This window comes from Oncorhynchus keta, chromosome 37 (genome assembly GCF_023373465.1).
Source record: "Oncorhynchus keta strain PuntledgeMale-10-30-2019 chromosome 37, Oket_V2, whole genome shotgun sequence".
Taxonomy (NCBI): domain Eukaryota; kingdom Metazoa; phylum Chordata; class Actinopteri; order Salmoniformes; family Salmonidae; genus Oncorhynchus; species Oncorhynchus keta.
In genome coordinates this window covers 5,269,154-5,341,242 of record NC_068457.1, presented here as the reverse complement: position 1 = coordinate 5,341,242, position 72,089 = coordinate 5,269,154, and the positions used below count along the sequence as shown (strand labels likewise).

Here is a 72,089-nt window from a genome sequence, read left to right as displayed (position 1 = left end):
TTTTAGAACACTTACTCATTCAAGGGTTTTTCTTTATTTCTACTATTTTCTGCGTTGTAAAATAATAGTGAAGACATAAGCTATGAAATAACACATATGGAAACATGTAGTAACCAAAAAAGTGTTAAACAAATCAAAATATGTTTTTTATTTGAGATTCTTCAAATAGCTACCCTTTGCCTTGATGACATTTTTGCACACTCTTGGCATTCATTACGTTGCAGCTTTGCACACTCTTGGTTACTACATAATTCCATATATGTTATTTCATAGTTTTGATGTCTCCAGTATTATTTTACAATGTAGAAAATAGTACAAAGAAAGAAAAACCTTTGAATGAGTAGGTGTTCTAAAAGTTTTGACTGGTAGTGTGTGTGTATATATATATATAGCTATATATTTATATATATATTTTTTTTATACTTAACCCCTTTTTGGGGAGGCACAAAACTACCTCCACACTTCCATTCATTTGTATGTGTTTCCTTCAGACTCGTCCAGTGACACTTGTTGGGGTCGTAGAGCAAAATTGAGAATTTCCCCTTTTCACAGCCGGTCACATTAGCTTGTAGTCCAAATGGTTCGGATGCTACAAACAGAAATGGTCACATCAGCGGTACCGACTTCAGACGAGCCCTGTGACATTGCAAAACAGAACTAACCATGCAGGATTCTTAATGCACGGTCAGGCCTTCAGTCTGATTGTCCATGAAGGTCCACACAACACAGAGTAGGGTGAAGTTGCCCGTAAATGCTGACCTTGGGTCAGTTATGCATTTCCCCCACTAATGGTTAAAACTAGGATTGGACAGCATCTTCTCCCTCTAAAAACAAGTCTCAGGCCTCGATGTCCATGTGACTGGGGGCTGTGAACTCACCGACTCCTCTCTCATTCAAGAGGCAGCCAGGAGCATAAGCTAGCCCAACTGACATGGGCTCAGGACCACACCCACTGCCCTGGGTCTGTGTACACAGAGAGGCTATGGCAAGGGAGAAACCCACATGACAGGGTATATAGATAAGGACAAAGATCATGGCTGGAGGGACAGTCTCACACCCGGGAGTATGTTTGTAGAGAGAGAGGAGGAGGGCTTAAGTGATGGCCTGTTCACTGGAGGTAGAGGAGATGATTTAGAGCCCCGGCTAGAGGTACATGGTTCAGAGGTGGATGTCGGGTCCAAGGTTGATCTGAATGAGGACTGGAACTGTTACAACCAGGTTGATCCAGAGAGAGGAACAGAAAGGGGAATCCCTTTGACATCTTCCCAGGTTCGGAGCCCCTGAGGTGGCCACCAGAGCTCCTCATCATCTATCACCTATCATCTCCCAAACCTGAAACCATACAGGCTGCTTTGATATGGATGAGGTATTGTATTAGAGAATCTCTTGTGGAGTAACTTAATGCTTTGATGACTGTGACAGTTGGAAGGATGTTGACAGTGGAAAATATTTAATGATGTTCATGTTCCTTTAATTAATTCACATCGCAGAATGCAAGTTATTTGTGTGATGAATAAAACAATGTATCTGCATATTATTAACCAAGTGTATTTTATAAGTATCTGTACACCACAGTATATTTTATTTGTTTTGGGGTTTCTACCTCTGAGATTACCATAACAGTTGATGGTAGTTTTACACTTTTGATTAAAGCAAAGTATTCTATACATTATTAATTGCATCTGGGAAAGCCACATATTATACATATAATACATATAATATTGCAGTGTGATGAAGGGAGTAATGAAGGTGAAAATCTTGAGGACATCTAGAGGGACATCTAGATACTTATTTTCTTTTAAAGGCTCGTTCACTACAACTGTCGTCAGTTCTATAGGTAAAGGTAGTGTATCTGTTGTTGTTTTTTTATCCACATAATGGGAAAGTGAAGAAAGCCTACCCTCTAATGGTGAAAAAAATATACAACGACTCCACATTGAAATTGCTACTGGAAGACTCTGCCTAAGGCCGGAATCCTCACTTGAAATTATGCGTAAATGCATAAATCATCCATTGATGTCAGATTTCAAGTTAGGATTCAGGCCTCCCTCTCAATCAATCAATCAATTAATCCCGATCACCGCACTAGGAAGAGGAACCAGCCAGAAGTCAGACAGGAAATGAAATCAAATCAATCAAGTTATTTGTCACATACACATGGTTAGCAGATGTTAATGCGAGTGTAGTGAAATGCTTGTGCTTCTAGTTCAGACAATGCAGTAATAACCAACGAGTAATATAACCTAACAATTTCACAACAGCTGCCTTATACACACAAGTGTAAAGGGATGAAGAATATGTACATAAAGATATATGAATGAGTGATGGTACAGAACGGCATAGGCAAGATGCAGTAGATGGTATCGAGTATAGTACAGTGGGGCAAAAAAGTATTTAGTCAGCCACCAATTGTGCAAGTTCTCCCACTTAAAAAGATGAAAGGCCTGTAATTTTCATCATAGAATTTTCATCATCACTTAAACTATGGCAGACAAAATTAGAAAAAAAAATCCAGAAAATCACATTGTAGGAATTTATTTGCAAATTATGGTGGAAAATAAGTATTTTTCTCATTTTGTCTGTCATAGTTGAAGAGTAACTATGATGAATATTACAGGCCTCTCTCATCTTTTTAAGTGGGAGAACTTGCAGAATTGGTGGCTGACCAAACACTTTTTTGTCCCACTGTATATACATATGAGATGAGTAATATAGGGTATGCAAACTATATTTTATTGTGAAGCAAACAAGGAAAATGGCAAAAAACAGAACTTGAGCGTAAATAACTATTCACCCCCCCAATGTCAATACTTTGTAGAACCACCTTTTGCAGCAATTACAGCCGCAAGTCTCTTGGGGTATGTCTCTATAAGCTTGGCACATCTAGCCACTGGGATTTTTGCCCATTCTACAAGGCAAAACTGCTCCAGATCCTTCAAGTTGGATCAGTTCCGCTGGTGTACAGCAATCTTTAAGTCATACCACAGATTCTCAATTGGATTGAGGTCTGGGCTTTGACTAGGCCATTCCAAGACATTTCAATGTTTCCCCTTAAACCACTCAAATGTTGCTTTAGCAGTATGCTTAGGGTCATTGTCCTGCTGGAAGGTGAACCCTCCGTCCCAGTCTCAAATCTCTGGAAGACTAAAACAGGTTTCCCTCAAGAATTTCCCTGTATTTAGCGCCATCCATCATTCCTTCAATTCTGACCAGTCTCCCAGTCCCAGCCGATGAAAAACATCCCACAGCATGATGCTGCCACCACCATGCTTCACTGTGGGGATGGTGTTCCCTGGGGGGAAAAAGCTCACTTTTAGTCTGACCAGAGTACCTTCTTCCATATGTTTGGGGAGTCTCCCACATGTCTTTTGGTGAACACCAAACGTGTTTGCTTATTTTCTTCTTTTAGAAATGTTTTATTTTCTGAACACTTCTGTAAAGCCCCGCTCTGTTTAGTGTATGGCTTAAGGTGGACCTATTGTCAGATACTTCAATCACCGCTGTGGAGCTTTGCAGCTTCTTCAGGGTTATCTTTGGTCTCTTTGTTGGCTCTTTGATTAATGCCCTCATTGCCTGGTCTGTGAGTTTTGGTGGGCGGCACTCTCTTGGCAGGTTTGTTGTGGTGCCATATCCCTCTCTTTCAGTTTTTCTTTGTAGAGTCTCTCCGGAACCAGGGATACAGACGCTCCGGTGTCCAGCTGCATTTTTACTCCATGTTGAGATAGATTCCATCTTTTAGTTGTTGAGCCGTGTACACTGTCAACAGTTCCAATACTGTTTCAGTTGTACCTTCCTCGTCTTGTGCTGCGTCTGACACTTTGTGCGCTCTTGCCGTGTGTTTCGAGGCTTTACACACTCTCTGTAAATGTCCAACCTTTCCACAATTGTGGCACTTTTCCTTTTGGAATCGACATTCACTGTGCTGATGATTATCTCCCCCACATCTGTAGCAACTTGGCTTAGACCTTTGAGATGTGGGCTGCTTTGTTCTTGTGTAACCTTGAGGACGGGACTGAAAAAAATGTGACTTTTGTGAGCTTTTTTCACCACGTGCATCACTGACCTTGTGAACACCTTTCTGACATTCTGCATGTCCCAATAGCTCAATAATATCCCTGTGGGCAAGCTCGAGTCCAAGTGCTATATCACAGGCTTTCTTAAAGGTCAGGTCCTTCTCTGACAGGAGCCTTCTGTGATATGCTTCACCTGTGAGACCACATACAAACTTGTCTCGGAGAGCATCATCAAGAAATTGTGCAAACTCACATGTACTTGCCAGCCTTTTCAAAGCAAGGATGTAGTCAGCCACGGTTTCCCTTTGACTCTGGTGACGTTGGTAAAATCTGAAACGTTCTGCAATGAGAATTGGCTTAGGCTTGAAATACCTTGAAAGAGTTTCAGTCAGTTCTGCATAGTTCAACTCCACTGCTTTCATTGGTTCAATGAGACCTTTCAGCAATCCATACTCAGTTGGACCCAAAAACACTGAGAAATACGTCTGCTTTCTTTCCATCTTTGATTTCATTTGCAGCCAGCCAACGCTCAAAACGCTCCAAATAGGAATGAAAATCCTCTTTTGTAGCCTCAAACTCTGGTACTCGACCCATGGTTGCCATTTTCACAGTTAATTGTTCAGTTTCCTTATATTCCTTAATTTTCTGAATATTCATCTACTTCTTCACTTCAGAAGTTTCTGCAATTACTTCATTCACTGCACTCATTTGTATTAATGTACACACCGTGTTACGTCCCTTCCTTTTTTTTCCCTTTACAATATTTCTCCACTGAGATCGCCTAATTTCAATGGGTTCAATGACATTTTATTTTATTTAACCACCAGAGGGCAGTGTCGCTATTATGGACTCCAATAGTCTTGCTACTTGGCAGCTCCTGAATACTGTACTAGCAGTTCTAGCAGTGCTTAGCCTTCTCTACTGGCGAAAGAAAATAAAAAATAAATGACGAATTACATAATTATTTTGAGTTTCATTACTCACGCAACATTCTACCCTTCAAGCAATGTCCGTTTATGTAGTTTAATCACCTCGTCGCCACTTGCCATTTCGTCAAAAACCCCTCGTGCTCTACAGTTCGCGGCATTCCAGTGCGCATGTGCATTTCCTATTAGGTGTAGTAACGTAACACTGCCGTAATGCATTACTGCTTAGTAACAGCACAGTAACTAATATAAACAGATGTAGATCCCAGATACTACATATGCCTGGTGGCTTTTCATTATTGAGAGATAACAACAGTTTTCCCGCCTCTCCCACACTAACCTTTAATATTGCAGAACGATTGTTGCTTCCATCAATGTAATTGTCTGCATCATTTCGAATCCCCTATATATATTTTGGGTAAATATATATATCCATATACATACCCATACATATAGACATGCGTACATAAACATTCATACACATACAGACATACCTATATAGATATATACATACCTTTATTATTCCCCACAAACGCTACAACCCTTCCCCCAATTGGAGTAAACTAATAAACAATAACACTTATGCCTTCAGTTTATACATATTATAAACATTTTACAGACACAATCTATTTTACAATAGTTATATTTAATTTGTTTTCAGTCCTTCCTCTATTTCTGATGTCCATCCAGTTTGATTTCTATTTGTAACTTTGCTATTTCTCAACATTTCTGAACCTACACACATTTTACAGTATGTTATTAGTCCCACCCTTCAACTCCATTCAACCTCTCCCATCTATCTCTTAACACCATCCATTTTGGATTTCTATTTGCCATATATTTTTCAACTGTGCTGTGATGCTTCACAAAAGTACTGAACCTTTCTATTCACATAGCTTCTACAGATTGTAAATTAAATTTTAAAAATTGCTAAAATAATAATTATATTATTAATTGATTGTCTTTGGCTTTTCAAATCACCCAGTATTGCTTTCTGCGTTATTAGTTCTAGGCAAATGTTGCAATTTTTCAGCCATTCCTGTTCCTGTGACCAAAAACGAGCTATATATGGACAGTACCAAAATAAATGATCTAATGACTCTGCCTCCTCACAGCTAAATCTGCAGAGCTGGGAAGATTGTATCCCACATATATATAAAAAAAAGCTCTGACAAAGGCCGTGAGGCCGATAAGTAAGCTTATTAAACATCGGTGATACTATCAGAGCAGTGTGCGGTTTCCTTTATCCTTCATCTTGTACATCTGTTACCATGCACCTGCAAAAAAAGATTGTTCAAATGTGTGGATTTAAGTATAACTTTTGTATGACTGATGCCTTTAGTGAGAGGTCTAATGTTTAATATATAATCATTTCTGCCCTCCGAATTCAAATTCGTTATATAAATAGACCCTTTTACTTTTTTCTGGCTTGCCATTCCAAATCAAATTGAATATTGTTTTGTTCATATCATTTTTAAAAAGAGGCGTAGGCAAAACCATAAGCAAATAGTCACGCCCTGACCATAGACAGCCCTTGGTTCTCTTTGGTGTAGTAAGTCAGGGAGTGACTAGGGGGTGTTCTAGTTCAATATTTCTATGTTGGTGTTTTGTATGGTTCCCAATTAGAGGTAATCGTTGCGTCTAATTGGGGATCATATTTAGGTAGCCATTTTTCCCACCTGGGTTGTGGGATATTGTTTTGTGTATGTGCATGTTTTGGGGGGTTCACTTAAATAAAAGACGTGGAACGCAACACATGCTGCGCCTTCGTCCGTCTGTCCTCACGATCGTGACACAAATAGGTAAACTGTGATATGACTTAATCAGGGTGATTTTTCCACAAATAGACCGGTATTTGCCTTTCCATGGTAGCAAAATCTTATCTATTTTTGCTAATTTTCTATAAAAATATATTGGAGTGAGATGTCTTTCTATTGGGATTTGTATACCGAGTATGTCCAAGTCCCTGTCAGACCATTTTATTGGTAAACTACACGGTAATGTAAAATGTGCATTTTTTTGTGATCCAATTTGGTTTAATCCAGAGTGGTTAGCGAAAGTATCTAGATCCTCTAAAAGGCCGTGGAGAGACTAATTGTGGTTTTAAAAGAAAACATGAATCATCAGCGTACAACGACACCTTTGTTTTTAAACCATGGATTTCTAATCCCTTAATATTGTTGAATCTAATTTTAACAGTTAACATTTTGATAGCAATAATAAATAGATATGCCGCACCTTGTTTTACTCCTCTAGACAGTTTAAAACTTTCTGAGATGTAGCCGTTATTTACTATTTTACACCTAGGTTTAGTATACGTAACTTTAACCCATTTAATATCTGACAATACTTTTTTAATTCTATGCGCCAAGCATTTAGCTAGGATGTTTGCATCACAACACTGAAGTGTAAGAGGCCTCCAATTTAAATGGACTGGAGCTTTATATATACCACTTGGGTCCTGTTTCAGTAATAATGAGATCAGACCACCTTGTTGCATGTCCGATAATCTACCATTTATATAGGAGTGGTTAAAACATTTTAATAATGGTCCCCTGAGTATATACAAATATGTTTGGTATACTTCCACTGATATTGCATCAAGAAGTTCCTCCTCTGTAATTTGGCCTTCACATGAGTCTTTCTGTACAGATGTTAATTTTACATTGTTATTTGGGAAAAAAATACATACATTAGCTACAGGTAGTGGAGATGGAGGAGACTGAAATGAAAACATATTCTAGAAGTACTTTACATCCCCTTTCAAAATATAATTTGGTGAATCATGCGTGACTCCATTTGTAACAAGTTTCAATACATATTCTTTTGGTAGCATTTTGTTTTGAAAATTGAAAAAGAATTTGGGGCATTTTTCCCATATTCCATCCAGTTCGCTTTATTTTTATAATATATTACACTGGATCTTTCTTGAGTAAGTTCCTCCATGTTTTTGTTGTGTTCCTCTAACTTATTATGTGCCTCTATGGTACAGTTTTTATAGCTATCTATTCTGTACTGTTAGTCCTTAAATTTCCTTTGTTAATATGGGCAATTTTGATCTAAATTGCTTTTGTTTTATAGATGAGTACTGAATTGCAAGGCCTCTAAAGGCACATTTAAAAGTGTCCCATACATTAAGGGGATCTGCTGTACCTATGTTAAGTCTGAAAAAGTCAGTTATAAATTATTCTGTCCTAGTAAAACATTATATCATCTAGTAGGCTTTGATTAAATTTCCAATATCCTCGCCCACGTGGAAATTCTTTACGAGTAATATACATGCCAATTATGTGATTATCGACAACATTCTGTCCCCTATCAACACTTTTTAAACCTTTGGTGCCAGAGAGAATGACATAAGAAAGTAATCCAGACAACTAGCTTGATTAAGCCTCCTCCATATATATCTGTAGGTCCGGGTATTTAAGCCTCCATATATCCACTAATTCCAATATATCCATGACATTCATGATTTCCTTAAGTGCCTGAGGGTGATAGTTTATAGTGGGATTTCCCTTACATTCCATAAAGGTATTTAAGACCGTATTAAAATCTCCCACCATAAGAGTCTAGTGTTGCTTGTAGAGTTGATCCATTTTTATATATATATATATTCAAAGAAGCTTCGATCATCATTATTTGGACCGTATAGGTTAATGAGCCATATCTGTTTATTGTCCAAAAACATATTTAAAATAATCCATCTACCTTGATGATCTGATCTGTTTGGACAATTTACACATTTGGATCAAAATTACTGTTAATTAATACCATCAACCCCTTTGAATTTCTTTGCCCATGGGAGAAATATATTTTGCCACCCAGTCCTTTTTCCACAGAACTTCATCTAAAATTGTTTAATGCAACTCAAAGAACAGAAGTAGATCAACCGCCAAATGCATTTCCATCGCCCTCACCTCGATTTGTATTATATATATAGCAATCAAAAATATATATACATGTTTAAAATCCTGTTGATCTTTTTTTCCATAATTAGCTATTCATATGTGTAGTAATGTAGGCAATTTATGCAAAGGATTTTACCTCTCACCAGTCTCGTCATTTCCCAAAAGGAAATTATTGCAAGCAATTATTATATTAACAAACAATTTTTGTGAATCATCCTGTATTGTCCCTAACATCTTTTACTCCCTTGCAACACTTGTGGGATACACTCATGCACACTCAACCCCTTTCCCCCACACAACCAGAGGCTCACATTCTCAGCAGTTGCATCATCCCAGAGCCCAACTCAAGAAAGATCTTGATTTACAAATGCATATACAGTTGCAGCTGTATGAGAAGGCCTGCAAAACTGTGCAAAGAAAATGGGCAGAAATGGGGAGATATTATTAACCATTGTCACGTCCTAGATGATGGAGGTCAGATGTACCCCTTTCCCCTGAAACACCCACAACATGGTCCCCCGTATTGACCATATTCCCAAGCATCTCCATGTAGTCAGACTTTTGATTTTGTGCCACCAGTGCCACAAATAATATACCCCCTCTCTGAATGTCCGAGTGTGACCGCCCTCCTCATGGGTTACTGCTAGTGTTGCCAGCACTGCCACTGCCTGGGTGGGGGCACCCCACCGGAATCCCCACTGTCTAGGCACAAGGTCGTCAAGGTTCTCATTAACAGCTTTGAGAATGATCTTGTATTATTATGCTCTCCCTTTAGAGGGCTTTGGGTTTGCAGGACCAACCTTGCCAAGCAGGCTCAGAATCTTGAGGGGGCAGTACTGCTCTAGATCTCTGATCACATTTTGGCTGACTACAGACCTCTTACAGCAGGCCCGTAAAACAGTTAGGGACTGTTCTCCTTAGTATCTGGGTCATTCAGGTGGGTGTCTAGGGTATAGGGTTGTAGACCGTTCCATCAATATAGGATCATAAATAATTAATTAATTTAAAACATGTTTTACCACACCATCCACATATGCTGTGCCTTCTGTTTACTGAGTTTATCTTCACCATGGTGCATTAGTGCTTTTGTGTTCAAATTAGTTATGTTTGAAGATATATAGAAAAGCTACATTTGTTGTTGTATTATTACAATCCATAGCCGGGCTAGAATTGTGTGTTTCATTATTTTCCTTGTCTATAAGAACTTTTCAATTATTTAAATAGCCATGGAGTAGTCTTTGTCTCTGAACAAATGGTTATATAGTTTATTGACAACGAGAGCTACTAGTTTCCCTTTAAATCTCTTTTAATTGAAAATTGGATACCGAACTTTATGCGTTCTGCAATTTCCTTCGGGAATTGGTCATTCATTGCAATTTTTGTGCCAGCAAGTCTTTTACCCAGATTGTTAACCATTATTTTATCTTTGAAGAAAGCAAATATGGCAAATATTGGGCGTTCATACCTCTGCCCTCTGTCCGAAGCAGTGTACACGTTCAGTTTGGATTTCGTCGAGAGCTTTGCGTGGAATCTGAAGAGCTGTAAGGAGCTTCTCCTTCTTTCTCTTGGATACCTGTAAGTACCAGATTCTCTGTCATGGATCTAGTCTGCAAGTCAAGAACACCGTTGTCAAGAACACCGGTGTTCTCCTTTTTAGGTTCATTAACTTCGGTTTCAATCTTCTTGATGGTCCCTTTTAGCTTGCTTGTGTCTTTCTCCAATGTCACAGGTTTTTCATCACTCTTGCCTTCAACTCTTTCATATCCTTACTGACTAGTTCAAGTATACCCAGTTTGTCATTTATTGATGTTAACAGATCGGTTTTGACCTTTATGATGGTGGTGAAAATATTAAATTGTCTGTCTGTAGAAGTGTCACACTTTCATTTTGAAATAGGTTCCCCTGTCTTACTCTCTGTCATGTTTGGGTGTTGCTTGTTTTTGTAATATTTGTTGATACATTTCTCTGGTATTAAGATTTGTTTTGTGGTGTCATCCAGATTGACGATTACCACCCGCCAGATTGTGTAGTGCTAATATTTAAAGAAGTATTTGAAAAGCTGGCTCATTTTGGACTTCTAATCCCTTTTAAACAGTAAGTGTTTGAGCCACAACCTTCTGGGTAGTACCATTGTAATGGTCTATTTCATCCGCATTTGGTAGATACCAACTAGTCTGTGATTAACGGGGGTTGAGCTAGAGTGGTGTTTGTGCTTACAAGAACGGATTCTGAAGGGGCCCGGGGCCAGGTATTTTTACAAGAACGTCAAATGTGGTTTGAACTACAAAGTATTAAAAGCTATCTATGTAAAGACAGCCGAGACTCTCACAAACGTGAACATGGGTTGGTCTATTTCTTCTGCATCGGTAGATACCAACTATCAATCCATGTTTTGCTCTGTGATGCACACAAGAGTTGTAGAAGGTAAGGGGTTCTTCTACATAGAAGATCATAGCATATCCAAGGACAAGTGTATTAGTGTAGTGTAGTACTGTAATAAGCTCCACACAGTTGTCACTGACTAGTTGGATATTATTTTCCCACTGAGCAAGCAATTTATGTACTTGCAGCATTCATATAAAGTTACTTTTTATCAGATGATTTGCTTTGACAGACCTTTTTTTTTAATTGACATTTGTCTGTTTATGTCAAATTGTTGTGTGCTTGTTCTTGTAGCCTGGTTGTCCTGAAAATAAAATGGTGAAACCTTTCATTGTAAGGCTAAATTTAAGGGCTGGACATCTGGGGTCTCGGGAATGATAGGGTTAACCCTGTGCTGCTGGTAAAAGTTTGAGTAGCCAATAGCTTACTAAATAAAAGTAGGCTATTTTTGCAGCCTATAGCCTATTACAATTGTGAAAATTGTTTATATAAGTTTCAATGTAACTATTTCAATATCTAAACAATATTGCACGTAAAGGTATTGTTTTGCTATATCGGCTATAGTCTTTCATTAATAAAGATTTGTTAGCAATTGCAGTTTAAATCTGTTATTTTCCTTGCAGTCTGACAAGCCCAAAAAGCACATGGAATTGGATATTTCAAGACACATTTCAAACCACATTCATAAGTGATTTGAAATCAGAAACAGATCCTTGCCATGTAACTTGTATTTGAATGGTCAAATCTGATACATTTGCCCTCAAGTGTTTTTAAGAATGTTATCTGGCATATCTTGTTGTTTGCTACTGTTTTGACAGTTTGACAAGAACATGTGGTAGCTAACTAATTTGTTAATTGTTTACAAACAAATTAGTGAATGTGCTAGAAAGCTAAACGGCTAACTAGCTAGATAGTTGACTGCCTTGGCTAGCCAAAAATGACTAGTTTTGAAAGTTGGATCATTATCCTTTGAGTCTTTAAAAGTGTTCTTACACTATGATTTTGAACATTGAAAGCAACTGGGAAACATCCATGGCAGGCATTGTTTTCACCTTAGCTTGCTACATAACATCTGAGTGCACTAGCACCACCACCAATCAGCCTACACAACTGCGCACACACCTGCCATTACTATGACAACTAGCGTAGACATGTCAGCAAATGACTGCTGTCTGAACACACATACGAGTGATTTGGTCACTTGTAACTTGCTGTTTGGACAGTCAATATTCCAAAACTGATTTGAGCATTCAGGCCTACATTGTGAGCAAGGCTTAGATGGACAATTTGAATCCTTTAAAAAAAGAGCTATGTGCAGCATCGCCAATTGTTCTTAATTCATGGTATGGTTACGTTTCATCCAAATGTTGAATAAACATGCACACAAATTAATTCTGAAAGACTAATAGCCTTATAGCTTACTACTCTGGAGTCATAAAAACTATGAAATACATTGATGTTAGTTGGTGTGTCATGGACGGGCTCTTGGAATGATTATATGTCTGTGGGTCGGGTTGCGGAGAAAAATCTGTCCTGATGTCAGATATTGGGGTGACTCGCGGGGTGGATGCAGCTCAAAAAAACTCACCCAGGCAGGACCTCACAAACCGGTACTTCCTCCTCGCTACTCACTAACTGATCTGATATGAGACCAATGTGAGGAGTGAAGAGGAATGGTTCCAGACCTCCCCATCACAATGAAACATTTTGTAACAACTTGAACGCCCCCTTGATTGCAGTGGCAGTCAGTGCCGTGTAAAATGAGGGAGGACTATTCTTTTTTTTATGAGCATGGCCTCATTTCTATTACAGCATATTGGATGACTGTCATTCATATTCCATTCACCCAGCTCATTGTTACATCACTAGATTTAGGCTACAACATTATACTTTAATTTTCGCTATACCCATCAAGAGTTGGCTACAACCTACCCTACGAATAAAAGTTTACAAAGTTGGTGCACAGGTTGAGAGAATAATTTGAGTAATCAAGGTGACAGATCTGTGCACCAACTTTGTAAACTTTTATTCGTAGGGTAGGTTGTAGCAACCTAGTGATGGGTATAGTGTCTGTCAGACAGTGACACATTCAATGCTGACTTGCACACTTTAGCCTGCATCTAGCCGATTTCCAAACAGTAGCAAAAGAGTTTGTACATATTCTATGCTGTACATATTAATATAATTTTTCTAACAGTGTGACAATTGAATGTTTTCTTTTCTTTATTGACTATAGGTTTTTCTGTGCAACAAGCTCTGTCTGACGGCAGAATTAGATGTTCATCCACATTCTACAAACATTGAAGTTGAGGGTTGAATTTATGAGGCACTCATTCTGAATGGTTAAGGTAAGGGTTAAGGTTTGGGATAGGCTTAAAACAAATACATAAAACCAGTGTCTTCGAATGGGATCGAACACAAAACCTTCTTATCCAGAGCCATGGGTTTACATCCATCCACAATGCTTTAGCAAAACCCCAAGCCTACTTGATGGTAATAGTGCTCACTTCTGCCCCTAGTGGTCAGTTCTGAAAGCATTTCCCAATGTCCTCCGGGCATGGATAGACGTCCAATTTCGACCTCAATCTTGAACGATCTCCCTGTCCGCTCTAGGACTTTTAAGAGTGGAGCCAAGAGCAGCTCCCCTCAACAATCCTGATGTAATTCTCCCCAGATGGACTCGTTCTGTCTGCATGGGGACGCCACATTTCCAGAGCTACCGCCAACTGGAGCTCAACTCGCATTGTCCACTCTCGTCACATCCATCGCTCTAGCACTGATCATTTCCCTCTCAGAATTGATGTGTGTGTTTTGTGCTGCTTTTAATGATGTCACACTCACAGCCAGCAAAAGAGTATCGTTGCCAATAAAATGGAGTTGGATACGGTGGAGTGGGCCAGTGCGTGATTCAGCAATTTGAGGATGGTAATGGTCAAAACATATTCATTTTATTTGTAGCTAAGATGGGGTGAGGTCTGTCCTTAATAAAGTGCTAACTTTGCTTTCTTAACATTATCAACAAGGCAGGTCCTACAGGCCCTAGTTTTGTCGCACCTGGACTACTGTCCAGTTGTGTTGGTCTGGTGCCACAAAGAGGGACTTTACAATTGGAAAGTTACAATTGGCCCAGAACCGGGCAGCACATCTGGCCCTTGAATGTACCCGAAGCACTAACATTAATCATATGCATGTCAATCTCTACTTGTTTTTGTGAGAAGTATTGACATGTTGAATGCACTAAGCTGTCTGTTTAAACTACTAGAGCATAACTCAGGCACCCATGAATACCACAAAAGACATGCCACCAGAGGTCTCTTCACAGTCTCCAAGTCCAGAACAGACTATGGGAGGTGCACAGTATTACATAGAGCCATGACTACATGGAACTCTATTCCACATCAAGTAACTCATGCAAGCAGTAGAATCAGGAAAAAAAACATCTAAAAATACACCTTATGGAACAGCGGGGACTGTGAAAAGACACACCCACAGGAACGGACATGCATACACACACACATGATAACATATGTACTATACACACACGTACACATATATTTTGTGTTGTAGATATGTGGTAGTAGACTAGTGGCCTGAGGACACACTTAATGTGTTGTGAAATCTGTTACATTTATTGTAAGTTCTATATAACCGTCTTAATAATTTGTAGTTTTTTTTACATTTATATTTTCTTTAAAACAACAATACAATACAATACACAGAAAATACAAATAGCCTCTCCCATCAGTGGGTGCTCTGGTCAGTGGGTGCGGTCGCCCCTCCTGCCCGAGGTGCCGGCAAGGTCCCGCCCCTGGCCCAAGGGGATTTTCCAAGGGCGGGAAGAACCAAGCCCTGCCTGACACCCGGGTGGGCATGGAGGCGAGCGCACCCATAACTACTAGGACCAGCACACACAATGCTCACAGCATGAAGCCAAACCACAGAACATAAATAGCTAAATGCAAAATACACAATTATTTAATCCCCGCCCTCAGCCCTGATTGGAGGACCTCAAACATTTATACTGTACATTTGTGTATATAATTATTCCAAAACTCATCAATTCCACCCTTCAGACAGTCACAAATCAACCCATCTTTCCCCAAAAAATCATCATTATACAATTTCCTCTCGCAATTCATCCCTCCATTCTCCGATGGTGTCTCACTAGGGACTTCTGCCAAAATTGCCCTAGAATAACTATTTTACCCAAGTGCACAATGATATTTCCTATTGACTGACTGTGGTCCTTCAAATCCCAGAGGAATACAGTTTGCAGGTCCAACCGCACCCTGATATTATAGCATAACAACCATTCCTAGACCTGACTCCAAAAACAGGCCACTGATGGACAGCACCCAAATAAATACTCTATTGATTCTATTTCCACATGGCAGAGTCTGCACTATTCTGACTGTTGAATATCCCATATACTGAACATTCTTTTTGCAGAAAGAATTTTATATAAATTGCAAAGAACGAATTGATACATCAACTGCCTTAATTTGGCTGGACCTCAGGAAGAGTAGTTGGTGCCTTGGCAGCAACTAATGTGAATCCTTAATAAATACAAATACAAATCTGACAAGATCAACATTAAGACCCCCTAGAGTCAATTGTTGTACTGATGCGTCAATCTAAGTAACATAATACATCCCCATCAAAATCCATCAGTTTATAGATAGTTTCAGATATCTAACTATGGCGTTTATGGCGGAATTCCGCATCTGCAGTGGAAGATGGCTGAGCTACAGACGTGTCAGACCATGAGACATCCCGAAAATCTGTAATCTCAAGAAAACATCTGAACGGTTTGGACTACAAACTAATGTGACCCCACTGTATAAAGGGGAGATTCTCACAAACACAATTGTAATGGCTGTCATGGGTTGAAGAAGGTGAAGAGGACCAAAGTGCAGCGTGGGACGTGTTCATGATGTATATTTATTTTAACTCAGAACACTATGACCAGAATAACAAAAATAGACCAACACGAAACAGTTCTGTCTGCTACAGAGACAGAAAACAACTACCCACAACTCAAGGGCGAAACCAGGCTGCCTAAGTATAGTTCTCAATCAGAGACAACGATCGACAGCTGCCTCTGATTGAGAACCATACCAGGCCAAACACAGAAATACAACATAGAAAAAGGAACATAGACTACCCACCCGAACTCACGCCCTGACCAAACTAACACAAAGACATAATAAAGGAACTAAGGTCAGAACATGACATCGCCTTATAATAAAAGTGATAGCCATTGAAAATAGTGGTTGGCTGAAATATTTTTTGGGGGGGGATTGTTCGTCCTCAGGGTTTCGCCTGCCATATCAGTTTTCTTATACTCACAGACATTATTTTAATAACAGTTTTAGAAACTTTAGTGTTAGAGTGTTTTCTATCCAAATCTTCCAATTATATGCATATCCTAGCTTCTGGGCCTGAGTAACAGGCAGTTTACTTTGGGCACGCTTTTCATCCGGCGTGAAAATAATGCCCCCTACCCACGAGAGGTTAAAATAATCAGCCACTTCCAGATGCAATAGTGATTTACAACATTAACAATGTCTACACTGTATTTCTGAGCAAATTTATATTATTTAACTGGACAAGAAATGTGCTTTTCTTTCAAAAACAAGGACATTTCTTAGTATCCCCAAACTTTTGAACGGTAGTTTATGTTTCCCTTACGGATACTCTATAACACATCCAATAGTCAGGAGCTGTGCTGATGTTCTTCACCAGTGTTAACCCTTTGGAGCTGTGAATGACCCAGGGTAGCATTGTATGAGTGTTCAGAGAGTGCCGACCTACTCCCCATCACTGAATGCACACACAATGCACTCCACTCTAGATAGCACTAGTGGAAATAACTGCATGTAATGATTCAATAGAGCACTTCCAGCTCCCTCTCCTGCCAGGTACTAATTACATTAGCAGCTTTCACAGAGATGAGTGCAAATGGCTATATTCACACACACACACGGAAGCACACACACACACACACATACACGACAAGCCTGTTAGTTCTCTTTACTGCACCTTACGTTTAAAATGCCAAATTCTTCGACCGACCATTAGTGGAATTAAAAATGGAAGGTTTCTGAATGTTGTTTGGCTTTTTCATATTTGTCTGAGGGTCATCTGGTAGATGTTTCAGGATAATGGAATGAGGCACACAAATATCTCCCATCTCTATACCGTAGGCTTTTGTGTGTCTTTACGTAGGTCATAAATTTAGTTAATATTCTTTTTTTTTGCACATTAAATACAGCTCAGACTATCAAACTACTTGTAAAAATAGAACAGTACCACTTTTTTTAACCCTGCGTAGCACATTGTTTATAGGCTGTTATAATGCATTGTAAGACTTATCATACGTGTGTATGACCCCCTTGCAATGTGCTATTACCAATGCTTAATAACCCTTACTAAATAAAAGCCATTTTGAGTCTGTTGAAAATATTTATATAGAGACATAGCATAGCCTTATAGAGATTATGAAGGTTCACAGTTAGTAAAGTGTTACCGAAATAGCACATTGGATTTGGAGGGAGAAACATTTGGATTCCTCAAGGGTTCCTTGGGAATTGTGCTGGTTCTATGTGGAACTATACTTCCCCAAATAACCCTTTGAGCCCTTCAATGGTTCTTTGCAGTTCAAAAAAGGGTTCTTTCCTCTTTTAGTTATAATTAAAATGTAGGGGCACTGGATCATTAGAATATGTTGGGGCGTAGTTTATGCACAGCTCTTTTTGTTTAACCGTGAGTGAGTGTCATTCCAGTTTATTCAACTTTTGTGTATTCATTTACATATATAATACAGTATTACAATAGTTGTTAATGGTGTCTTGTGAAAGACTTACTAAGTTAGTAGTTCTCAATTCTCTCCTCTGTGACCCTGATTTAACTTGTTAATAACACATTAATAAACTTCTTAGGGATGGGCCCTTTTTTTCTCCATTTCCGCCTGAATGACGTGCCCAAAGTACACTGCCTGTAGCTCAGGCCCTGAAGCCAGGATATGCATATAATTGGTACCATTGGAAATAAAACACTTTGAAGTTTGTACAAATGTTAGGAGAAAATACAAAGAAAACCAACCTGAATTATTTTTTGAGAGACCATTCTCTTATAAATGCAAGAGAAAGGTCAAATTGTAAAATAGCTCCCTGAATGCAATTACTATGGCGTCACAGCATGACAGCATGTTCAAAGTTTTAGCCTTGTAACTTAAAAAAATAATAATAAATAACCATTTGTATAAGGACACACTATTGGAAATCCGTGTCTTGGAAATCGGTTTCCTGTTGAACATACTAATTTCTGAAATAAATATTATAGTTTGATTGCATTTTAGGGTACCTGAGGAATAAATATAAATGTATTTTGACTTGTTGAAACAAGGTTTAGGGGTAGATTTTCAGATTCCTTTCTCTGCAAGTTGAATCGCCAGCTAAACAGACTTTTGGGGATATAAAGAAGGATTTTATCTAACAAAATGACACTACATGTTATAGCTGGGACCCTTTGGATGACAAATCAGAGGAATATTTTCAAAAAGTAAGTGAAGATTTTCAAAAAGTAAGTGAATATTTAATCGCTATTTGGGAATGTATGAAACCTGTGTCGCTTGAAAAATATTTTGATGTGGGGCGTCGTCCTCAAACATCGCATGGCATGTTTTCACTGTAATAGCTACTGTAAATCAGACAATGCATTTCGATTAAGAAGAATGTAAGCTTTCAGCCAATTTAAGACACTTATACAGTGGGAGAACAAGTATTTGACGCACTGCCGATTTGACAGGTTTTCCTACTTACAAAGCATGTAGAGGTCTATAATTTTTATCATAGGTACACTTCAACTGTGAGAGATGGAATCTATAACAAAATTCCAGAAAATCTCATTGTATGATTTTTAAGTAATTAATTAGCATTTTATTGCATTACATAAGTATTTGATCACCTACCAACCAGTAAGAATTCCGGCTCTCACAGACCTGTTAGTTTTTCTTTAAGAAGCCCTCCTGTTGTCCACTCATTACCTGTACTAACTGCCCTTGTTTGAACTCGTTACCTGTATAAGAGACACCTGTCCACCCACTCAATCAAACAGACTCCAACCTCTCCACAATGGCCAAAAGCAGAGAGCTGTATAAGGACATCAGGGTTAAATTGTAAACCTGCACAAGGCTGGGATGGGCTACAGGACAATAGGCAAGCAGCTTGGTGAGAAGGCAACAACTGTTGGCGCAATTATTAGAAGATGGAACAAGTTCAAGATGACGGTCAATCACCTCGGTCTGAGGCTCCATGCAAGATCTCACCTCGTGGGGCATCAATGATCATGAGGAAGGTGAGGGATCAGCCCAGAACTACACGGCAGGACCTGGTCAATGACCTGAAGAGAGCTGGGACCACAGTCTCAAAGAAAGCCATTAGTAACACACTACGCCGTCATGGATTAAAGCGCATGCAAGGTCCCCCTGCTCAAGCCAGCGCATGTACAGGCCTGTCTGAAGTTTGGCAATGACCATCTGGATGATCCAGAGGAGGAATGGGAGATGGTCATGTGGCCTGATGAGACAAAAATAGAGCTTTTTGGTCTAAACTCCACTCGCCATGTTTGGAGGAAGAAGAAGGATGAGTACAACCCCAAGAACACCATCCTAACCGTGAAGCATGGAGGTGGAAACATTCTTTGGGGATGCTTTTCTGCAAAGGGGACAGGACGCCCAGAAAACCTTAAGTTTTATTACATACAGCCGGGAAGAACTATTGGATATCAGAGCGACATCATCTTACCAGCACTACGACCAGAAATACGACTTTCCCGAAGTGGATCCTTTGTCCACACCACCCAGGGGATTTGAACTGATTCCAGAGGCTGACCCAAAATAACGCTGCCAGAGAAGAGAGAGATGGAGCTGTCTTCGGAGGCACGCACACCACCCAACACTTCTGAGTATATTACTCGCTAATGTCCAGTCCATAGATAACAAGGTCAATGAAATCAGGGCACGGGTTGTTTCCAGAGACACATCAGGGATTGTCACATACTATGTTTCGTAGAAACATGGCTCTCTTGGGATATGCTATCGGAGTCGGTATAGCCACCTGGAATCTCAGTGCATCGCACCGACAGGAATAAACATCTCTCTGGGAAGAAGAAGGGCGGGGGTATATGTTTCATGATTAACGACTCATGGTGTAATTGTAACATATAGTAACTCAAGTCCTTTTGTTCATCTTACCTAGGATTCCTCACAATCAAATGCTGACCATATTATCTCCCAAGAAAATTCTCTACAAGAGCTGCATAAGGCCATAAGCAAAAAATAAAACGGTCATCCAGAAGTGGTGCCCCTAGTGGCCGGGACATTTATGCAGATCATTTTCCTTTCTCATGATGCCATCTATTTTGTGAAGTGCACCAGTCCCTCCTGCAGCAAAGCACCCCCACAACATGATGCTGCCATCCCCATGGAATGATGTTCTTTGGCTTGCAAGCATCCCCATCCCTCCGAACATAACGATAGTCATTATTGCCAAACAGTTCTATTTTTGTTTCATCAGAATATAGGACATTGTCTCCAAAAAGTATGATCTTTGTCACCATGTGGAGTTGCAAACCATAGTCTGGCTTTTTTATGGCAGTTTTGGAGCAGTGGCCTCTTCCTTGCTGAGTGGCCTTTCAGGTTATGTCAATATAGGACTTGTTTTTCTGTGGATATAGATACTTTTGAACCTGGTTTCCTCCAGCATCTTCACAAGGTCCTTTGCTGTTGTTCTGGGATTGATTTGCACTTTCGCACCAAAGTACGTTCATCTCTAGGAGACATAATGCGTCTCATTCCTGAGCGGTATGACGGCTGCGTGGTCCCATGGTGTTTATACTTGCGTACTATTGTTTGTACAGATGAACGTGGTACCTTCTGGCGTTTGGAAATTGCTCCCAATGATGAACCAGACTTGTGGCGGTCTACAATTTATTTTCTGAGGTCTTGGCTGATTTCTTTAGATTTTCCGATGATGACAAGCAAAGAGACACTGAGTTTGAAGGTAGGCCTTGAAATACATCCACAGGTTCACCTCCAATTGACTCAAATTATGTCAATTAGCTTATCAGAAGCGTTTTAAGCCATGACACCATTTTCTGGAATTTTCCAAGCTGTTTAAAGCACAGTCAATTTAGTGTATGTAAACTTTTGACCCACTGGAATTGTGATACAGTGAATGATAAGTGAAATAATCTGTCTGTAAACAATTGCTGGAAAAATGACTTGTGTCATGCACAAAGCAGATGTCCTAACCGACTTGCCAAAACTATAGTTTGTTAACAAGAATTGTGTGGAGTGGTTGAAAAACAAGTTTTAGAGACTACAACCAACCTTATGTAAACTTCCGACTTAATCTGTACATGTACAAATTACCTTGACTAATCTGTTCCCCGGCACATTGACTTGGTACCGGTACCCACTATAGACAGCCTCGTTATTGTTATTTTATTGTTACCTTTTTTAAAAAACTTTAGCTTATTTGTCAATATTTTCTTAACTCTTATTTTCTTAAAACTGCTTTGTTGGTTAAGGGCTTGTAAAGTAAGCATTTCACGGTACTGTTGTATTCAGCACAAGTGACAAATTAAATGAGATTTTATTTTATTGGCTCATTCATCCTCTCTCCTCTCCCCTGTAATTATTCCCCAGGTCATTGTTGTAAATGAGAATGTGTTCTCAGTCAAGTTACCTGGTAAAAACAGGGTTAAATATAATTAAATATAAGGCTGCCAGTCATACTCAGAGCCCTGTGAACTGGGTCACCCACACATATTCTGTAGGGTGGCTCAGATGCAGCCCTAAAGAGATTTAGAGGCCGTATTTTTTAAAGGAGGGTGGAGATTCACTCTGCTTGCATGTTGTTGTTTTTTACAGAAATATCAGAAACAGAGGTGGCAGGTTAAGAGGAATCAAATCAAATCAAATCAAATGTATTTATATAGCCCTTCGTACATCAGCTGATATCTCAAAGTGCTGTACAGAAACCCAGCCTAAAACCCCAAACAGCAAACAATGCAGGTGTAAAAGCACGAATCAAAGTGTGAGAGGTGGCATCAGGTATTGAATCCCAGCCTCATGCGGGGAATTGTACATGTGCGTAAAGCCGGGAGTGTTATTAACCGCTACCATGGCTTATAGGCAGTCCTAAAGGCATACTGCATCATGTACATAGGACGCACATATACAAAGGAGCTCAGCTACATTAGACAGCTACATTACCCACAGATATCAAATACTGATCACAGCACAGAAGTTCTCTTTCAATCTCTCCCCTTCTCCCATGTGATGCAACCTTAACTATTTGACTGGAGAAGAGGAGGGAGGGCTATCCACTCCGGGGTAGTTAGAGGGATTGGGAGGAGGAGGAGGAGAGTGACTGCTGCTGTGTGCCTGTCTACACAGCCCCCCTCCCTCTCTCTCACTCTGTCAGCAATCCCCTCCTCTCTTTCTCCCTCTCCATCTCCCTTGCGCTCTCTCTGTCTGTCTGGTGTGTTAGCAGTATGGAGCCCAACAGTCCTAAGAAGATCCAGTTTGCTGTGCCTCCCTTTCAGAGCCAGTTGGACCCTCAGGCAGCTGAACATGTGAGTTCATCCCACTGCACCATTGGCTTGTGGGGGGTGGGTGTGTGGCGGGTAATGTACATGGGTGACAGGGATATTTGATCATTTGGACTTCACTAGAGAGTAGATGGCTAGTTGGGTTTGTTGCTAATTGACAAGCTGGGGACGTATCAAGTGTCTCAGCGCAACAGTGCTGATTTAGGATCAGTTTAACCATTTACATCACAAAAAAATAACATTACATGGACAGGGGGAGCTGATCCTAGATCAGCACTCCTGCTCTGAAACACTTGATACATAATTGCCCTGGTCTTTATGAAATAGCTTTTGGTTTTATTCGTGGTCATCTTTATAGCTGATTTCAATATTTGTGTGTAAAACTATCTAACAAATATTCTAAAGATGATTCACGAACATCATGCTTGAAGTTGATTGCATTTACACAGTCAGCATTGGATGAACAATATCATGTTACTTTAATGGTTGAAGCAAGACCTTCTTCATGCCCTTAAATCCATTACTACAACCAATATCAGCCTGATGCAACTCTTTTGGCTAGTAATGGCTGGAACACACAGAATTAGAGGATTAGATGCAGTTGAGGATTAGATGTTTCTGTGCATTATACTGTAGGGTGGTTACCCCTAGACTATGATCGTGGGTCAGTTTTTGATTTTCCCCACTAATGGTTATGGTTGGGATTGGGAAAGGGGAAGCTGATCGTAAATCTTTACCTAGGGGAAACTTCACCACAGAGCTGTATCATAGGCTATCCCTCACCCCTTCCTCCCCCATCACAGATTCGTAGGAGAAGACCCACCCCTGCGACGCTGGTCATCTACCAAGAGCCATCTGGGGCAGGTAAGACAGGGGAAACTCTATCCCATCAGTGTGTGTGTGTGTGTGTGTGTGTGTGTGTGTGTGTGTGTGTGTGTGTGTGTGTGTGTGTGTGTGTGTGTGTGTGTGTGTGTGTGTGTGTGTGTGTGTGTGTGTGTGTGTGTGTGTGTGTGTGTGTGTGTGTGTGCGCGCTCGCATCTCTCCTTGTGTGTACTGCAAAACTAAGGTTACAATGGAGTGGCATACACCACACATCTTGTTCTTAATTGCCTAGTTAAATAAGGTTAAATACATGTATTCACTCTCACACTAGAGACTATATACTTTATCTGCCTTAACATTATCAGCATAACATTTACTGTGACTTTATAGAAGTCAGGAAATTCACTTATGCTCGCTCATATACTATTGAGAGCCAATTCACTCTTCTGCTATCTTGATCAGGACTCTCTTGAAAAATGTATTTTAATCTTAATGAGACAAAGATGGATAAATAAACGTCAAATAAAAGGAGTCAGCTGATAGTTTGTACAGGAATTGCAGCTGAATGTTAGTCATAATAATGTAAGAACCTTTCAGCACTGGCCCAAATACAAAGGCGTCTGTATATTTAGCGTAGCACAGAGCAGTACACAGTTTACATATACTGTACATATACAGTGTGCGTATACATACTATACATATTATACAGTATAACAATAAGATTGTTTAGGCAGTGATTGGGTTGACTCCTACTGGAAGGGCCACATCTGCAGAAACATACATTGTCAAACATACTGTGTCATCCAGTAAAATGACAAACATCCCACTGGGCATACACTAGTTGAATCAATATCGTTTCCATGTCATTGAACCAATGTGGAATAGACTTTGAATTGTCGTCTGTGTCTAGTGGGATTTATCTCATGTAAAGATATATAAAATTAACAGGGATAGTAAAAAAAAATATCTCCAAAAAGTAAACTATCCCTTTAAAGGCCACTAAAAAGAGGCAAGAAGCAGGAGCCAAGTTATATTTCTCTATTTTGACATTGGACTATGTTGTGCTGATTATCATGTGGTTGTGCACTTCTTAGCGGGGCAACTTACGGTGAAACTGGAGGGCGCACAATTCAAATAAATAATCATAAAAATAATGGATATTAAACATTTAGGTATATACAAGTGCCTTATATCGGTTCAATGCTTAAATTATTGTTAATCTAACTGCATTGTCCGATGTACAATAGGCTTTACAGCGAAAGCATGCCATACAATTGTTTGAGGACGGCGCCCCACATCAAACTATTTTTCCACGGGCACAGGTTTCATATATTAACAAATAGCGATTAAATATTCACATACTTTTTGAAAATCTTCCTTTGATTTGTCATCCAAAGGGTCCCAGCCTAAATGTGTAGTGTCAAAGGAATCCAAGAAGCTACCGCTAGACTTTGTTAAAACAAGTCAAAATATGTTTCTATATAATCCTCAGATAACCTAAAATGTAATTAAACTATAATATTTAATACGGAAATAAGTATGTTCAATAGAAAAACAACATCGGCAGGTGCGTGTTCTCCTCGTTGCGCATTCACAGATTTCCAAGTCTGTGTCACTGTGTCAAAACTCATTATTCTTCCTAATTTTGGAAGAAACGAGCATGAAACATTGAACGAAGACTACTGACACCCAGTGGAAGCTATAGGAATTGCATACTGGGAGCTAGATAAAAAAAATCCCCATATGTATCATTGGATTATGGGCTCTCAAAAAATATATTGATTTCTTTGGATTTTCTCCCACCATGTCTCCTACATTATGTTAACATTTCTACAAACTTCAGAGTATTTTATTTCCAATGGTATCACATATATTCATATCCTGGCTTCAGGGCCTGAGCAACAGGCAGTTTGCTTTGGGAACCTCAGTCAGGCGGAAATTGAGAAAAATAGACCCTAGCCTGAATAAGTTAATAATCCCAAAGGGACAGGCAAATAGAAAGGTCAAGGCAGGCAGGGGTCAATAGTCCAGAGAAGTGGGGGAGAGGTACAGGACGGCAGACAGGCTCAAGGTCAGGTCAGGCAGAGGTCGGTAATACAGAGGTAGGGCAAAGGAACAGGACGGCAGGCAGGCTCAGGCAGTGTGGTCAGGCAAGCGGGCTCAGAGACAGGACAGGGAAGGGTCAAAACCAGGAGGGTGAGTAAAAGAGGGACTGGGGAAAAGCAGGAGCTGAGACAAACCGCTGGTAGGCTTGAACAAACAAGACGAACTGGCAACAGACAGACAGAAAACACAGGTATAAATACACAGGGGATAATGGGGAAGATGGGCGACACCTGGAGGGGGGTGGAGACAATCACAAAGACAGGTGAAACAGATCAGGATGTGACAGTTGTAGTCTAGAATCTGTATCAGTGTACAGTATATTCTATGTCCAGAGGTTACAGAAGTCTATGGTTGCCTAGAGTGGTTCTCAATCAGAGGCAGGTGTTTATCGTTGTCTCTGATTGGGAACCATATTTAGGCAGCCATATTCTTTGGGTATTTTGTGGGTGATTGTTTCCTGTCTTTGTGTTTACTGCACCAGATAGGGCTGTTTCGGTTTTCACGTTTCTTGTTTTGTAGTTGTGTTCATGTTTGAGTTTTCTATTAAAACCATGGACACTTACCACGCCGTATATTGGTCCTCCGATCCTTCTCGCCTCTCTTCTTCAGACGAAGAGGAGGAAAACCGTGACAGGCGGATGTGTTGTTACCGACCCTTACCACCTGGGTGCGGCCCGTCAGGAAGTCCAGGATCCAGTTGCAGAGGGAGGTTTTTATTCCCAGGGTCCTTAGCTTAGTGAAGAGCTTTTAGGGCACTATGGTGTTGAACGCTGAGCTGTAGTCAATTAATAGCATTCTCACATAGGTGTTCCCTTGTCCAAGTGTGAAAGGGCCGTGTGGAGTCATCTTTGGATCTGTTGGGGCGGTAAGCAAATTGTAGTGGGTATAGGGTTTCTGGGATAATGGTGTTGATGTGAGCCATAACCAGCCTTCCAAAGCACTTCATGGCTACAGACGTGAGTACTACGGGTCGGTAGTCATTTAGACAGGTTACCTTAGTGTTCTGGGGCACAGGGACTATGGTGGTCTGCTTGGAACATGTTGGTATTACAGACTTATACAGGGAGAGGTTGAAAATGTCAGTGAAGAGACATGCCAGTTGGGCAGCGCATGCTCGGAGTACACGTCCTGGTAATCCGTCTGGCCCTGCGGCCTTGTGAATGTTGACCTGTTTAAAGGTCTTAAACACATCGGCTGCAGAGAGCGTGATCACAGTCATCCAGAACAGCCGATGCTCTCATGCATGTTTCAGTGTTACTTGCCTTGAAACGAGCAGGGAAGTAATTTAGCTCGTCTGGTAGGCTCGTGTCACTGGGCAGCTCCTGGCTGTGCTTTCCTTTGTAGTCTATAATATTTTGCAAGCCATGCCACATCCGACAAATGTCGGGGTCAGTGTAGTACGATTCGATCTTAGTCCTGTATTGATGCTTTGTTTGATTGTTCGTCGGAGGGCATAACAGGATTTCTTATAAGCTTCTTGGTTAGAGTCCCGATCTTGAAAGCGGCAGGTCTACCGTTCAGCTCAATATGAATGTTGTCTGTAATCCATGACTTCTGGTTGTCTGTAATCCATGACTTCCATGACTTCTGGTACGTACGGTCAATTTGGGGACAACGTCATCGATGCACTTAATGATGAAGCCAGTGATTGATGTGGTGTACTCCTCAATGTCGTCAGAAGAATCCGGGAACATATTCCAGTCTGTGCGAACAAAACTGTCCTGTAGCTTAGCATCTGCTTCATCTGACCACTTTTTTATTGACCGAGTCACTGGTGCTTCCCTGCTTTAATTTTATTATGGAAGCAGAAATCAGGAGGATAGAATTGTGGTCAGATTTGCCAAATGGAGGGTGAGGGAGAGCTTTGTGCGCATCTCTGTGTGTGGAGTAAAGGTGGTCTTGAGGGTTTTTCCCCCTCTGGTGGTCTGTATGTAGGTGGTCTGTAGGTTTCCTTCCAGTGTTGGCCATTGTTTAGTTTTGTCCCACTCTTCTCTATAATCTCTGTATAGGTTGCCATTGGCATTACTCCTCTCACCATTTAGGGAGGCCATTATTCCTAGTAGCCATCTGAATGGTCACTTTTATCAACTTTCTCCTGGAGCAACATTAGGACTTGCCAATGCACAGGCTGTGCAATTGTAAAGGTGCTTTGGAATGGTTTAACTGTTGAACCTTGAATCTGAACGTTGAATCAGCGCGTGCTCGGAGTACACGTCCTGGTAATCCGTCTTGCCCTGTGGCCTTGTGAATGTTGACCTGTTTAAAGGTCTTAATCACATCGGCTGCGGAGAGCGTGATCACACAGTCATCCAGAACAGCTGATACTCTTATCCCTCCCCCTCCAACAGAGATCAAATGGACAAAATTCATAGAAAGTTGGTGGTAGGGGGACACTCCGAAACATAGTGAGTGTTTTGGTTTTGTAAGTCTGGTGGCTAAGCCTTACTTTTTAAAACATATTTTTTGTTATTTTTATTGAATATCCGAAACATACGATATAATTGCAGTGAAGCCGCTCAACAACTACATCATACCAGTCATCCAACAGATTCCCATTCAGAGCAACACACAGAAGCATCCAGGGTCAATGCCTTGCTCAAGGGTACGTTGACAGATCTCCCACCAGGCCAGAAAATGTGAACCCGAACCCAGCAAGATCCCCCCCATAGTTCCCCAATAGCTCTCCCTCAACCATTCGAGACCCCTCCCACATCCCCCCTCCAAGAAGAAAAATGTGGAAAAAAATACAATTCATTCCATTCCCCACTCCCAAGAACACCCCAATGCACCACAAACCAAGACAATGAACTAAAGAGAAAAAATGAAAAGACATAAGAAAACAGCAAACAATGCAAAAATATATATACGTACATAATAATACATTTAAAACAAAGGTTATCAAGGACAACTAAAATCATAACAACAATGCCAACTGTATATGTTTGTGTGCGTGTCTGGCACTATTACATGTATGTGTGTGTTCTTGTATTTGAATGAGAGTGTGTATATGCATGTGTACAAACACCTGCACTGCATCAGCCTCAGGCAAAGCAGCATTAGTTTTAAAAACACTGCCCCTCAGTGTCATTCAAAGCATACCATTTTATTATGTTTTATTTTAAATTTGTTTTTTAAAAACTTTTATCTGACCATCATTTGATCTCCCGCACAGCAACTACACTCCCACTTGTCTCCAATTCCACATCCCAACCCTCAGCTCCCTCAGCCCATCCCATCTATCTCTGCTGGCCACCCACGTCGGGTTTCTACGCAACACATATCTTTCAACTATGCTGTGCTGTTTAACGTACAATTTCAATCTATATAATTGAATCGAATCCACAGATTTTGAGTTGAAGATAAATACTGTTACTAAGAGTATTAGCATATTAGTAATTGACTGACCCGGTCTCTCCAGATCTCCTAACAGTACTATTTCTCGGGTCAATTTTAGATCAACGCCATGCATTTTCAGCCAATCTTGAACCTGACCAAAAACAGGCTACCTGAGGGCAATACCAAAATAAATAGTCTATTGATTCTGTATCCTCACAACCAAATCTGCAGAGCTTCGATGATTTTATGCCCCAAATATTTAAACTTTTTTTGGTGGTGTCAGAGTCGTGTGTATAGGGAATTCAGGCGCAGGAGTCAAACGGAGTGTGAATGGAGTCTTTTAATAAATGCCCACTTAACATGCTCCAAACACTAATATGTACATACATAAATAAACATGGGTACGAGGACCGTCGCGCACCTATACAACCAATAAAACAACACTGACATAAAACAATCTCTGACAAAGACATGAAGGGAAACAGAGGGTTAAATACACAACAGGTAATGAATGGGATTGAAACCAGGTGTGTGGGAAGACAAGACAAAACCAATGGAAAATGAAAAATGGATCAATGATGGCTAGAAGACCGGTGACATGCACTGGGCTGTGCAGACGCACTGGAGACACAGTGCGCAGGGCTGGCGCAGGATATCCTGGCCCGAGGAGACGCACTGGAGGTCTGGAGAGCAGGGCTGGCACCATCCGTCCTGGCTGGATCCTCACCCTAGCCCGGCAGATGCGGGGAGCTGGGATGTAGCGCACCGGGCTAAGAACGCGTACTGGAGACACCGTGCGCTCCACTGCATAACACGGTGCCTAACCAGTACGATGCCCGACATGGTAAGCACGTCTTGGAGAGCTGTAGCGCCGAGCTGGCACAGGACGTGCAGGGCTAGGGAGGCGGATAGGAGGCCTGGTGCGTGGGGCAGGCACAGTCTTCACCAGACGGCTAGCACGCACCTCAGGACGAGTATGGAGAGCTGACTCAGGTGACATCAAATCCCAGACACGCTCCTTCACTGTCTCTGCTTCGCTCCCTTCGCTCACCTCCAATTCCGCCCTGACCGGCTCTGGTTCCATCCTTGGCTTCTTACGGTAAGCACGGGGAGTTGGCTCAGGTCTGACTCCTGACTCTGCCACACTCCCTGTGTGCCCCCCCCAATACATTTTTGGGGCTGCTTCTCGGGCTTCCTTGCCAGCCGTGCCAAGTCCTCTTAGTGTCTCCGCTCAGCCTTAGCTGCCTCCAGTTCCTCCTGTGGACGGCGATACTCCCCAGCCTGTGCCCAGGGTCCCTTACCGTCCAGTATCTCCTCCCATGTCCATTTCTCCAGATAGCTCTGCTGCTCCTGGTTACCACGCTGCTTGGTCCTTTTGTGGTGGGTAGTTCTGTAATGATTGTCCTCCTCCTCTTCTTACGAAGAGTAGTAGGAAGGATCGGAGGACCAATGAGCAGCGTGGTATGTGTCCATGATAATATTTAATAAATCAACTGAACACTGAATAACAAAACAACAAAGAGAGTGAACGAAACAGTCCTGTAACACACAAAATAGAAAACAATTACCCACAAATCAAGTGGGAAAAACAGGCTACAGCTGCCTCTGATTGAGATCCATACCAGGCCAAACACATGGAATGCCCACCCCAACTCACGCCCTGACCTACCTAAACAAGAAACATAACAAAGGAACTAAGGTCAGGACGTGACATGCCAACTATTGTGCAATCTGTATGGCACTATTGTGCAATCTGTATGTCAACATCCTGGTCCTCAAATGAAACTGGTATACTATCCTATTTATTCAATTTTTATTCCTCTGCCAAGTTTGATCCTTTATATTGGGCAGACAGACCAGTTCCCTACCTCCTCCCGCTGCAACCTGCCTCCTCCATTTTTGGGGTAATGCTGTAATCAATTGGTTGTACTCTTGGATTGAGCAGACCTTCCCGTACAGTTGATTACTCCATGAAAGACATAACTCTACCATTCTACCACCCTTTTCAAACATCTTTCACATAAATAGGTATTTTATCAACCAGCACATTTGAGATCAGCCATAAATTGTTGTAATATTTGTTCTATCTTTTCAAGGGGATGAAATTGAAATTGTAGCCAGCTCTGCAATGCTTGATAGAAAAAGAGAGATACTTTTACAATGTATCGAAAATGAGACATGGCAATCTGCACAAAGCAAAAAGGCCATTTCTTAAACAATGGATGAGCTTTTCTTAGTAATCTACTTGAGAACCATTTAGGGTTCAAATAAAACTTTTGAATAAGTGAAGCTTTTAGAGAGAGGTTTACTGCTTTTATATTTTATAATTTCAACCCACACAATTCATATTCATTATATAGATAGGTACATTTTATTTGGTCTGGTTTAGCGTTCCAGATTAAGCTAAATATGTTTTGCACATATGATTTGAAAAATAAGTCATCAGGAGTAGGCAGCGCCATAAGTAAGTGAGTAAACTGAGATATGACTAAGGAGTTAATCAGGGCAATTTTTCCATAAATAGACAGGCATTTACCTCTCCATGGTTGCAGGATCTTGTCTATTTTTACAGGAATTCTATTGAAATTCATTGTGGAGAGCATATTTGTTTATTTTGTGATATGAAAACCAATTATGTATACTTCACAATAATATTGTACACTTATCATAATTAGGTTTTAGTCCAGAGAGTACAGAAAAGTTATCTAGATCTTCAATGAGACATTGCTGGGATCTAGCTTGCGGACTTAATATAAAACTTGAGTCATCGGTATACATGTGTACAACCTTTGTTTTTAAGCCTTGGATTTCTAATCCTCTAATGTTATTGGATCTGATTTAAATAGCTAGAATTTCGATGGCCATAATGAATAGATATGACGACAGCGGATACTCTTGTTTAACTCCTCTTGACAGTTGAAAACTCTCTGAGAAGTAGCCGTTATTGAATATACATTATTTTTTACCCATTACAGAAATTGAAAAATCCAGGCATTTATAAATCAAATTCAGTCTTACTTTATCAAATGCCTTTTCAAAATCCACTATGAATACCAGGCCTGGCTTCTTAGATGTTTCATGTTTCTATTATTTCTAGTAGTTGTCGTATATTATCTCCAGTGTATCGTCCACTTAAAAAAACTGTCTCGTCTGAATGAACAATACCTGGTAAAACCCTTTTAATAAAAAGTACAATAAAAGTTAGTAAAAACATGCCAAACGATGTTTAAAATCAATCCTCCGGTTGTTTGTGTCATAAATAATCAATCATATTTCAACCGGATAAAAGCTTTGTCAATAGGAAAGGAGAAACAAGAAAGGCGCGTTCCCGATCAGGCGCATGGCTGATGAATGGAAATTTCCACTGGCCACTAATTGAAAGTGCTGTATCTCCCTCATTTTTCAGAGTAAAAGCCTGAAACGATGCCTAAAGACTGGCCACATGTAGAGGAAGCAATATAGACCATGAACTGGGTCCTAAGTCTTTGTATGGTGGATAGGCTTTCAATGGAAAATCAGCCATTCAAAATAATAGTACTTCCTGGTTGGATTTTCCTCAGGTTTTCGCCTGCCATATCAGTTCTGTTATACTCACAGACATTATGTTAACAGTTTTGGAAACTTTAGAGTGTTTTTATCCAAATCTACTAATTATATGCATATCTTATCTTCTGGGCCTGAGTAGCAGGCAGTTTAATTTGAGCACGCTTTTCATCCAACATTCTAAATGCTGCCCCCTACCCTAGTGAAGTTAATGCTTTTTGACCTGTCCCCAAAATAATGTAATTGGTTCAGAGTTTGTTTTGATATTTTAAACTGCGTGTCGTTATCGCGTTTGGTGTGGGGGGATAAAATACATTTACGCACGATGGCCCACGCACGCAGCCAGTTTGGGTTCCGTTTAACAATGGAGCTTTTAATATATCAAAAAAGGCTTGATATACCTCTATGCCATCAAGCCCTGGGGTTTCTCCAGATTGAAAGGATTTAATAGCCTGAAAAAGTTCTTCCTCTGTAATTTGGCCTTCGCACTGGTCTTTCTGTACATTTGCTATTTTTCCATGTTTTATATTATATTGGAAGGAATTCCTTACTGTAATCTTCATTCAGTGGGAGAGGATGAGACGGAAAAGAGAACAACTGCTAAAATTATTAGCTTCCTCTTAAAATATAATTCGGAGAATCATAGATGTCTCCGTCTTCAGTAACAAGTTTCTGCAAATTATTTTTGTTAGTGTTCCTGTATTGGAGAATTATGTGCATTTTTTCTAAAAGTATTCCATTCAGTTTGCATTATTTTTGTAATATATTACATTAGAATGTTCTTGAATAAGTTACTCAAGTTCTTTTTGTTTTTACTAACTTATTTTGTATCTCTGTGGTATCGTTTTTATTGCTATCTACCTGTACTATTTGTTCATGGATTTCCCTTGTTAGTCTTGTCTTTTTACCAGCAACTATTGATGAATATTGAATTAAATGACCCCTGAAGGTACATTTAAAGGTATCCCAAACAAATTAGGGGATTTGCTGAACCTATATTATACTGGAAAAATTTGGTTGTAAATAATATTGTCTTAGTTAAAAATAAGTTGTCCTCCAGTAAACTTTGAATACATTTCCAATATTCCCGTCCACTTGGAAAATCTATAAGTGTTATGTGAATGCCAATTAGATGATGATCCGATCGCATTCTGTCTTATATTAAAACTTTTTTAACCTTTGATGCAAGAGAGAAAGACACAAGAAAGTGGTCAAGACTTCGAGCTTGATTAAGTCTCCTCCATGTATATCTCATTAGGTCAGGGTTTTTTAGTTTCCAAATATCCACTATTTTTAATGTGTCCATAATATTTGGGATTTCCTTAAGGGCACGGTGATGATAGTTTGTAGAGTGAATACTTTTACGGTCCGTTGAGGTACACGCTGTGTTATAGTATAGTAATGATCATTTGTTGCCTGTAAGTTCAATAAATTAGAATAATTGTTTTCGAAGAAGCATGGATCATCCTGATTAATGAGCCAAATCTCTTTTTCGTCCACTTTAATATTAAAAAGGATCCATCTTCCTTGCGAATTGTTCCAGACTATTTGCACATTCAGATCGAAATTTTTGTTAATTAATCTCATCACACCTTTTGAGTTCCTTTGTCCATGACAGAAAATTATTTCACTACCCCCTTCCTTTTTCCATGCAACTTCATCTAAGGATGTGGAGTGAGTTTCCTGTAAACTGTATATGTTATATTCCTTTTCTTTTAGCCATGTAAAGACTGATATTATGTTTTGTAATCTGCTAAACAGTTACAATTATAACTGGCTATACTTATTTCACCCCCTTAACATAACTAACTGCTCTTCCTCCCGGGGAAGGACTGCCCGTTCCATGATCTCGCCATCACGGTTGACAACTCCATTGTGTCCTCCTCCCAGAGCGCTAAGAACCTTGGCGTGATCCTGGACAACACCCTGTCGTTCTCAACTAACATCAAGGCGGTGGCCCGTTCCTGTAGGTTCATGCTCTACAACATCCGCAGAGTACGACCCTGCCTCACACAGGAAGCGGCGCAGGTCCTAATCCAGGCACTTGTCATCTCCCGTCTGGATTACTGCAACTCGCTGTTGGCTGGGCTCCCTGCCTGTGCCATTAAACCCCTACAACTCATCCAGAACGCCGCAGCCCGTCTGGTGTTCAACCTTCCCAAGTTCTCTCACGTCACCTCGCTCCTCCGCTCTCTCCACTGGCTTCCAGTTGAAGCTCGCATCCGCTACAAGACCATGGTGCTTGCCTACGGAGCTGTGAGGGGAACGGCACCTCAGTACCTCCAGGCTCTGATCAGGCCCTACACCCAAACAAGGGCACTGCGTTCATCCACCTCTGGCCTGCTCGCCTCCCTACCACTGAGGAAGTACAGTTCCCGCTCAGCCCAGTCAAAACTGTTCGCTGCTCTGGCCCCCCAATGGTGGAAAAAACTTCCTCACGACGCCAGGACAGCGGAGTCAATCACCACCTTCCGGAGACACCTGAAACCCCACCTCTTTAAGGAATACCTAGGATAGGATAAAGTAATCCTTCTCACCCCCCTTAAAAGATTTAGATGCACTATTGTAAAGTGGCTGTTCCACTGGATGTCATAAGGTGAATGCACCAATTTGTAAGTCGCTCTGGATAAGAGCGTCTGCTAAATGACTTAAATGTAAATGTAAATGTAACTAGATACTATACTCAGTCTAAATTGTCCATATTTAGTGTTTGCAAAGTTACTTCCATCAGAGGTATTATGACGGTCAAAACTAGAGCTTTCAAATATCTGATATTTAGAATTCAAGAAATAGGTTCTAGCAATAATTGTTTTATTCCCTTGCCTGTTTGCCTGTGAGCCAATGCCACAGATGTTAGCAAATTGAGACAAGATATTATGTGTTTAGTAAATCTGAGTAGGTTGATGTGTATGATATTGGATGTGTGAGTGTGTGTACGATGTCTGTATAAGAGTAAGACTATAATGTGTGATGTCCAAATAAATAATAACTATGCCAATTTGCATGGTTGAGTGTCTGTGTGTAACATGTAGTGGGTATGGCCTTAAAACTTCTTCGGGATTGATGTCCTTTCCACGGGATGGTTGAGCTAATGTAGTCTAATGCGATTAGCATGAGGCTGTAAGTAACAAGACAATTTCCCAGTACATAGACATATCTGATTTTGGCTATTGTTTGATTTTGGCTATTGATTGAGGAGAGTGCACAATTTTTAACATGAAAAGTTATTAACAAAGAAATTAGGCACATTTGGGCAGTCTTGATTAAAAAATTTGACCAGAAATGCAATGGTTAGTTGGATCAGTCAAAAACTTTGCACATACACTGGTGCCATCTAGTGGCCAACATCTAAATTGCACCTGGGCTAGAATAATACATTTTGGGCTTTCTCTTGCATTTAGCTGGCTAGTCAGTTCAAATAATGACCATATCATATTATCTTCACTTTAGCTCATTTGTCTTCATTATTAAAGGAAAATAAACTCACATCAAGATCATTATTTTAATGTTAATGGCGAGCCAATTACAGAAATTATCTTATGGTTGTGAGTCTGACAAAATAAAAACATGGCATTCTACCGGAGAATTTTAGAACGTGGACACTTTCTCATTGGCCCAATGTTATATCCTAATTTCACTTTGGTGCAGATAATGTTCTTCACATTACCGTCTCTGGTAAACACATATTATAACAAATAATATCAAAGTATTTGTCACATGCACAAGATACAGAAGGTGTAGTGAAATCTTCACTTGCAAAGACAAGTATTTTGTTTAGGCATGTAGCTAGCTAGGTAGCTAAACAATTAACCATAATCCCAACTCATAACGTTACTACTTTGCATGAATCTGCAGGTAGCTAACCAACCAGGTTCAATGTTAGTTAGCTCAGATTAGGTTATAACTAGCAATGCAAATGGCTCTGAGATACAAATAATATTACTATACAGATCATACAAGTAAAGTTAGCTAGTTAGCTAACAGTACGCTTTAACTTGAAATGAAAATGACATTCTGACAAAATTAGAAATGTATAATATTTGAAAATGTAGCCGTATACATGGATGAACGCTTCTCTCTCTCTCTGTCACAGATGCCTGGTTGCCCTTAGTTTTCCCGTGGCTAAACCAACTAGGCTTGTAATTAAAAAATGTAACTCGTATTTACAGATGGCATGCAAGTTATTAAGGCACATGAAAGTTCACATGTTGCAGAATTAATTTCTGCCACATTTTCCCAGTTCTGTTTCTGTTACTGATTCCATGTGTTATTTCTAGTTTTTGATGTCTTCACTATTATTACACAATGAACTGGTTCCAACATCACATCTATTCAGGTTTCCACATTTAGTTACGTTACAGCCTTATTCTAAAATGGATTAAATAATTTCCCCCCCTCACAATACCCCATAATGACAAAGCAAAAACAGGTTTTTAGAAATGTTTGTAAATGTATTAAAACAAAAAACAGAAATATTTTAATATTGGTTCCATCAATGTAATTGTCTGTATCTGTCATTTATACTTATTTTCAATGACAGCCTAGGAACAGTGGGTTAACTGCCTGTTCAGGGGCAGAATATTGCGATACACCTTGAACTTGCAACCTTCATACATATACCTATATAGACATACATACTTTTTTTCAAGAATATACTAGCCCAAATGGTCTAAACTAATAAACGCTTTTACCTTCAATTTATACATCTTAAATTTTACAAATCAACAATAGTTATTTTTTGTTTGTTTTTAGTCCTCCTCTATTTCTGAAATTTGATTTCAAACTGTGCTATTTCATTCTGAACATTTTACAGACCCTATGTTTTCCATGTTTTATCTTGTTATTAGTCCCACCCTTCAGCTCCATTCAACCTCTCCCATCTATCTCTCAACATCATCCATTTTGGATTTCTATTTGCCATATATTTTTCAACTGTGCTGCTTCACAGAAACCCTATTATCATAGCCTAAAAATGATCTGCAGAGCTGGGAAGATTGTATCCCCAAATATAATATTCTAGCAATAATTTTGTATAATAATTTAAATTGAAAAATTAGAAGTTTTGCAATGCAAACCATGTGCCATGGAATGGGTAATCAACTATTTTGCAATTTATATGGCACAGCTGGTCTAAATGAAATTGAAAATCACTTTTCTTTAACCATTTATGTTCTTTAAAGGTTGGTCCTTCTGTAAAAGAGCATGGTGCTTGTAGGCCAAGAACCACCCATACGTAGAATGTATGAGACTGAACCGGATAAAAGCGTCTGCTAAATGTATATTATTATATTATTATTAATATAGGGGACATACAAGTTCCTTACTTTTTTCCCCTTCTACTCGCCTCTTCCATTTTTGTGGTAATGCTGCAATTAATTGTTTGTAATTTTGGGTAGAGCAGACATTTCCATATGTCTGTGTTAGCTGCATGTGTGACATAACTCCACCAGTCCTATTTATGATATCATTCACAAAAAGTTATAAAGTTTAAAAAACATGTATTTATAACAGAATTTGAATTTAACCACAATGTTGTATAATTCGTTCTGGCTTTTCAAGATGTTTCAATTTAAAAAATAAAGATATTTTGGAGATTATTTCCTTTTCAAACAATCGAAATGAGCCTGAATAAAGGGGAAAAGGCCCTTCTTGAACATGGATGAGACATTCGAATAATTTGGATATAAGAACTTTTGCAGAACAGTTGAAATATTCGTTATATAAATAGGCTGGCTTGCCATTCCAAATCAAATTGCAGCATATAATTTAAAAAGCATGTCACTAGTCAGGTGGTCACTGTGATATGACTAAAGAGTTAATCAGACAGGTAGCAAGATCTTATCTATTTTTGATAACTTTCTATAAATATTTATTGGGAGATCATTTCTTTCTTTTGGAATTTGTATACCAGTATGGGTTTTTTTTGTGATCACATAATCATAATTTGGTTTTAATCCATAGAGCCTAGGTTACCTTAGTTTTTAAAGCTTCTAATCCCTTAATATTATTGTTTGATCTAATCTTAACAGCTAACATTTCGATGGCATACATAGATTGCACACATGACTGTAGATAAACGTCTGCTACTTTAACCCATGTTATAAGAGATTCCCCAAAATTGAAATATTCTAGGCATTTATATATAAACTCCAGTCGTACTTTATCATAAGCCCTTTCAAAATCAGCAATGAAAACCAGGCCTGGTGTCCCTGATATTTCATAGTATTCTATTGTTTCGAGTACTTGTCTTATATTATCTCCAATGTTTGTCCATCTTAAAAACCTATTATCTTAGGATGAGTAGATATGCTGTTAGTGGACAATACTTTTTAATTCTATCGCCAAGTCTTTTGCTAGGATTTTTGTGTAAGAGGTCTCCATTTTTTTTAATGGACTGGATCTTTAAAAATACCACTTGGGTCCTGTTTCAGTAATAATAATATCAGACCTTATTGTTGCGTGTCTGATAATCTACCATTTATATAGGAGTGGTTAAAACATGCTAATAATGGTTTTGTATACTTCCACTGGTATGCCATCCAGCCCTGGAGTTTTCCCATCCTTAAAGGCCCCAATTGCATCAAGCAGTTCCTCCTCTGTAATTTGGCCTTCACATGAGTCTTTCTGTACAGATGTTAATTATACAATATTATTAGGGAAAAAAATCCATACAATTAGTTTCAGTTAGTGGAGATGGAGGAGCCTGAAATGAAAACATATTCTTGAAGTACTTTACTTCTTCTTTCAAAATATAATTTGGTGAATCATGCGTGACTCCATCATTTGTAACAAGATTTAATACATTTTTTTGGCAGCATTTCTATATTGAAGATTAAAAAAGAATTTGGTGCATTTTTCCCCATATTCCATCCAGTTCGCTTTATTTTTATAATCTATTACACTGGATCTTTCTTGAATAAGTTCCTCCATTTCTTTGTGTTTTTCCTCTAACTTATTCCGTGCCTCTATAGTACCATTTTTATTGATATCTAACTGTACTGTCAGTCCTTCAATTTCCTTTGTTGATATGGACTATTTTTATCTAAATGACTTTTGTTTTATTGATGAGTACTGAATTGCATGACCTCTAAAGACATACTTAAAAGTGTCCCATACAATAAGGTGATCTGCTGTACCTATGTTATGTCTGAAAAAGTATGTTATAAATTGTTCCGTCTAGTAGGCTTTGATTACATTTCCAATATCCTTGCCCACGTGAAATTTCAGTAAGAGTAATATACAGCGGGGAGAACAAGTATTTGATACACTGCCGATTTTGCAGTTTTCCTACTTACAAAGCATGTAGAGGTCTGTCATTTTTATCATAGGTACACTTCAACTGTGAGAGACGGAATCTAAAACACAAAAAATCCAGAAAATCACATTGTATAATTTTTAAGTAATTAATTTGCATTCAGACCTCTAAATAGGAACACCTGCAAAATCGGCAGTGTATCAAATACTTGTTCTCCCCACTGTATATGCCAATATATATGCCTTTACTCAGTACTTTGTTGAAGCACCTTGGCAGCGATAACAGCCCCGGTTCTTCTTGGTTATGACACTACAAGCTTGGCACACCTGTGTTTGGGGAGTATCTCTGCTGATCCTCTCAAGCTCTGTCAGGTTGGATAGGGCACATTGCTGCACAGCTATTTTCAGGTTTCTCCAGACATGTTAGATCGGGTTCAAGTCTGGGCTCTGGCTGGGCCACTTAAGGATATTCAGGGACTTGTCTAGAAGCCACTCCTGCGTTGTCTTGGCTGTGTGCTTAGGGTTGTTGTCCTGTTGGAAGATGAACCTTCGCCCAGTCTGAGGTCCTGAGCACTCCAGTGCAGGTTTTCATTTCTCCCTCGATCCTGACTACTCTCTCAGTTCCTGCCGCTGAAAAACATCCCCTCAGCATGATGCTGCCACCACCATGCTTCACCGTAGGGATGGTGCCAGGTTTCCTCCAGACGTGACGCTTAGCATTCCAGCCAAAGAGTTCAATCTTGGTTTCATCAGACCAGGGAATCTTGTCCTTTAGGTGCCTGTATGTGTTCCTTTTATGTGCCTTTTACTGAGGAGTGGCTTCTGTCTGGCCACTCTACCATAATGGCCTGATTGGTGGAGTGCTGCAGTGATGGTTGACCTTCTGAAAGGTTCTCCCATCTTCACAGAGGAATTCTTGAGCTCTGTCAGAGTGACCATCGGGTTTTTGGTCACCTCCCTGACCAATGCCCTTCTCCTCAGATCGGTGCCTCGACACAATCCTGTCTCTGAGCTCCATGGACAATTCCTTCGACCTCATGGTTTAGTTTTTGCTCTGACATACACTTTCAGCTTTGGGACATTGTATAGACAGGTGTGTGCCTTCCCTGTCCGGTCAATTTAATTTAACACAGGTGGACTCCACTCAAGTTGTAGGATTATCTCAAGGAGGATCAATGGAAACAGGATGCACCTGAGCTCAATTTCGAGTCTCATAGCAAAGGGTTTAAATACTTATGTAAATAAGATATTTCTGTTTTTTATTTTTAATACATTTGCAAACATTCTGAAATCCTCTTTTCGCTTTGTCATTTTGGGGTATTGTGTGTAGATAGATGATTACATTTTTTTGGGAATGAGGCTATAACTTAACAAAATGTGGAACAAGGGATCTGAATACTTTCCGAATGCACTGTGTATATTATATGATGTTATATTGTATACTTCTTGATCAAGGGTGTAAATACTTTTGTAGGTGATTGGATGTGCAAAAATGTTATTCTCAATGCTGTAGACATTTCTAGAAGTCAGTTATGCTTCATGCATGTTTAGAATCAAATGGAATCTATTTTTTGACCTCTGGGCTGGAATACAACTTACATTGTTAAGATTCCCTTTTCACATATATGTAATTGTAAACTGTATGCCCAAATCCTTTTGCAAATCAGTGTGCTTGTTTCCCTTTTTCTTCTAGAAGCAGATGAGAAGCTGACAACAAGCAGCAGTATGGAAGCTGTAAGTAAAGATCTATTTGGTGTAGGGTGAAGTTGGCCCAAGACACTGATCTTCGGTCAGTTCTTCATTTTTGCCACTGGTGGTTAAGGTTAGGATTCGGAGAGGGGAAGCTGATCCTAGATAAACTCAGCAAAAAAAATAAATGTCCTCTTTCTGTCAACTGCGCTTATTTTCAGCAAACTTAACATGTGTAAATATTTGTATGAACATAACAAGATTCAACAACTGAGACATAAACTGAACAAGTTCCACAGACATGTGACAGACATGGGGGGGGGGGGTCAAAATCAAAAGTAACAGTCAGTATCTGGTGTGGCCACTTGCTGCATTAAGTACTGCAGTGCATCTCCTCCTCACAGACTGCAACATATTTGCCAGTTCTTGCTGTGAGATGTTACTCAACTCTTCCACCAAGGTACTTGCAAGTTCCCGGACATTTCTGGGGGGAATGGCCCTACTAGCCCTCACCCTCCGATCCAACAGGTCCCAGACGTGCTCAATGGGATTGAGATCCGGGCTCTTCGCTGGCCATGGCAGAACACTGACATTCCTGTCTTGCAGGAAATCATGCACAGAATGAGCAGAATGGCTGGTGGCATTGTCATGCTGGAGGGTCATGTCAGGATGAGCATGCAGGAAAGGTACCACATGAGGGAGGAGGATGTTTACCCTATAACGCACAATGTAAAGATTTCCTACAATGACAACAAGCTCAGTCCGATGATGCTGTGACACACCGTGACGGACCCTCCACATCCAAATCGTTCCCGCTCCAGAGTACAGGCCTCGGTGTAACACTCATTCCTTCGACCATGAACACGAATCTGACCATCACCCCTGGTGAGCGACTCGTCAGTGAAGAGCACTTTTTGCCAGTCCTGTCTGGTCCAGCTACAGTGGGTTTGTGCCCATAGGCAACGTTGTTGCCGGTGAGGACCTGCCTTACAACAGGCCCTCAGTCCAGCCTCTCTCAGCCTATTGCGGACAGTCTGAGCACTGATGGAGGGATTGTGGCTTCCTGGTGTAACTTGGGCAGTTGTTGTTGCCATCCTGTACCTGTCCCGCAGGTGTGATGTTTGGATGTACCAATACTGTACAGGTGTTGTTACACGTGGTCTGCCACTGCGAGGATGATCAGCTGTCCATCCTGTCTCCCTGTAGTGCTGTCTTAGGCATCTCACAGTACAGACGTTGCAGTTTATTGCCCTGGATACATCTTCAGTCCTCATGCCTCCTTGCAGCATGCCTAAGGCACATTCATGCAGATGAGCAGGGACTCTGGGCATCTTTCTTTTGGTGTTTTTCAGAGTCAGTATAAAAGCCTCTTTAGTGTCCTAAGTTTTCATAGCTGTGACCTTAATTGCCTACCTTCTGTAAGCTGTTGGTGTCTTATCAACCATTCCACAGGTGCATGTTCATTAACTGTTTATGGTTCATTGAACGGGAAGCATGGGAAAGCATGGGAAACAGTGTTTAAACCCTTTACAATGAGGATCTGTAAAGTTATATGGATTTTTACTAATTATCTTTGAAAGACGGGGTCCTGAAAAATGGACGTTTCTTTTTTTGCTGAGTTTATGTACATTTACATTTTTACATTTAAGTCATTTAGCAGACGCTCTTATCCAGAGCGACTTACAAATTGGTGCATTCACCTTATGAAATCCAGTAGAACAGTCACTTTACAATAGTGCATCTAAATCTTAAAGGGGGGGTGAGAAGGATTACTTATCCTATCCTAGGGAAACTTCACCCTGGACTATTGTCTGAATGTAGGGGGAGGATTCGGACTTTTACCATCATCTACGACATTCACACCCAATCCCAAACTGATTTCTAACAACTAGCCCCTAACCCCCTAGGTACTTGTTTATATCTTTCAGGATTGGAGAGGTGTAAACATAAACAACATGGCCAAAATGTCAAGACTATCATGGCAGCAAAGTTTAACAATGACCATATTGCTTACACCAATTCAATCCTTCTAGATCTACATGCAACGCAGAGGGGTAAGGCCTATGGGTTAGATTGGGATTGGAGGCTATCGTCAGGCGCCAGGGCTCCCTTTTTGCAGGTTTTTACCAATGTGACATGCTGTGGATTATTGCCATGAGAATCCTTCTGATTCATGAACAATCATTGTTGACCATTGTGTTATTGTTTATGTTGTGCAATACTAGAGTCTGATAGACTTCCTTCTCCTAGACATCATTTCAGTAGTCCTCTGGGAGGTTCTTTTATGGAGGCACATGGTTTCTTGAGAGGTTATTTTATGGAAGCACTTCTCACCCGGTACTTTTGATTCTTGTCATCTTGAAATAGCTGGAGTGAAACTAGATCTTTTTATTTGGTTTACTCCTCTCTTCCCATCAGCTCCAGGGTGCAAATTTGTCCCCAGCACAGAGGAAGCAGAGCGCCTTCATTCCGCCAACTGTGAAAGGTACCACCATAATGCCCACCTCCCATCAGCCATTTCATGTGTACTCTAATATTTTCTACTAGATACACACCAGAACAGGAGTATGAGGGTATTCATTCTACAAATGCAATATATTTTCATATGATTTGCCCTTTTTTTAGGGGGGAGGGCAATTGCATCAATTCGACCATGAAGGCCTGATTCACGCAGTCTCCTCTGTTCAATTAATGTTGAGATGTGTCTTTTACTTGAACTCTGTGACGCAGTGATTTGTGCTGCAATCTGAGGTGCAGTTAACACTAATGAACTCATCCTCTGCAGCAGAGGTAACTCTGGGTCTTCCTTTCCTGTGGTGGTCCTCATGAGAGCCAGTTTCATCATAGCGCTTGATGGGTTTTGCGACTGCTTTCAGTCGTATTGACTGACCTTCATGTCTTTAAGTAATGACACACTGTAATTTCTCTTTGCTTATTTGAGCTGTTCTTGCCATAATATGGACTTGGTATTTTACCAAATAGGGCAATCCTCTGTATACCACCCCTACCTTGTCACAACACAACTGATTGGCTCAAATGTATTAAGAAAGAAAGAAATCAAAACAAATTAACAAGGCCCACCTGTTAATTGAAATGCATTCCAGGTAACTACCTCATGGAGCTGGTTGAGAGAATGCCAAGAGTGTACAAAGCTGTCATCAAGGCAAAGGGTGGCTACTTTGAAGAATCTCAAATATAAAATATATTTAGATTTTTTAACACTTTTTTGGTTACTACATGATTCCATAAGTGTTATTTCATAGTTTTGATGTCTTCACTATTACTCTACAATGTTGAAAATAGTACAAATAAAGAAAAATACCTGAATGAGTAGGTGTGTCCAAACTTTTGACTGGTACTGTATATATTATTACTATTACTATTATGTTACACACACACACATATATGCAATACCTATAATTTATTTGATGTTGGAGGTCATGCTGATTACCCTTTACATAACTGTAATAGAATACAATAAATCATCTTTATAATAAATCATGCTCTATACTCTAGAACTGATGAACTTAAACTACATGGATTGGACCATAGTCTCTTGCAAGTCCCACAAATGCGGAGGCAGTTAGTGAAATAACACAATTCATATAAACAGGACAGAAATACCATTGGACTCAAATGAACCATCTTCTGCAGAGCCATTACCTCAGCTGTGAAGCAAAGAGAAATGTGGGTGTTTTTTCAAAGAGGTAGTGGGTGAGCGCTAGGATCTCCATGCTGACTCACTTTAACAGAGCAGCTCATTCCTGGAATAGTTGTGCTGCTTAACGCTAAAAATGCGTCTTTATCTCTGTTATTGATCCAGCCAGAGTGGGCATGCAGTAAATGGCTGCAAATGGACTGGTGGTGCACGCCCAAGGCTGAGTTGTGTGCAGGCACTTAGCTAGCTACCATGAGCCGCTCTGTAACAGAGCTGTAATGGACTTCCAGTTGCTCTGCTACTGCGGGCATATCAAGTGCTTGAGCATCAGTTAATTACAAATACTTTTCTGTTCAATGCAATGGACACCGTTTTAAATGGTTCATGATGAGTATTGTAGCAATGTGTCAAGGAATGTGGTGTCTTGGGTGATTAGTTAGTTGAACCAAATAGTGGAATAGGTTAATATGTTGTATCTTTATTATTTCACCTTTATTTAAGCAGGTAGGCCAGTTGAGAACAAGTTCTCATTTACAACTGCGACCTGGCCAGGATGAAGCAAAGCAGTGCGACAAAAAACAACAACACAGAGTTTCACATGAGATAAACAAAAGTACAGTCAATAACAATAGAAAAAGCTATATATAGTGTGTGCAAATGGAGTAAGGAGGTAAGGCAATAAATAGGCCATAGTAGCGAAGTAATTACTATTTAGCAAATTAACACTGGAGTGATAGATGTGCAGATGATGATGTGCAAGTAGAAATACTGGTGTGCAAAAGAACAAAATAAAGTAAATAAAAACAATATGTGGATTGAGGTAGGTCGTTGGATGGGCTGTTTACAGATGAGCTATGTCCAGATGCAGTGATCGGTGAGCTGCTCAGATAGCTGATGCTTAAAGTTAGTGAGGGAGATATAAGTCTCCAACTTCAGCGATTTTTGCAATTAGTTCAGGTCATTTGCAGCAGAGAACTGGAAGAAAAGGCGGCCAAAGAGGTGTTGGCTTTGGGGATGACCAGTGAGATAGAGGTGTGTTTGGAGGGCAAGTTGGTCAGGATATTTATGAGGGTGCCCGTGTTTACGGATTTAGGGTTGAACCTGGTGGGTTCCTTGATAATTTGTGTGAGATTGAGGATATCTAGTTTAGATTGTTGGACTGCCGTGATGTTAAGCATATCCCAGTTTAGGTCACCTAGCAGAACGAACTCTGAAGATAGATGGGGGGAAATCAATTCACATATGGTGTCCGGGGAAGAGCTGGGAGCTGAGTGGGGTCTATAACAGGTTGCAACAGTGAGCAACTTATTTCTAGAGAGATTCATTATTTCAATTAGAAGTTTGAACGTTTTGGGCATAGATCTGGAAAGTATCATGTAATGGTTTGTGAATTTCTAATATGGCTCATTCCTCTGATACTTCTCTGTTGCCATCACACTCTTAATTATGCTTTTATTTACGACCCTTATTTCCCCCCTTATTTTCAACCAAACTATAGTTTATCTCCTTGGTTCAGTTTCAAAGACCCCTCAAAGATCCACATTAGCAGATTACAATTAATGAATGTTTAAAATGTATTAGCTCAGCTGTCAGCTTCCCACCATAGGCGATGCTTCTGTCTTCCCCTGTCGAGTTCAGAGCTAGAGATGGTGATGGACCAAAACCTTCAGAAACCGGAACATCTGGAAGAGGGCCTCTGTGAAAACACTGACCAGCTCAGCCCAATCACAGCCCAGCACTATGGCAATACTGTCCAACAGGCTAATCGTAACGGGCCTGATGAGCCAAATGGCAATGAGCTGTATGCCAATCATCTACTGCTAACCAATGGGGGCCTCCCAGTCGCAGACAGCAACTGTACTGGGGGTAAGTGTGGCTCAGTGTTTTCTCGCTGTCCCCCCTCACCTTAAAAACGAGGAAACGATTTGAAATCTCCATGTTTTCACAAAGGACACTAAGTTGCTTATCACCTGCACCATCATCCACAAAACAGCAGTTTTAATCTTCTCTATACAAAATATCATAAACACATAATGAAAATATAATAAGGATCAAGATGGAAGATGTAAAGTTTGTGCTGTACTCTCTATTCCTCTTCAGATTTTGGGGGAAGGGATGAATTTTCCAACATGTTACTAATATATCTCTTTTCTCTTTCTCTCCCTCTTTTGTTTTCATTATTACCATTATTATTGACATTATCATATTTGTGTTGCTATTAGAGACTTCTACAAGTCAGCAGAGCAATCTCTCCAGTCCCACGTCTATCTCTCGATAGCGTCACTCTGTTTTGTCTTTCTGTCTACCGCTTGATCCTGGGTTGTGTTCATTAGGGCATAAAACGTCGCAAAACGTTTTTGCAATGGAAAACGACAAGTTGACATAGTACTTCCCCATCTCTTTAAGCTTTAAAAGTTTTACTCTGTTTTGTGCCTACTGAACACAACCCTGGTCCTCTGTTTCCTCTTCTAATTATACAATGGTTGTTATCCCTGGAAGTTATGTTTCCATAAACTATACAGCTCTAGCTCTCCTGGTGTATGAAGTGTCTCAGAAGTGTATGATTTGATTATTTTCATTGCTTATCCAACTGGATGTTACATCATTTATGTAATTATTGAGGTCTAAGACATCATTCAAATTGCATTTTTGTTCAGAAAGCTTTCTGGTTTGTTTGTTAGTTTTTAGTCAATTTATACTGTAGTTGGTCTCTTGGTATTAATATGTTGGTATGTACTGTTCTTAAGATGTATCTTGCAAAAATGAATGGAACTTGTTCAAATAAAATGTGTTTTATGAAATGCCACATAATTCTCTGGTACATTGAAATAAAACATGGATTCACAGTACAGTAAATGGATAGGGGCCCAACTAGCACAGCAACACCATGAAAATACCAACGTCTGGCTTTGGTGCGCATGAGTCAGCATTCCCATAGCTGTAAAAGCACAAACAAAACTTCTAGCACCTGACACAAGCATAAAACAAGTCATATAGATTCCAATTAGAGGAGTGAGAGAGAGACAGAGACAGAGAGACAGAGACAGAGAGACATAGACTGACTGACTGACTGACTGACTGACTGACTGACTGACTGACTGACTGACTGACTGACTGACTGACTGACTGACTGACTGACTGACCGACCAACCTACTGACCGACCGACCGACTTACTCACTTATGGGACCATGTTAAGGACATACTTTTACGCACCTCTGACCCTCACCAGTTGGGACACTCTGTAGGAAGGCAAAACACCTGACCTCTGATCTCAGAGCAGTAGGGATAGACACATTCTTCTCCTTATTGGGCCAATAATGGCTCAGTTCTTTGAGAGCACTATGTCAGCTCTGACACTAAGTAGAGAACAGGGGTTTAGGTTTCTCTAAAGAGGGCAGTGTATACCATAAGTATTCCAGAAGGGTGGTGGGTGACATCATGGAACAATTAGATGATTCCCAACAGGAGGGTTATTATAAGTATGCTTCTGTCCGTCTTAGGCCTTGATTCAATCAGATCAAGCATTAACCAGCGATAGCCGACACCCTGTAACTGCGTTGGAGCTGTCAAATATGAGAGCAGCTGCTCATGGTCATTGTCACAAAGCCACACTCATCGCACACGTGTTAGAAGTTCAGAACAAGAAAGTGTAGAATATATAGAAATAATGAGGATTTCTATTAGCCTATTTGAGGTCTAGATTACATCTGAAATTCCAGTGTTTTCCCTTGTAAACATGGTTGTGTGGTATTTCTCTTAATGCGACTCTGTGCAGTTAATAGCAATGTCCACTTTAAGTATAATGCCTGGAGCTGCTTCAGTATTTGACAGAACTAATGCAGTTCCACCTCCGACACTGCCATAACATTGGATCTGACTGAATAGTATGCGGTATCTGTCGTATATACAGTACCAGTCAAAACTTTGGACACCTACTTTTTCAAGGGTTTTTATTTATTTGTACTATTTCCTACATTGTAGAATAATAGTGAAGACATCAAAACTATGAAATAACACATATGGAATCATGTATTAACCAAAATCCTGATGACAGCTTTGCACACTCTCTGCATTCTCTCAACCAGCTTCATGAGCAATGCATTTCCAACAGTCTTGAAGGAGTTTCCACATATGCTAAGCACTTGTTAGCTGTTTTTCCTTCACTCTGCAGTCCAACTCATCCCAAACCATCTCAATTAGGTTGAGGAAGGGTGATTGTGGAGGTCAGGTCATTTGATGCAGCATATTCACTCTCATTGGTAAAATAGCCCTTACACCGCCTGGAGGTGTGTTTTGGGTCATTGTCCTGTTGAAAAACAAATGATAGTCCCGCTAAGCGCAAACAGATTGGATTGCGTATCGCTGCAGGATGTTGTTTTATCCATGTTGGTTAAGTGTGCCTTGAATTCACCAACAGTGAAACCAGCAAAGCACCCCCACACCATCACACCTCCTCCTCCATGCTTCACGGCGGAAACCACACATGCGGAGATCATCCGTTCACTCACACCGCGTCTCACAAAGACACGTCGGTTGGAACCAAAAATCTCCAATTTGGACTCCAGACCAAAGGACAGATTTCCACTGGTCTAATGTCCACTGCTCGTGTTTCTTGGCCCAAGCAAGTCTCTTCTTATTATTGGTGTCCGTTAGTAGTGGTTTCTTTGCAGTAAATCGACAATGAAGGTCTGATTCACGCAGTCGACCCTGAACAGTTGATGTTGAGATGTGTCTGTTACTTGAACTCTGTGAAGCATTTATTTTGGCTGCAATTTCGGAGGCTGGAAACTCTAATGAACTTACCACTGCAGCAGAGGTAACTCTGGGTCTTTCATTGCTGTGGTGGTCCTCATGAGAGCAAGTCCTTAAAATGTTCCGTATTGACTGACCTTCATGTCTTAAGGTAATGATGGACTGTCATTTCTCTTTGCATATTTGAGCTGTTCTTGCCATAATATGGACTTTTACCAAGTAGGGCTATCTTCTGTATACCACCCCTACCTTGTCACAACACAACTAATTGGTTCAAATGGATTAAGATGGGAAGAAATTCCACAAATTAACTTTTAACAAGGCACATCTGTTAATTGAATTGCAATTCCAGGTGACTCACTCATTAAGCTGTTTTTTTGGTTACTACATGATGCTATATGTGTTTTTCCATAGTTTTGTCTTCACTATTATTCTACAATGTAGAAAATAGTAAAAAGAAGTAAAACCGTTGAATGAGTAGGTGTGTCCAATCTTTTGATTGGTACTGTATGTTGGTTTATAAACAGTGTATGCACGTTAAAGGGGAAGTTCAGGATTTTACAACTTGGCCCACTGACTACCCTGAAAGCATAAGAAAAACTGTGATCTGTGGTTTTGTTTTCTTTACAACCATTACATACATCAGCTAACTTTAACGTCCGCTATCTGACAATCATTGACAGTGATAAAGGGATATTGTGAGAAAGAAAAAAATGAAAAAACCTTTCACTAACATCAAACCAAATAAGTTGATTTGGCCATGAGATTTTGTCAATTGGACAAGTGACCGTATCACTCCCAGGGTGTTTCTCACACATCAGTCAGAGTATGAGTCTAAATCAATGTATGCAAAACGGAGCATGGAGGGCACTTCTCTGATGTGTACTCGGCTTGTACACATTTCGAAGTATGCATCGATGCAAGCCTCAATGAAAAGTATGGACAGAAATATGATGCATGAATATGCATGAAATATGAAATATAATATAAAACTCAAACAAAAAAATATAGTGAAATCCATGGTGCCCATTATTTGGGCTGAAATGAAAGAAAATAAATTCAGGCTTTGGAATAAAATGTTGCCCATTCATATCTCACATGTTGCCTGACTACAATATTTTTTCTTGATACGTTAATAAATATACAGTGCCTTGCGAAAGTATTCGGCCCCCTTGAACTTTTTGACCTTTTGCCACATTTCAGGCTTCAAACATAAAGATATAAAACTGTATTTTTTTGTGAAGAATCAACAACAAGTGGGACACAATCATGAAATGGAACGACATTTATTGGATATTTCAAACTTTTTTAACAAATCAAAAACTTAAAATTGGGCGTGCAAAATTATTCAGCCTCCTTAAGTTAATACTTTGTAGCGTCACCTTTTGCTGCGATTACAGCTGTAAGTCGCTTGGGGTATGTCTCTATCAGTTTTGCACATCGAGAGACTGACATTTTTTCCCATTCCTCCTTGCAAAACAGCTCGAGCTCAGTGAGGTTGGATGGAGAGCATTTGTGAACAGCAGTTTTCAGTTCTTTCCACAGATTCTCGATTGGATTCAGGTCTGGACTTTGACTTGGCCATTCTAACACCTGGATATGTTTATTTTGAACCATTCCATTGTAGATTTTGCTTTATGTTTTGGATCATTGTCTTGTTGGAAGACAAATCTCCGTCCCAGTCTCAGGTCTTTTGCAGACTCCATCAGGTTTTCTTCCAGAATGGTCCTGTATTTGGCTCCATCCATCTTCCCATCAATTTTAACCATCTTCCCTGTCCCTGCTGAAGAAAAGCAGGCCCAAACCATGATGCTGCCACACAGTGGGGATGGTGTGTTCAGGGTGATGAGCTGTGTTGCTTTTACGCCAAACATAACGTTTTGCATTGTTGCCAAAAAGTTCAATTTTGGTTTCATCTGACCAGAGCACCTTCTTCCACATGTTTGGTGTGCCTCCCAGGTGGCTTGTGGCAAACTTTAAACAACACTTTTTATGGATATCTTTTAGAAATGGCTTTCTTTTTGCCACTCTTCCATAAAGGCCAGATTTGTGCAATATACGACTGATTGTTGTCCTATGGACAGAGTCTCCCACCTCAGCTGTAGATCTCTGCAGTTCATCCAGAGTGATCATGGGCCTCTTGGCTGCATCTCTGATCAGTCTTCTCCTTGTATGAGCTGAATGTTTAGAGGGATGGCCAGGTCTTGTTAGATTTGCAGTGGTCTGATACTCCTTCCATTTCAATATTATCGCTTGCAGTGCTCCTTGGGATGTTTAAAGCTTGGGAAATCTTTTTGTATCCAAATCCGGCTTTAAACTTCTTCACAACAGTATCTCGGACCTGCCTGGTGTGTTCCTTGTTCTTCATGATGCTCTCTGCGCTTTTAACAGACCTCTGAGACTATCACAGTGTAGGTGCAGGGTAAACAAACTATAGTTTTGGCAAGTCGGTTACGACATCTACTTTGTGCCTGACACAAGTCATTTTTCCAACAATTGCTTACAGACAGATTATTTCACTTATCTTATCACTGTATCACAATTCCAGTGGGTCAGAAGTTCACATACACTAAGTTGACTGTGCCTTTAAACAGCTTGAAAAATTCCAGAAAATGATGTCATGGCTTCATAAGCAGCTAATTGACATAATTTGAGTCAATTGGAGGTGTACCTGTGAATGTATTTCAAGGCCTAACTTCAAACTCAGTGCCTCTTTACATGACATCAGCCAAGACCTCAGGAAAGAATTGTACACTTCCCCAAGTCTAGTTCATCCTTGGGAGCAATTTCCAAATGCCTGAAGGTACCACTTTCATCTGTACAAACAATAGTACAGAAGTATAAACACCATGGGACTTCGCAGCCGTCATACCGCTCAGGAAGGAGACGCATTCTGTCTCCTGGAGATGAACGTACTTTGTGCGAAAAGTGCAAATCAATTCCAGAACAATAATATATAATAATATATGCCATTTAGCAGACGCTTTTATCCAAAGCGACTTACAGTCATGTGTGCATACATTCTACGTATGGGTGATCCCGGGAATCGAACCCACTACCCTGGCGTTACAAGCGCCATGCTCTACCAACTGTGCTACAGAAGGACCACAGCAAAGGACCTTGTGAAGATGCTAGGGGAAATAGGTACAAAAGTATATATATCCACAGAAAAATGTGTCCTATATCGACATAACTTGAAAGGCTGCTCAGCAAGGAAGATGCCACTGCTTCAAAACCGCCATCATTTTTTTTTTACTTCAGTTTGCAACTGCACATGGGGACAAAGATCGTACTTTTTGGAGACATGTCCTCTGGTCTGATGAAACAAAAATAGAACTGTTTGGCCATAATGACCATCGTTATGTTTGGCGGAAAAAGTGAACCACGGGAGTGGCATCATTATTTTGTGGGGGTGCTTTGCTGCAGGAGGGAGTGGTGCACTTCATAAAATAGATGGCATCATGAGGACGGAAAATTATACGGATATATTGAAGCAACATTTCAAGACATCAGTAAGGAAGTTAAAGCTTGCTCGCAAATGGGTTTTCCAAATGGACAATGACTGCAAGCATACTTTCAAAGTTGTGGCAAAATGGCTTAAGGACAACAAAGTCAAGGTATTGGAGTGGCCATCACAAAGCCCTGACCTCAATCCTAAAGAACATTTGTGGGCAGAACTGAAAAAGCGTGTGCGAGCAAGGAGGCCTAAAAACTTGACTCAGTTACACCAGCTCTGTCAGGAGGAATGGGCCAAAATTCATCCAACTTATTGTGGGACGCTTGTGGAAGGCTACCCGAAACATTTGACCAAAATTAAGCAGTTTAAAGGCAATGCTACCAAGTACTACTAGAGTGTATGTAAACTTCTAACCCACTGGGAATGTGAGGAAAGAAATAAAAGCTGAAATAAATCATTCTCTCTACTATTATTCTGACATTCTTAAAATAAAGTGGTGATCCTAACTGAACTAAGACAGGGAATTTTTACGAGGATTAAATGTCAGGAATCGTGAAAAACTGAGTTTAAATGTATTTGGCTAAGGTGTATGTAAAATTCATACTTCAACTGTAGCTATCGACAAGAATTTGTAGTTAACGTTAGCTATCCATGAATAATTGACAGCTAGCTAGTCATCTACCTAGCATTCCATTAGTTTTGGTTTGCCAGTTAAACTAGCTGCCTAGCTCGATTGTTATGATTCACCTATAGTTAGCTGATAATTATGAACTTAAAACTTTTCTTTATGTGGTTATCTTGTTTCATCTGTATTACCATTAGCCAGGATGTCTGGCAAGCAGCAGATGAAGAGAATAGGCAGTAACATTACAGGCCATAGTTGTGCCCTGTAATGTTACAGGGCACTCACAGGCACTCACTCTTCTCGTCTGCCGACTCTCACCCTCTCACTTAAAAAATTAAATCTGACGCAGAAGATGCCGACCAGTGCTGACTGCCTGATGATATCAGCAAACCACAGCTCATCACCTGTAATCATTGGGATGACCACAAGAGATACCTACACTCACAACAACAGCTCCCAGTGCTTTCTTCCACTGCCGCCCTCTAAATGCCCTCCTCTGGATGGATATTCTCCTAGCTGTCGGGTCCGTATTGTCCGGATGTTTATTTGCAGTGTAGCTAGTACCAGGTTTAGTACCAGGTTTTTATATTGGCATGTTCACCACTCCCCAACACTGTAGTTCACCACTCCCCAACACTGTAGTTCACCACTCCCCAACACTGTAGTTCACCACTCCCCAACACTGTAGTTCACCACTCCCCAACACTGTAGTTCACCACTCCCCAACACTGGATATAACATTAGTTACAGAGGGTGATCCAGGAAAGTCCAGCATAGATAAGCAGTCGACATGTTGCTGACACATTTTACTCAATTTACTTACTAAAATATCAAAGGTAATGCAGTAGCACCGGAGCGTTCTCCACACTCTCATCCTAATAAGAACATACTCAAGAGAATGCTCTCAAGGAACGGATTCGGAGCATGCGAGTGTGGAGCAAGGTAGTATGCATTTTCAGAAACACCCCTAGTCTCTCTAAACAGATCTTCCATCATGTACCAATGTTGGGACAGAGAGGGTGAGACAGAAATGGGACTCCCTAAACATGAGAACAATTCATGCCCTTATTGTTCACCATGCCTACCCAAACTTGTGATTTGTTGTGTGCATTTTAAAGAGGACCCTCCCAGTAAAATGTTTTTTTTTCCCCTTTCAAAATGTCCAAGAGAATCCTACATCCTCGCCAGACAAGGTGCTCTTGCTCCTACGCCTGACACTGCGAGACTATATCACTCCCATTGATTCCTATTGGTGGCTAAAGTTAGCTGAACTTTATAGTAGCTGTTTAGAGAAAACGGCAGGTAGTGGTTGGAGCGTTGGACTTATAACCGAAAGGTTTCAAGATTGAATCCTGAAGCTGACATGGTAACAATCTGTTGTTTTACCCCTGAACAAGGTTATTAACCCATTGTTCCTAGGCGTCATTGAAAATAAGAATTTGTTCTTCACTGAAATGCCTAGTTAAATAAAGGTACAAATAAAAAACATGGATTATAGTTTCTCCTGGCTCATAGACTACTTTCAGTGTGAGGAACCATTTAACATCAAGTTGTAAAATCCTGAACTTCCCCTTTAACTGTTGTGAGTGCGTATGAATTTGTATGCATGATTTAATGTGGTTGAAGAGGGAGGGGTGCAATGTCAGCCTGGTTACCATGATAGTTCTTTACATGTTTGTGTTTTCACACTAGGGGAATACCCAAAACCCAGAAGACAGAGGCCTCTGCTCCCCATTCACAGCCCAGAGGGAGGGAGGGATGAGCACTGAAGGACAGAGCCTTGTTGGAGCCAAAAACTGAGCCTTCTCTTTTCGTACCTGGATAAGATATGATCTGTCATCATGTTCATGTCTTTCCTGAGTTTGCTTTCGTGCACATACATTATTTTCATTCCCTCAGACAGGCTACCGTGTAAAAGTCTTATTCAACTCAGCAGTGAGGGGGGCAATAATAGCTGACAATGTACAATTGTATTCAACCTGATAGAGGACAAACTTTAAACTATAAGCAATAATTGTATCGTAGATACAATGTAATTTACTTAATTTATTAAGGTTTGACGTACTGCCAAATTCTCGATAACAACGTTCTCTGGCACAAGCTCTGCAGTCAGCATGCCAATTGCATGCTCCCTCAAAATTTGAGACATTGTGTTGTGTGACAAAATTCACATTTTAGAGTGGCCTTTTATTGTCCCCGGCACAAGGTGCACCTGTGTAATGATAATTTTGTTTACCCCTCCAGCTGAGTTCTGGTTGAATTGGACCAATTTACAAGTTTTCTCTCTGAAAAATGTAGTTAATTTAATCTGATTGTCATAAGGTTCCATGACTTTGTCCACACGGCATCTGAATAAACAAAATACATTGTGATGATTTTCATAAAATATGGGGTGTTTTGTTAAACTTTTATACACCTGTGGTGTTCCCGGTTATCAGGAATCAAGGTAAGACCCAAGTGCAGACTGTGTGGAGTAACAATGTTTATTGTAACCACAGAGGCAGGTAATTGACAGGTCAAGGCAGGCAGGGGTCGATAATCCAGAGCAGAGGCCAAGGTACAGGACGGCAGGCAGGCTCAGGGTCAGGTGAGGCAGAGGTCGGTAATCCAGAGATGGAGTAAAGGTACAGGACAGCAGGCAGACTCAGGGTCAGAGACAGGCAGTGGTCATGCAGGTGTGTACAGGGTCAGGACAGGCAAAGGTAAAAAAAAAAAAACAGGAGGAAGAGAAAAAGAGAGACTAGGGACAAACAGGAGCTGCGACAAAACGCTGGTAGGCTTGAACAAACAAGACGAACTAGCAACAGACAGACAGAAAACACAGGTATAAATACACAGGGGATAATGTGGAAGATGGGCGACACCTGGAGGGGGGTGGAGACAAGCACAGAGGACAGGTGAAACAGATCAGGGCGTGACACCGGTCAAAAATGACCGGTCATTAGAAATGTGAGTGAGACTACAATTAGTGTATTAAATTGAGTTCAGGCACATGCCCATTCATCAGATGGACACACTTCCTCTCCCAGACCCCAACATGTATGTGTGTTTGAGCACACACACACACACCTCGCTCCCCTTCTTGGCTTCTATGTCAACCCCCACCGGAACCTTTCCCCAATACAATCTTTCCCACATGGGAACCACAACTATTAGCATTCTCACAAACAATCGCAACATTGTTTCAATAATATATAGATCTTTTCTTGTGGCTCTGGTATATAAAGCTTTTTTTAGGCCTTACTCAAAATTAATTCTGTGGCAGCACAATGACCAAACAATATACTTTATGTGAGGCTCTTGATCATATCTTTGATCATGACACTGGTGAGGAGGAGAGAATCCTTGTTAAACTTTGACACAAAGTAGTCCGTGATAAATAGCACAATATGTTTCATTTGAGTATTTGTTTTAGTCAAAATAATCCATACATTATGCTTTTATGAGCTCAGGTCAATGATGCCTACAGGCCATAAATAGCAAATAGAAGTTCAAAACTTGTAATGTTCACAAGAACTGAAGTTGATAAAAACAACTAGCGCAACATTAGGTGATGATATATGGATTATTATGGATTTATAATCAGCAATAATGGGGATGTCATTTTGCACCGGGAACACAGAATTACTTAACACGAAACCAACACAACAGGAAGGTTAATGAGCTTCTTGATATGCCACACCTTTTCAGGTGGATGGATTATCTTATCTTAAATTAACAAATTTGTGCACAACATTTGAGAGAAATAAGCATTTTTTGGGCATATGGAACATTTCTGGGATCTTTTAGTTCAGCTCATGAAACATGGGACCAAAAATGATTATGTTGCGTTTATATTTTTGTTCAGTATATATGGTGGAATTGGTTTGCTGCAAAGGCTATATCAAATAATGCATCTGTCCAAGCCAGAACTACCCAAGCCAGAACTACCCATACCTTTAAGCGAATGCTTTTAGCATGGCCCCTAATGGCCATCAAAAGGAAATTGAATCAAACTGAGTGCTGTGCTCCTCTTCATTAGACAAGACTAGAGCGTTAGGTTTCAGCTGACACATCCATGATGAGTCCATATTTCCAGAGGGAAACCTGCCAATCCTCCATCTGTCTTTGACTCTTCTTGTCTATTATTTTGTACTACAGGCCTAACATTATGTTCAAGGTACAAACATTTATGTTAACCATATGTCACTATTTCTTGTTTGGATATTTTTGGAGAAAATTAACATATTTGTCCTTGTACATGTTTATCCTTGCATGTTACAGAGCACAGTGCTAGATGATTCATTATTAAATTCCATAATCCATTGTATGAGGGTGGGGGGTGGACACCTGATTCAGCATGATTTAATTATTTAAATAATTAATTTAACAATGTCTGATATAAGGGAGCACATACAGTATTTACTGTAAACATAGTTTTGAAAAACTGAGAAATGCATGTCGCCTCCGTTTATTTTTTAAGAAAAGTTTCAAATCATATCAGTACTTTTTGCACAGATCTGTTCTCTTTAGCGCGCCGAAAATGGTGCCAATACAGCATAACAATGTGTGTGTGTGTGTGTGTGTGTGTGTGTGTGTGTGTGTGTGTGTGTGTGTGTGTGTGTGTGTGTGTGTGTGTGTGTGTGCTCGCAAGTGCACATGGCATTTTTCTGTCTGTGTGTCCATGTGGTCAAACTCGAGATGGGTGTTTCTGGGGTGCGTCCACCCCTGTGTCTACAGAGGAGGGCCAGCAGTCCTGTGGTAGGGCATTATGGGTATCATCCAGTTCATTTAGACTCTCTGTATCTTCTGTATCGTTTATATCATCACTCCTCTCCAAAGCTGTCTGTGTCAGTGAAACCTTTGACCCCTCTGTGACTGTGCTCGACTGGTCTCGTCCATGCTCCTTTCTTTGACACAACCTCTCTTTGCTGGCGAACTCTGGTTATCAGCAAACAACAGAAGACCATGACACTGAGACAGCTCACTAGATATTATTGTGTTATTATTACACATGCATTAAAGGTGTAGTACACACTTTGTACACAATTCTGGATGAATAAACTTGAGTTGTGTGAAACACATGGTGAGACAGTTTTGTGCTGGCTAGGCATAGACAGTGTTAGGGTTAGACCATTTAGTCATGTGGTAATATACTGTGAGAGCTGGGAATATTATAGTGTACAATGTTCTTTATTTTTTATAAACAGTTCGTCTGCATTCTGTTGACTTTTTGGATGTGCTTCCTAAGCTTCTACTCTAGAGGACGCTAAACAAGACTGGTCTGTTTGTTATGTTTGCTAAATCAATAAAAAACTCAGTTAGGTTGGGCTACCTTGCTCAGCCAGCTCGTTCCATCTTTCCTTGTTGTTGTCACGAATCCCGTTTCCTGAGTCTGTTTTTTGCCTGTGTTCTGTCCTGGTGTGTTTTTTCCGGCGTCCTGGAACCATACAAAATGTGTACAGTGGTTCCTCTTTTACCTTCTTGGTGACAGGGGGGCAGTATTGAGTAGCTTGGATGAATAAGGTGCCCAGAGTAAACTGCCTGCTACTCTGTCCCAGATGCTAATATATGCATATGAGTAATAGTATAGGATAGAAAACACTCTGAAGTTTCTAAAACTGTTTGAATGATGTCTGTGAGTAAAACAGAACTCATATGGCAGGCGAAAACCTGAGAAAAATCCAACCAGGAAGTCGGAAATCTGAGGCTTGTAGTTTTTTAACTCAGCCCCTATTGTAGATACAGTGGGATATTGGTTATGTTGCACTTCCTAAGGCTTCCACTAGATGTCAATGGTCTTTAGAAGGTTGTTTCAGGCTTCTACTGTGAATTGGGACCGAATGAGAGAGGAATGAGTCAGGTGTCTGGCAGATTGCCAAAGGCTCTGAGGCGCGGTCATGAGAGAGTTAGCTCTTGTTCCATTGCTTTTCTACAGTCATAGGAATTCTCCGGTTGGAACATTATTGAAGATTTATGATAAAAACATCCTAAATATTGATTCTTTACTTAGTTTGACAAGTTTCTACGGGCTGTAAGAGAACTTTTTGAACTTTTCGTCCGACATTCGGCTGGACCTGAACGCGCTTTTGGATTTGTTTACCAAACTCCCTAACAAAAGATTCTATTTGGACATAAATGATGGACATTATCGAACAAAACAAACATTTATTGTGGAACTACGATTCATGGGAGTGCATTCTGATGAAGATCATCAAAGGTAAGTGAATATTTATAATACTATTTTTGACTAATGTTGACTGCGCAACATGGCGGATATTTCTTTTGGCTGGTTTGGGCTCTGAGCGCCGTACTCAGATGATGCTTTTTCCGTAAAGTTGTTTGGAAATCTGACACAGCGGTTGCATTAAGGAGAACTGTATCTAAAGTTCAATGCATAACATTTGAATTTTCATCAACATTTATAATGAGTATTTCTCTGAATTCATGTGGCTCTCTGCACAATCACCGCATGTTTTAGAACTACTGAACGTAACGTTATCTCTATTTGTGCTTTTTCTGACTCCTCTCTTTGGCTGGAAAAATGGCTGTGTTTTTCTGTGAGTTGGAGGTGACCTAACATAATAGTTTGTGGTGCTTTCGCTGTAAAGCATTTTTTAAATCAGACACTGTGGCTGGATTAATGAGAGTTTTATCTTTAAAATTGTGTAAAATATTTGTATGCTTTAGGAATTTTAATTATGAGATTTTTGTTGTTTTGACTTTGGCGTCCGGCACTTTCACTGGCTGTTGGCGAGGACGCTACCGTCACACATATCCCAGAGGTTAAAAGTTGCAAGCTTGCACCGCGGGACTTAGAGGTACCCAGCATCAAGGCTTCATTGCTCCAGACCACTACAAGGGGGAGTTATAACACTCATTATGCATTTGGGTCCCAAGATTTTATATTACCAATCATATTGAGTGGTTCCAATGACGAATTTGACGCCCGTCCCTGGAATTTGACGCCCATCGTTGTCACCCGTCCCTGGTGACATTCTTCAGCAAAGATGTCTGTCAAAACATTACTGGGGAAGCAATTATAAAGTCATAATGAGTCAAGCAAAACATTTACGATTGAGAAGAATATATTAGTTAATGTAGAGACTAACAATTGTCCATATTCTTTTGTCATAAAGTTAATTTATGAAAATCTCGATTTAGCTGGTGTTATGACATGAGTACAATATGACATTGTAATTTGTGTTGTTTCATGTTTTAGGGACTAATGAGAACGTCAGCAAGCCAGGCTGTAATCTTGGGAACATTGTAGCCTGTACATTGAATATATTCACTGATCATGTAATCTTCGTTGACAAATAAAGGTGTGGTTCAGGTATGAATCTCTGTGAGACATTCTTTTTTAGTCATATCCAATACCAGGTGTATCAAACTCCATTCTTTGAATGATGCTGTGTCTGGATGTATGTATTACAATTATACACTTAAACAGTGTTTACCACTCCTGCTCCTGGGACATCAATGATTACACATTGTAACTATGCAATGGACTAGAAACATGATTTCAGTAAAAGCTTATTTGTAATTCATGAATACAGGAAAAAAACACTTTGCATATCTAACTCCCTTCATCTGCATCAATCTTAATTTCAACAAGTGGAGAATGTGAAACGTTTTATTGAAAGAAGTTCATTATCCAGGTGTCATGAATACATAATACATGCATTATAATTATGATAATTTAAATATGATATTATAAATACAAGTTCAATCTGTACTTCAATGCACATATGGAGTGCATTATAAAACGTGGAAGAAATACGAGGTGGGGAGAGAGGTGTAGAAGACAGAAAGGGAAAGAGGTAAGAACAGAAGCAGACAGCATATGATTAAATTAATTACAGTGCTACCCTAATATTCTCTCAGTTCATCACAATTACAGTGTCTCCTAACCAGCCTTGGGCCCCCAGTTGGCCCAAAGCTTATCTTAAGAGCGGGTGAGGTGGCGATGACGGGACTGGCTTCCTCTCTCACATAAAAACATACCTGGAGATGAGAGACAGATGGATAAAGAAAGAGCATGATTAAGCCGTGTCTTTTTATTTATTCTAACACGGTCAGTCATCAGAATCATCAGGTGAAATGCAAATCTGACCTTGGATCATTAACTCTGGGACTACTACATCTCTGTCTGTATTTCAATGGAAAGCATCTCTTTAATAATAAATCCTGTTGACCCGACCATGTCATCAGTGGGTGTAGCTGGTGCATAGAACTCAAGAGCAGGAGAGCAGAGATGAGTGGACAAAGCACTTTACTGAGGCAATCATTATAACAGAACGCAAACGCGTCACAAAAAAAATGCCCAAAGAACAAGTGAGGCAGCACAAAGTACCGTCTGCCACAAAGCACAGGTATAAAACAGAACCCGGCGCAAACCAGCCGGAAGTGTGCCAACCTGACAATAAACAATTACACACACATCCATGGGAGGAACAGAGGGTTAAATACAGGACAAGTAATGAGTGAAATGTAAACAAGGTGTGTGGGAAAACAAGACAAAACAAATGGAAAATGAAAGGTGGATGGCTAGAAGATCGGTGACGTCAACCGTCGAACGCCGCCCGAACAAGGAGAGGAACCGACTTTGGCAGAAGTCGTGACAGACCAAGTGACCTCTCAGCTATGTTCATGCTCTCTGTGTCAGCCAGTTCAGATGCGGGGGGGTTCACCAACACTGCTGATATAACCTAGAGGATTTAGGGAGAAGGCGGAGAGGGATGAAGTTGTTAAGGAGAGAGAATGTTATTGTGTGTGTGTGGTCTCACCTGGTGTCCACAGTAAGTGCCTACAGAGTACTTTATGCTGAAAAACAGACACATGAAGACAAACAATATAAGATCATTCATTATTAGACATAAATACTTGAAGCTTGATGATGACTTGATAATTTCAATCAGCTGTGTAGTGCTAAGGCAAAACCCAAAATGTGCACAGGTGTTTGGAGCATTCCGATATTCCACAGCTGGTGAGGTGTCAGGTTCACCTCTGTACTTAAAGGGTGATTATTCCAACTCTCTGTGAAATGCTGCAGATCTGCCCACAGATGAGGTAGGAACACATATCCCACAAAGAAGAGGTGGATATTCTTCTTCCTCCAAACTGTGCATGTGAGACAGGTTCCATGTACAACAAGACAGGCAGAGAGGAATTACCTCTGGTTATGGACACTTTTGCCAGCAATAAAGCTCCACTGCCTGTTCCTCGGACAGTGAACATCTGACAATGTCTACATTTTCGACCCCTTGATCAACTCGCACTCTGACAGTAAAGAAAATAGCTTATTTTTTGTATATATGAAAACAATAACTGAGATATGACCGCTCAATCTAAAGCAGCGAATGTCATTTTCAGGAAACGTCAATACAGCACAGAAAGTTCAACACCAGACTGGTATTGTGGTTGTTCATTAGGTGATGGGAAATATGCAGTATGTATACAAAATAATATAAGGTGGGGCAAAAAAGTATTTAGTCAGCCACCAATTGTGCAAGTTCTCCCACTTAAAAAGATGAGAGAGGCCTGTAATTTTCATCATTCATCATACATCATTCAACTATGACAGACAAAATGAGAAAACAAATTCAGAAAATCACATTGTAGGATTTTTAATGAATTTATTTGCAAATTATGGTGGAAAATAAGCATTTGGTCACCGGCAAACAAGCAAGATTTCTGGCTCTCACAGACCTGTAACTTCTTCTTTAAGAGGCTCCTCTGTCCTCCACTCGTTACCTGTATTAATGGCACCTGTTTGAACTTGTTATCAGTATAAAAGACACCTGTCCACAACCTCAAACAGTCACACTCCAAACTCCACTATGGCCAAGACCAAAGAGCTGTTAAAGGACACCAGAAACAAAATTGTAGACCTGCACTAGGCTGGGAAGACTGAATTTGCAATAGGTAAGCAGCTTGGTTTGAAGAAATCAACTGTGGGAGCAATTATTAGGAAATGGAAGACATACAAGACCACTGATAATCTTCCTCGATCTGGGGCTCCCACGCAAGATCTCACCCCGTGGGGTCAAAATGATCACAAGAACGGTGAGCAAACATCCCAGAACCACACGGGGGTGAATGACCTGCAGAGAGCAGGGACCAAAGTAACAAAGCCTACCATCAGTAACACACTACGCCGCAAGGGACTCAAATCCTGCAGTGCCAGACGTGTCCCCCTGCTTAAGCCAGTACATGTCCAGGCCCATCTGAAGTTTGCTAGAGAGCATTTGGATGATCCAGAAGAAGATTGGGAGAATGTCATATGGTCAGATGAAACCAAAATATAACTTTTTGGTAAAAACTCAACTCGTCGTGTTTGGAGGACAAAGAATGCTGAGTTGCATCCAAAGAACACCATACCTACTGTGAAGCATGGGGGTGGATACATCATGCTTTGCGGCTGTTTTTCTGCAAAGGGAACAGGATGACTGATCCGTGTAAAGGAAAGAATGAATGGGGCCATGTATCGTGAGATTTTGAGTGAAAATCTCCTTCCATCAGCAAGGGCATTGAAGATGAAACGTGGCTGGGTCTTTCAGCATGACAATGATCCCAAACACACCGCCCGGGCAACGAAGGAGTGGCTTCGTAAGAAGCATTTCAAGGTCCTGGAGTGGCCTAGTCAGTCTCCAGATCTCAACCCCATAGAAAATCTTTGGAGGGAGTTGAAAGTCCGTGTTGCCCAGCAACAGCCCCAAAACATCACTGCTCTAGAGGAGATCTGCATGGAGGAATGGGCCAAAATACCAGCAACATTGTGTGAAAACCTTGTGAAGACTTACAGGAAACATTTGACCTCTGTCATTGCCAACAAAGGGTATATAACAAAGTATTGAGATAAACTTTTGTTATTGACCAAATAATTATTTTCCACCATAATTTGCAAATCAGTTTATTAAAATTCCTACAATGAGATTTTCTGGATTTTTTTCTAATTTTGTCTGTCATAGTTGAAGTGTACATATGATGAAAATTACAGGCCTCTCTCATCTTTTTAAGTGGGAGAACTTGCACAATTGGTGGCTGACTAAATACTTTTTTGCCCCACTGTACTTCCCTGTTGTATCTTGAAAAAAAACATTGGAATTAAAAGTGAAATGTTTAATTAACCTATTAACCTGTTTCCTTATTTATGTATTACCAGTTGATGGAGAACAACTCTAATTTCATACATCATTTAACATTTTTCTAGGAATAAGAAATAATAAAAATTTTAAATAACTTCTTAGATTTGATGGAGACATTATATATCTTAATACCTTAGCATACGTGTCATGCTGTAACGTACTGCACGCATAAAGCAACTATTTCTGTCTTACAATCTTTCTCCACCAGGTGTAGCACTTCTCTCATTGTTTAAAAACAAGAAATGGACAGTGACGGGTAAGGGGGGATCCCTAGTCATTTTTTGTGTCATCACTGCATGCGATCATGACTCTCAAAGCCGCTGTTTACTTCTGAAGATCACTTTAGCACCGCCCTAAAAACCTGATTCAAATTCGACACAAACCTTCAAATAGGTATGTAATGACACATTATATAAACTCTTTATAGTGTTTTCTTTACATTTTAGAGGCGATAAGGTGATAAGTTGGACAGATCGAGTGAAAAAAAAGCAATTTTCCCACACAACACCTCTCCTTCTCACTACCACGCATTAGTTTCACTTCCCCACCCGCCATTTTTAAAAAGACCTGACAGGGCTCATTGCCTTCTTGAATCATGCAGAAAAGGGCAGCGTGGGGTCATTCTGTTGGAAAGGGTAGAAATGGTGCTTTACAATAGTATTGACATTACAATTGATCTGGAAGTATTACGTTTTTGCGTCCCTAAAATTAGGTCAATTGTACGGACCAAGGCGATGTACAAAAGTGAGTGAGTTTAAGTTATATTGACAATGAAATAAATAGGACATGGCCTGCTTATGAGTTGCTATGAAAGAATGATTCATTCAAAAGATGAATTAGATTAATTAAACTGAAAATGGCGAGAACAGGCTAAATGATTTTGGTTAGTTTGAGAATATAAGTGCATGATTTATCATTCTACAGTATGTATGTATGTATGTATGTATGTATGTATGTATGTATGTATGTATGTATGTATGTATGTATGTATGTATGTATGTATGTATGTATGTATGTAATATAGTACAATGTTATGAACCGACACTGAATCATAGGAGCTAACTACTAGAAATGTAAAAGTTGGAAGGAAGAATGCCCAGTGCTGTTTACCTGAGATGCCATCATCACACAGTCCTTCTTCGTAGGTGTCCGCTATTCCTTTGTGTCAGAAAGAAAGGCTGAACAGTATTGGTTGTGGCCAAACTGACAATAAATGGTCAAAATGGAGGGTGGTTGATAACAAAAGAAAAATAATTTTGGGGGAATAAAATGCATAACGTTTTGCACTCTATCACTCTATAACAATTATTTTTGGATTGAAAATAAAAAAGTTGCTTTAAGAAAAATTATTTTTGACTTGAAAATAAAAACGTTTTGCTCGGGACCAAAATATACATACAAATATACATACATTTGTTGCAAGTTGGGGAGGGGGGCTAATAGCTGAACAATAGACTATTCAACCTGTACTAAATATTAGCCTAATAGTGAAAAGTGAAAAGATATTAGACAACGATAGGACAAAGTGACAGTAACAGTAACATTTCTTAGCTTAGCTAAATGGTATAGTCATTGTGCGCTCTGAATGGACATTCGGGTGCATTCGTAAATTCGCCCTGGCTATCTACTCCGATTTCAGAGCACTCACGTCTGAGGGTACGAGCACTCAACACCAGTTGAATATGGCCAGTGTCAGTAAACGTCAGCAAAAAAGCAGCACAGTTACAGTCACCATCGCTCTGGTTAACACAAAAACTGCCTTACCAGCTCTCCTAGGGTGAGTAAAATGGTCAGGGTGGTCTCATTTTGTCTGGAAGTAGCTAGCAAGCTAGCACACCTATTCATTCCAGGATTTTCTTTATTTTTACTATTTTCTACATTGTAGAATAACAGTGAAGACATCACAACTATGAAATCAGTTAAGAACAAATTCTTAATTACAAGGACAGCCTACCTCCCCATCGGGGAATTGAACCCCGGTCTCCTATCCGGTCCGCACAACACAGGGATTCTTTAGCTAAATAGCCCAGTACTGTACTGCCGACCGTCAGGGTTTTTGGTTTTCCATGGAATAGAAACACCATAATATTAATCAAATTAATTCAGCAAGTACCAGTTAAATGTTTGGACACGCCTACTCATTCCAGGATTTTCATTATTTTTACTATTTTCTACATTGTAGAATAATAGTGAAGACATCACAACTATGAAATAACACATATGGAATCAGTTAAGAACAAATTCTTATTTACAAGGACAGTCTACTCCTTCATCCCCGTTGGGGGATTGAACCCCGGTCTCCCGCATGCCTGCAACATGGAAGAGTATCACATGCTTCTCAAAGACGCCCTCTGCTGGTCAAACTAGCAATAACTTGCATTGACAGAAAAATGGCTGCATATAGATAACGCACCTCAGAATGCTGCAGCAGCCTGCAAGGTGTGCTGGGTTATGATGCAACTTTTAAAGGAGACACAGAAATATGCATGCAAACACACACAAAGACACACAGGAAGGAAAGAAAGGGTCAGGTGTGTGTGTGTGTGTGTGTGTGTGTGTGTGTGTGTGTGTGTGTGTGTGTGTGTGTGTGTGTGTGTGTGTGTGTGTGTGTGTGTGTGTGTGTGTGTGTGTGTGTGTGTGTGTGTGTGTGTGTGTGTGTGTGTGTGTGTGTGTGCTCCTCTGTTTAGAGAGGAATCTTCAGGACGAAAGTGTTGTTAAGAGGTCCGATTAGAAGATCCGAAGTATCTCAAAGCCTCTTGAGTAGAGTGGGAAGGAAGATCGGCGGGATGGTTTGGATTGCAACAGATAGAGGAGAGGAACAGTGAGAAAGGAGTGGACAAGAGTGTGAAGACACATCCGTCTGACTGCTGCAAAGTGCAAAATGGCAACACTGCATTGTTAGGTAGGAAGCAGGATTGCCATTTTGCAGAGCTAATTGTGTTATTGCATTGTGAACGTACTTAGGGTATAAATTAGGCTTAACTCACCATAACACCGGTGTGAAGCATTAGGTAGTGTGCGGCCTGCGTGACATCGGAAGCGTGGATCAGGTTGTTATAGGGGTTTCAACAAGAGAAAATACTACTTTAAACGTTTACTGAGTTTGACAGTTATATAAGGAACATAAGTCATAGTCTTAAAATTATTTTTCACCCAAATGACAAAATAACACATTGTTTTCCTGAAGGCGCGGACACACCAATAGTGTTTGCCTACCGAGATTACTTAGCCCCTCTGAACAGAGTGCCAGACGTATTTTGCAAACTGAGTCCAACACGATTTTACATGTAGAATCATGTGAAAATGTAAGCAGTTTATGGACAATGTATGAGAGCAATCAATGCTTTGGTTTTATTTCCCTAGCACTGTTTCCAAATGCTAACATTTTAACATTTGGGACACAAATCCCATTCAAGTCATGGTACCGATAGCATTTTTCATGCATCATGTCCAAATCATCCGAAAGTATCTAAAATTGATTGTGAAGCTCAACAAAGTAACTTATAGAAGTTTTGAACATGTGATAAAAATGCTAATATTGGTATCATGACTTGACATGACTTGACAGAATCAGACATTTTGTAATTTGGGTGTACTGTCCCATTAATAACTGATGCCAGAGAGTAATTGCTAGTCATTATTGGAACTTCACTGTTGCTTCATACTAATCGGGTCCCAGATCTCAGTTTCTGTTGTTTGGCCAATTACCATAGGAGTTGGCAAGAGGTCTGGGACCAGGATATATCATTGTTCCTGTAACCAAGAAAGTAAAGGTATCTGAACTAAATGACTATCACCCCATAGCACTCACTTCTGTCATCATGAAGTTATTTGAGAGACTAGTCAAGGATCATATCACCTCTACCTTAGCTATCACCCTAGGCCCACTTCAATTTGCTCACCGCCCCAATAGATCAACAGATGATGCAATCGCCATCACACTGCGCAAGAGGAATACATATGTAAGGATGCTGTTCATTGACTATAGCTCAGCACCATAGTACCCTCCAAGCTCATCATTAAGCTCGAGGCCCTGGGTTTGAACCCCGCCATGTGCAATTGGGTCCTGGACTTCCTGACGGCCACCCCCAGGTGGTGAAGGTGGGAAACAACACCTCCACTTCACTGATCCTCAACACTGGGGACCCACATGAGTGTGTGCTCAGCCCCCTCCAGTACTTCCTGTTCACACAAGACTGCATGGCCAAGCATGCCTCCAACTCAATCATCAAATTCGCAGACAACACAACAGTAGTAGGCTTGTTTACCAACAATGACGAGACAGCCTACAGGGAGGGCTCTGGGAGTGTGGTGACAGGGAAATAATCGTGGACTTCAGGAAACAGCAGAGGGAGCACCACATTGACAGGGCCGCAGTGGAGAAGGTGGAAAGCTTCAAGTTCCTCGGCGTACACATCATAGACAAACTCAAATGGTCCACCCACACAGACAGTGTGGTGAAGAAGGAGCAACAGTGCCTCTTAAACCTAAAGAGGCTGAATAAATGTAGCTTTGCACCTAAAACCCTCACAACATTTTACAGATGCACAATTGAGAGCATCCTGTCAGGCTGTATTACCACTTGGTACGGCAACTGCACCACCCACAACCGCAGGGCATCACCGCATCATGGAAATAACCTCTCACCGGGGGCATACTACCTGCCTTCCAGGACACCTACAGCAATTGATGTCACAGGAAGGCCTAAAGATCATCAAGGACAACAACCACCCGGGCCCCTGCCTGTTCACCCCGTTATTATCTAGACAGCGAGGTCAGTACAGGTGCATCAAAGCTGGGACAGAGAGCCTGAAAAACAGCTTCTATCTCAAGGCCATCAGACTGTAAAATAGCCATCACTAGCACATACAGGCTGCTGTCTATATGCATAGACTTGCCATCACTAGTCACTTTAATAATGTTTACATACGTTTCTGGCATTACTCATTTAATTTGTATGTACTGTATTCTATACTATTCTACAGTATCTTAGTCTATGCCGCTCTGACATTGCTCGTCCATATATTTACAGTTGAAGTCGGAAGTTTACATACACCTTAGCCAAATACATTTAAACTCAGTTTTTCACAATTCCTGACATTTAACCCTAGTAAAATGAATTGTTTTAGGTCAGTTAGGATCACCACTTTATTTTAAGAATGTGAAATGTTTCAGCTTTTATTTCTTTCATCACATTCCCAGTGGGTCAGAAGTTTACATACACTCAATTAGTATTTGGTGGCATTGCCTTTAAATTGTTTAAACTTGGGTCAAACGTTTGAGGTAGCCTTCCACAAGCTTCCCACAATAAGTTGGTTGAATTTTGTCCCATTCCTCCTGACAGAGTTGGTGTAACTGAGTCAGGTTTGTAGACCTCCTTGATCACACACGCTTTTTCAGTTCTGCCCACACATTTTCTATAGGATTGAGGTCGGGGCTTTGTGATGGCCACTCCAATACCTTGACTTTGTTGTCCTAAAGCCATTTTGACACAACATTGGAAGTATGCTTGGGGTCATTGTACATTTGGAAGACCCATTTGCAACCAAGACTGATGTCTTGAGATGTTGCTTCAATATATCCACATAACTTCATGGTTGGGATGGTGTTCTTTGGCTTGCAAGCATCCTCCTTTTTCCTCCAAACATAACCGTGGTCATTATGGCCAAACAATTCTATTTTTGTTTCATCAAAACAGAGGACATTTCTCCAAAAACTATGATCTTTGTCCCCATGTGCAGTTGCAAACCGTAGTCTGGCTTTTTTTTATGGCAGTTTTGGAGCAGTGTCTTCTTCCTTGCTGAGAAGCCTTTCAGGTTATGTCGATATAGGACTCGTTTTTTACTGTGGATATACTTCATACCTGTTTCCTCCAGCATCTTCGCAAGGTCCTTTGCTGTTCTTCTGGGATAGATTTGCACTTTTTGCACCAAAGCATATTCATCTCTAGGTGTTTATACTTCTGTACTATTGTTTGTACAGATGAACGTGGTACCTTCAAGGGGTTTGGAAATTACACCCAAGGATGATCCAAATTTGTGGAGGTTTACATTTCTTTCTGAGGTCTTGGATGATTTCTTTTGATTTTCCCATGATGTCAAGCAAAGAGGCACTGACTTTGAAGGTAGGCCTTGAAATACATCCACAGGTACACAATTTGTAAGTCGCTCTGGATAAGAGCGTCTGCTAAATGACTTAAATGTAATGTAAATGTACACCTCCAATTGACTCAAATTATGTCAGTTAGCCGATTAGAAGCTTATAAAGCCATGACATAATTTTCTGTAATTTCCCAAGCTGTTTAAAGGCACAGTCAACTTGTTAACCTCTGACCCACTGTAATTGTGATACAGTGAATGATAATTGAAATAATCTGTCTGTAAACAATTGTTGGAAAAATTACTTGTGTCATGCAGAAAGTAGATATCCTAACCAACTTGCCAAAACTATAGTTTGTTAACAAGAAATTTGTGGAGTGGTTGAAAAGCGAGCTTTAATGACTCCAACTTAAGTGTATGTAAACTTCCAACTTCAATTCTATATATTCTTAATTCCATTCCTTTACTTAGATTTGTGTGTATTGGGTATATGTTGTGAAATTGTTATATATTACTGCACTGTCGTTGCTAGAAACACAAGCATTTTGCTACACTCGCAATAACATCTGCTAAACCACTGTATGTGTCATGGATCCCTCCCGAGCGTTCATTACGCACACCTGTCCCCTATTCCCACTGATTAGTACTTCTATAAGTGTGCCCTTTGGTTTCTATTGGGGGGTTGATTATTGTTCCAATGTCCATTGGTGCGTGGTGAGTACCTGTGCTGTGTGTTGTGGTCTTTCGTGCCCTTCTGGATTGCGCAGATGA

At 40.3% G+C, this 72,089-nt stretch overlaps 1 protein-coding gene across 1 annotated transcript; it reads left to right on the top strand.

Annotated features, from left to right (window-relative positions):
- Positions 1-22,696: 22,696 nt before the first annotated feature.
- On the top strand, positions 22,697-48,067 carry LOC118369950 (protein phosphatase 1 regulatory subunit 1C-like). Its single transcript, XM_035754712.2, has 6 exons — positions 22,697-22,872; positions 23,652-23,712; positions 41,603-41,643; positions 44,017-44,083; positions 46,895-47,122; positions 47,479-48,067. The coding sequence occupies exons 1-6, from the start codon at positions 22,792-22,794 to the stop codon at positions 47,532-47,534; spliced, it is 534 nt and encodes a 177-aa protein (XP_035610605.1). The 5' UTR covers positions 22,697-22,791; the 3' UTR covers positions 47,535-48,067.
- The last annotated feature ends 24,022 nt before the right edge of the window (positions 48,068-72,089 follow it).

Bases quoted from the DNA above. Each gene is read 5' to 3' on its own strand.
- LOC118369950 (XM_035754712.2), top strand. From the start codon at position 22,792: ATGGAGCCCAACAGTCCTAAGAAGATCCAGTTTGCTGTGCCTCCCTTT. The intron at 41,644-44,016 runs GTAAGTAAAGAT...TCTTCCCATCAG, and splicing joins CAAGCAGCAGTATGGAAGCT to CTCCAGGGTGCAAATTTGTC. The intron at 44,084-46,894 runs GTACCACCATAA...TGTCGAGTTCAG, and splicing joins CATTCCGCCAACTGTGAAAG to AGCTAGAGATGGTGATGGAC.